Source organism: Ictidomys tridecemlineatus, chromosome 2 (genome assembly GCF_052094955.1).
Source record: "Ictidomys tridecemlineatus isolate mIctTri1 chromosome 2, mIctTri1.hap1, whole genome shotgun sequence".
Classification (NCBI taxonomy): Eukaryota; Metazoa; Chordata; class Mammalia; order Rodentia; family Sciuridae; genus Ictidomys; species Ictidomys tridecemlineatus.
In genome coordinates, this window is record NC_135478.1 from 178,681,766 (window position 1) to 178,735,875 (window position 54,110).

At 40.7% G+C, this 54,110-nt stretch overlaps 2 protein-coding genes and 1 long non-coding RNA gene across 4 annotated transcripts; 1 reads left to right on the forward strand and 2 right to left on the reverse strand.

Annotated features, from left to right (window-relative positions):
• Positions 1–3,537: 3,537 nt before the first annotated feature.
• Garin1a (golgi associated RAB2 interactor 1A) lies at positions 3,538–14,540 on the reverse strand. 2 transcript variants are annotated; one of them, XM_078040274.1, is made up of 5 exons: positions 13,843–14,540; positions 11,148–11,355; positions 10,190–10,439; positions 6,947–7,065; positions 3,538–3,878 (listed from the first exon to the last, which is right to left on the reverse strand). In XM_078040274.1, the coding sequence occupies exons 1-5, from the start codon at positions 13,994–13,996 to the stop codon at positions 3,683–3,685; spliced, it is 927 nt and encodes a 308-aa protein (XP_077896400.1). In that variant the 5' UTR covers positions 13,997–14,540; the 3' UTR covers positions 3,538–3,682. The 2 variants fall into 2 exon arrangements, with proteins under 2 accessions (XP_077896400.1, XP_040147568.1); XM_040291634.2 differs by lacking the exon at positions 13,843–14,540 and having other exon boundaries at positions 11,148–12,533.
• Positions 14,541–27,655: 13,115 nt separating this feature from the next.
• Hilpda (hypoxia inducible lipid droplet associated) lies at positions 27,656–29,573 on the reverse strand. The gene is made up of 2 exons (XM_005319427.5): positions 29,409–29,573; positions 27,656–28,598 (listed from the first exon to the last, which is right to left on the reverse strand). The coding sequence occupies exon 2, from the start codon at positions 28,528–28,530 to the stop codon at positions 28,336–28,338; it is 195 nt and encodes a 64-aa protein (XP_005319484.1). The 5' UTR covers positions 28,531–28,598; positions 29,409–29,573; the 3' UTR covers positions 27,656–28,335.
• A 15-nt stretch (positions 29,574–29,588) lies between these two features.
• LOC144375421 (uncharacterized) lies at positions 29,589–40,568 on the forward strand. The gene is made up of 2 exons (XR_013435252.1): positions 29,589–30,526; positions 38,176–40,568. It is a non-coding gene; the product is annotated as an uncharacterized LOC144375421 (long non-coding RNA).
• Positions 40,569–54,110: the final 13,542 nt, after the last annotated feature.

The window sequence follows — 54,110 nt, forward strand, 5'->3', positions numbered from 1 at the left end:
AGAGAGAGAGAGAGAGAGAGAGAGACAGAGAGAGAGAGACAGAGAGAGAGAGAAACAGAGGCATTATGTTAGTTGAAGATTATTTTAATAGTGAATAAAAAGATAGAATGAGAGTATATGTGAATTTGGGAGTCACTGTAAGGGAAGAAGATAGGTCTCACTGTCGATGGCAAAGAGTAATAATGCTGTAAAAAAGTGACTAAACAAGAAAGCAGTTTGACTTACCATAATTGTTTGGGCACCTAAGGTAGATGAGGGGATTCAATGGGTCAAAGTCAGATAATTTACTACTACTAGCTCAGCAAATAGCAGGAGCACAAGGCAGGCCCAGTTGCCCTGACCCAAGTAACATAGTGGGCCCAGGCCATGGCTACACCAGCAATGGGCTGCAGTGCAGCTGAGAGCCCAGGATTAAGCAAACATTAGTCGAACCAGATCCCTCCCTGGGAGAGTAAGAAGTCAGCAGGTAACCATGCTGTGGCTGCCTTGACCTCCTTAATTGCCTATGTGACTAGCTACAAAAATAGTTCAGGGTCAGAGGATAGTTAGGTCTTGAAATTCAGCATACTTAGTAAGGATGTGTAGAGATGTACACAAGGCCATGGCAGACCATTTCCATAAAAGAAACAAAGGTGACTGCAGTGGATACTTGTTATTATTAGCAACCAGACACCCATTCCTGTTTGTTCTCTTATAACACTCTTGAGGAAAACAATTGGCCTGCTGAAGCATTTGATGTGATGATCAATTAGCCGCCTCTCCCTGATTCCCAGACCCATTCTGGTGTCACTGCATTCTAAGACTGACTCTTCAGTTGTCCGTTTGGTTCTGTGAGTCAACCCATATCCTTCCATTGGGTTTAAGTTAGTTACAGTCAGTTTCTTTTACTTGCAACCAAAGCATTCTGATATCAAATGATATCTGTTCTCAAAGAATTTGCAGTTTCACCAAGGAGACAGGCATGTAAACAAATAACTACAATAAGGTGAGAAATGCTATAATACAAGGCACACACAGGGCACATAAGTAATACAGAAAAGCTCTGTCAACAAGGAAAAGTATCTTGAGGGCAATGGAGAGAAAATGCAAGGGAAAGTGTCTTTGGTAGATGCAACATCATTGCAGTATCTAAAAACATGTTGCACTTAAGCCGGGAATAGTGGTGCACACCTGTAATCCCAGTGGCTCCTAGTGGTTTAGGAGCCTGAAGCAGGAGGATTCACAAGTTCAAAGCCAGCCACAGCAATTTAGTGAGGTCCTAAGCAACTCAATGAGAACTTGTGTCTCTGATAAAATACAAAAGAGGGCTAGGGATGTGGCTCAGTGGTTGTGTGTCCATGAGTTCAATCCCCAGTACCCCAAAACATCAAACCAAACCAATCCAAAACAAAACCAAACAACAATAAACATGGTGTACTTAGGAAACCATAATAAATTTGGTGTTATGGGAGCATAAAGTTCAAATGAAATGGTGTCCAGTGGAAAGACTGAAATATTGGCAGGGTCCTGGTCATTTCATGTCAAAGAGTTCAGTTTTATTGAAGTGAAGTTCTAGTTATATGTGTGTTTCAGAAAGGTTGCTGTGTTAGAGGTGTGGAAAGGGGATGGACTGGGAAAAGCCTAGAGGAATATTAAGAGTGTGGGCTTTGAAGACTGGATTCAAGACCTGGCTTTGCTACTTACTACCTGTATGTAATCTCAAGAAAGTTGTTTAGTCTCTCTGTGCCCACATGTATCACCTATAAAATGTAATGAGTAGCTACCTCCCAGTGAGTTGTGGTGTATACTGAGTGATAACTGTACAGCCTTAGCATAGTGTTAGGCACATAGAAAGTTTCTAATAAGCTATTATTGTTATGGTGATGATGGAGCCTGGGAGACCAATTAGGATAATCTCAACAGTCTAGCTGAGAATTGATATAAGCTTAAACCCAAGCCACAGAAATGGGGCCAGAGACCCTTTAAATGTTTATACACATACCATGTTCATAGGGTATTCATACAATTTATCCATACAGGAACAATTAGGAGATAAATAGATATACAGTAATAGTAGGACAATAGACATAAATTGGGAATTACAGGAACCTTCCACATTAGTCCCTTCTCATTTCAGCTTCTAAATGTCTCTCACCAGCACCAACAATGCTCAGCTTATTTGATTATAATATGTCAAAGGAAATTTGTTATGTTTGTATTTTTAACAGAAGCAGGAAGAAACCCACAACCATTAGGCATCCCCTCAGCTATCTCTTCTGGCTCAGTCTAGCCTGGTTTTACCACTCAGCCCAACTAAGCAAGCACAAGAGGGAGGGAAATCGAGTTATTTCTCTCTGCATCACTCAGGATGTGAACTACAGGAAGGCAGACCCTCCAGCCTTTATTTGTACATTAAGTGGCTCAAACATCATGTCAGCTTTAATGGCCTTGCTCTGTCTCCAAAACAGAGCTCTATATTTCTCCTATACCCTCCCTAATGACGTAACTTGACCTTCTGTTGTGTCTTCTCTGATATAACACATTCAGCATCAGGTACAGTGTCTGACACAAACAGGAACTTGATAAATACTTATTGAATAGTGTGCTGGCATTTTCTTTGTTGTTGTTGTTTTGTTTTTAACACTTTCTTGGCTTTATTCACAAACACAGTTGCACAAAAGTATTAACCTCAAAGTTTTAAAGGAGAGATTGTTGAAGAACTTAACATAGTTTGTACATACTGCCATACAATGACCATTAAAATATGACCACACTTATTAAACCCTCTTACCACCCACAAAGCTAAATAAGTTCTTAAAAGTTATCTGGAGGTTCCTTAGGTGTTGTTCTTAAACCAAGTATTTCTAATTTTGATTGCACAATAAGATAATTGATAAGAAAGTCAATATATAGATTTCATTTAAAAAATAAGTATTTTATAATCTGGCATAGTATGTAATGAGTATTCTTAGAGACTAAAGCAAGGTATATCAATTGTTAAAATTAGGAGAAAAATGCCATTTTTGTGACTTTCTGATCCGCAGTGTGCTGGAATTTTCTGAATAAATATTTCTTACTTGTGCAGAGGGTGGCCAAAACTCCTGCCCCAACCCCAATATGCAAAGACACAATGTCACTCAGTCTACTTTCATTAGGTCCTGGATAGAAATATGATAGTCAATTCGATTGGGGCTTGCAGTGATACATAGGTAACATCTTCCTTCCCAGAAGCCATGTCTTCATTAGCAATCTAAGTCTTCATGGCCCAGGATGACCCTTTACACCTTTTACACTAATACAGGGAGTGGGGAAATGAAGACTCAATTTTTTACTCGAGATAAGTAGGGTCACACAGAGGTATCTCCCAGTTGGCCACCATCATCCTCTGGATTTCTTTAACTTTGAGCTTGTAGCCAAGCCCTTCCTGTGTACCTACTTATCCCTTTGAGAAAGGAAGTTGCTTTGGGGTTTCAACTCTCTTACCTCTCATTTCCCACAGAGCAAGCTCCTATTCCCCAGCCTAGAATCTCCCCATGGAACAACCAACAAACAGTGAGGGACTCACATGGAGGTTTATTGGTGGAAGTACAGCAGCACGTTGTTAGTAACTCCATCTTACCCCACCCATGTCTCTTGGCACCGTGGTGAACAGCCTTAGAGGCTACACAGACACCAAGGATGATCACCCCATTTTAGCTAGGTGTCAGGGGCCCAGAAAGTTCTCTCCTAGGGAACTGGCTACAGGAACCTGTAGGAAATGCTCGTCTGGATCTTCTTGTTCCCAGAGGCTGTGGTTCAAGGTGGCTCTCATGGGTATATTCAAGTTGAATGGAGATGTCACCAGTGAGGGTTTCTTATAGCTGTGGCAACTGCCTATTTCAATGGCAGTTTGGGTGTTTCTATGGGAAACCAGAAATGTCAGGGTCATTGAAAGCAATAGAGAAAAAAAAAAATGGTTAAAATTCTACTTTAATTATGCCAGGCCTATAATCCCTGTGACTTGGGAGGCTGAGTCAGAAGGATTGGAAGTTCAAGACCAGCCTAGGCAACTTAGCAAGACTCTGTCTCAAAAATAAAAAATAAAAAGAGTTGGGGGTGCCAGGCACTGTTACATACACTTGTAATCCCAGTGACCTGGGAGACTGAGACAGGAAGGATTGCAGGTTCAAAGTCAGCCTCAGCAACTTAAGCAAGATGCTGACTCTAAAAAAAAAGAGCTGTGAATGTGGCTCAGTGGTGATATAGATGATTAAGAGAAAAACATAGAAACTATAAAAGAACACTGAAAAGAAAGTAAAAACTGCTCACACTGTGACTATTCAGAGATAAATGCAATGAGTTCTTTTAAGTGAAGATAATTTTAGAATTTAGTTAAAAGCTAAAAACTGGCAATACGGCTAAAATATCTAAAGGCCTCTTTGCTACAAAATACCTGGATAAAAGATACGAAATGTAATTTTAAGTGCATTATTGAGTTTACAAATCAAATAATCCCAGGAACCCCAAATACCCAACCAGAGAAGGGAGTATGAAGTGGGCTGCCAGTGGGACTCTCCAGCTTTGGGAATCAAGGGCTGGCCCTGTGCCCAGGGCGTCGTTTGCAAAGAATGACTGGCTAAAGGGAGGGCCTTCCTGAGGCCACCCAAAAGCTGGAGCTGTGGTCCTAAGATCTGGAGACACTTTAGATGGGGCACATTTCAGACCAGGCACAGGGAGGGCAGGAGAGATGAGACAGGGGCTTCTTTCTTTGTGCAGTAACAAGATACTACTATCAAGGAAGCACGGTCCTCCTCCAAGTGGCTGGTCATTGTACAAGAGGACATTTCCTGAGGACCAGATGTGGGGAGTACCAGCCAGAGACACACAGACAGATGGTATACCAGCATGAAGCAGTTGCAAGTCCTACCCAAGAGGGCACGCTGACAACTAGTGCTTGGTGACAAGGACATCTGTAGAGCCAGACCCTGAGGGAAAGGAGTGGCCATATACAAGGGAGATATCACAATATTTCCAGAGTTGCAATTAAAGAGAGGGACTCTAAAGAACCCAAAAGCTGCAGGAAGTGGCTCACACATATAATTTCATACTTGGAAGGCTAATAGGAGAAAGGTAAGTTCAAGGCCAGCAACTTAAGCAAATTAGCTTAAGTTGGCAGTTTGGGTATATCTATGCGAAACCAGAAATGTCAGGGTCATTAAAAGCAATAGAAAAAAAAACAAACTGGCAACTTAGCCAGACCCTGTCTCAAAAATGAAAAATTTTCAAAAAGGATGTGGCTCAGTGGGAGAGCACTTGCCTAGCATGCTCAAGGTCCTGAGTTTGATCTCCCGTACTGGGGAAGAGGGGGACAAAGGAAGGGAGAAAACAAGCTCCTAAGAGTCACCTTAAAGCATTAGAAAGAGTGACGACTCAGTCTGCCAGTCTACCACTAGGAAAGGACAATTTGACAAAGGGCCAGGTTGAGGGTAGTAAAGAGAAAGAGGAGTAATAAAGTAATAAATTTAGTGTCTTGAAATATTCAGGCACTGGACATTCTAATTTCAGAACTGAGGCCACTTTTGCAATTTAAAGGGATCACACACATACACTCACACACACATGCACACACACACACACACACACACACACTAAAAGAGATCCATATGCTATCGGGACTGCCAAGAAAAGCAGTTTTTATCCTTTAGCAAAAGGAAAACTTCTCCCACTGAAAAAAAATCAATATAAAAATAACTTTGTGGGGCAGGCTGGGGTGGTAGAGCGCTTGCCTAGCATGCATGAGGCACTGGATTCAATTCTCGGCACAACATACAAATAAATAATGTTCCATCAATAACTAAAAATAATATTTTTTTTAAAATAAGTTTGTGCTGGGCACTGTGGCACATGCCTGTAATCCCAACAGCTCAGGAGACTGAGGAAGGAGGATCATAAGTTCAAAGCCAGCCTCAGCAAAAGTGAAGTGTTAAGAGAGACCCTGTCTTTAAATAAAATACAGAATAGGGCTGGGGATGTGGCACAGTGGCTGAGTACCCATGAATTCAATCCCTGGTACCCTCCCCCCCAAAAAAGTTTGCATCTTGATAATATCCTACAAATTCTATTTTTATTTGTTTTGTAGAGCTAGGGATTGAACCCAGGGGCACTAAGCCTCTGAATCACATACCTAGCCCTTTTTAATTTTAACTTTGAGACAGGGTCTTGTCAAGCTGCCCAGGCTGGCCTCAAACTTAACCTCCTCTTGCCTCAATTTCCCAAGAAGCTGGGATTCCAGGTGTGGGCCACTGTGCCCAACTATAAGCTGTACTCATTCAACATATTGTTCACTTGCTGTGGATTTCTATTGCATGTTACCGAAAGAATGTAATATAATTAGCAAATTAATAAAACATTGGAGCTAGAGATATCTCCCCTCTGGGTGACTATCTGTTCTGTCCATTTGACAGAAGACATGGGTGAGGCAAAGAGAAGTAGCATCTTCCCAAGTAACTCTTTTAAGCTGGGACAAGGAGAGTCAATAGCTAACTCTATGAACTGGAGTTATTAAGAATGTTTCTTAAGCTTAATTTACTCATCCTTCATCCCTTTTATTAATAAGCACCTGCCATATGAAAACACTGTGGTTTGCCTAGGGAATGAACAGTCAAATCAAAGAGACCTGAATACCACAGACCCCCTTTTTTTAAAGTATTTTTTTAGATGTAGGAGGACTTTATTTTTATTTATTTATTTATTTATTTTTATGTGGTGCTGAGGATGGAATCCAGTGCCTCACCTGCGTTAGGTGAGTGCTCTACCACTGAGCAACAGCCTCAGCCCCTACAGACTCTATTTTCAAGGATGGGCTTACAACAAAGTGGAGTCATGTGCATGACTGTTCAGAATAAAAGGAAAGTTGGTAGAGGTTGTCAGTGACCCTGTGACTCCATGCAGGAGGAAGGGACGATGGAGCTGACCAAACTGGACCCACCTGTTTGATGTGAGCTGGGTCCTTGTAGAGAGTCCCAAGCAACTGCCACTCTTCTGCTCAGCTGCCAGCAGCCTGAGGGTCTCACTGGTCTGGGAGGATGATGAGAGGCTGCATTCAGGCTGTGTGGAGAAATGCACGTCAGAAGGCCAGGCTGCTCCTGAGAATCCCTGGACTCCCCAGGCATAACCTTGAAGTAATTTGTGGGCTTATACATGAGTTTCACAGCCTAATCCTGGAAATCTGTTCCTTCAGCTTCAGCCCTAGAATCATCAGACCAAACACAGGATGCCTGTAAGGACTGTATCCTGTCTCTGATGAGTTTTAGAGGCTACTTGGTCCAAAACACAAGGTCTTGTCGGTGAAATGGCTGACTTTCAAAGTCCGTGATAAGTCACCTAAACTATACCACATAATGAGAGGAGGCAAGCATTCAGGTTCTGAAATACCAAGGTTTAGGGAAATACAATCTATCAAGCTTTCTTTCTTGTGCTTCTATACTAGGCAGGTCCTAGAAAGGCTGCAAAGGTGTCAAAAATCACCCCATGATCTGGGGAAGTAGCTCAATGGTAGAGCGCTTGCATGGTATGAGCAAGCTCTGGGTTTGATTCTCAGCACCACTAAAAAATTAAATAGGAACGCAACACTTAATGCAAAAAAAAAAAAAAAGGAATAAAACACAAATACACAAGTAACAATGTTCAGACTCCTTGAAATTAATGCCACATTCTTACCCATCATATGAGAAAATTTGTTAAGATTTATCATTACTCTATTGTGATAAGGATACAGAATCTCTAAGACATGGAAAAAATCCTATAATATAATCTAAAGTGGAAAAAAAACAGCATTCACCAATATACACACTTATGCCTCAGTATCCATGGGGATTGGTTCCAGGACCCCAATACCAGAATCCATGGATGCTCAAGTCCCTTACATAAAATAGCACAATACTGCATATCATCTGCACATGTCCTCCTACTTTAAATCATCTATAGATTACTTATGATACCTAATACAATGTAAATGCTATGTAAATAGACCATATTGTTTGGGGAAAAATGACCAAAAAATGTGTGATATGTTCACTACAGACACAATTTATTATTTCTTCTTTCTTTTTTCCCTCATTCTTTCTCTCTTCCTTTCTTCTTTTCCTTTCCTCTTTCTTTCCTCCCTCCCTTCCTTCCCCTCTTCCCTCCCTTTCCTTCCCTTTCTCTCTTTCTTTTCACAGTACTAGGGACTGAGCTACATCCCCAGCCTTCTTTATTTTGAGACAGGGTCTTGCTAAGTTGCTCAGGTTGGCCTGCACCACTACACCTGGCCAGATACAATTTCTTATTCCAAATTCTTTTGTTTGTTTTAAATTATTTTATTGGGTGAAAGACTTGAGCAACACTGGACTTCAGTAGGCACAATCTAAAAAAAATGATTAAGACTGCCCTATAATACGATAAATGGTTTTGCAAGTTTTGTCCTTGTAAATATTTTCATTTGGAAAATGATAATATTTTATTTCATGTTGTCTATACATAATGAAATTTAGCATTAACAACAATTGAAAATAATGAACTACACATACACACACCAAGGACAGGTGTTTAAACTTAACATAGAGATATATCTCAAATTACATAGAGCAGAAGAATAATATCATGGATCAGAAAGGTTACATCAAACTCATGATGATAGGTTACCCCTAGGGAGCAGAAAGATAACTAGGACTAGAGGTGCTCAAAAAGGATTTCCAATTAACCTGCAACATGTTATTCATTAAAAAAATAGACTTGAGGGGCTGGGGTTGTGGCTCAGTGGTAGACTGCTTGCCTATCATGGGTGAGGCACTGGGTTTGATTCTGAGCACTGCATATAAATGAATGAATAAAATAAAAGTCCATCAACATTTGAAAAAAAAGACTTGAAAAAATATTGTAAATTATTTTTTAAAATATTTATTTTTCAATTGTAGTTGGACACAATACCTTTGTTTTATTTATTTACTTATTTTTATGTGGTGTTGAGGACCCAGCCCAGGGCCTTTCACATACTAGGAGAGCATTCTACAGCTGAGCCACAAGCCCAGCCCAGTATTGTAAATTATTGCTCATTGTTATTTCTATGCTGTGGAAAAATAATCATTTGCTTTGTTATTCTTTTTACATATCTAAAACTTTAATTTTTTTCTGAGCAAAATAATTTCAAACTACTTAGAAAGTCGTGTATGTGTGTACTCTATTACAGCATTAACAAAAATAATAGCAAAAAAATCACTAGAGCCTAAAAAACTCTTAAGACATAATTAACCTCACAGTTTTGATCTGATATTTGTCTAAAAGTGTAGTAATGAATGTAATCATGGTGTTTTCCTAATTTGTAACTTTTCAAAAAATTACACTGAATTCCATTTTAGTTATTAGCTCAGTCCAAAAGCAGGAAAAAAAAAATACTGAGGACCAGTTGTTTACCTGGCACAATTGTAGGCACTGAAGATAAAACAATGAACACATTAGACAAAGGTTCATCAAATCTTAGTCCCTAGACCAAAATCTGGTCTACCACCTGTTTTTGTAAAATTCTATTGGAACACATACATTCATGCCCTTTTGCTTCCTTATATCCTTCAGTGCTCTATATCAGTGGAGATGAATAGTTGTGCAAAGACTCTATGACTCAGAAAGTCTAAAATATATACTATCTTACCCTTTTATAGGAAAAGTTTCCCAACCCGCAATTGACAAAAAGAAATCTCTGCCCTCACATTCTATTTCAGAGACAAACAGTAAAATAATAAATAAGTTTTATGTGGTCTAAGGTAACGTGCATCCAACTGGAAGGAAGCAAGGGAAGGGAATATGGAGTCTTGTCAGAGACGGCCTCACTGCAAAGATGACCCTTGAACGAAGATCTAACAGAGCTGAGAGAACAGACCTGTAGAAATCTGGGGAAAAACTCCAGGCAGGGGAAGTAGCAAGTGCAAAGTTCTGAGGGAAAAATTTCAAGGAGCTTTATGGGCCAGTGTGAATGGAATGGAATGAGAGGAGAGAGGAAGTCAGTCGACGGGCCAGACTGAATGCAGCCCAGCATCTATTTTTCAAATATTTCTGAGGTTGAACCCATGAATATGGAACCTGCAGATATGAAAGGCCACTGTGCCTCTGTACATATGTATATTATGTGTGTGCATACAGACACATCTACATTTATTTTTATTTCACTGCAGACCTTGGAGGGATGCCTACTTACTGTTGTTTCAGTGGAGGGGCTAGGCATCTTGGGTACCAGGCAGTGAGTGAATTGGATTCTTGGGTCTTTGGTGGTGATGGATAGACCTTTCTGTAGAATTCTCACCAAGCGGATCCAAAATTGAAACACAGCCTCTGGATGTTTATCATGGAGCCTCAGATAGTAGATTTTTTCTGTCACTGTTCTAAGTCGCAGAATACGTTGGGTCCGGTCATAGATTTGTAGCTCCACATACTTCAGGGGGAGAATCCTGGGCATAAACAGGAAATTCCCATGTTGGTGCCTCCCACCACTGCTTGGGAATACAGAGGCGAGAAAGCTTGTGTTCTGAGAGTGGGGATGACCAAGTGGGGATGACTCCTCTTTGACTACCAGGACTTTTGTTAACCAATCTGCCCACATCAATAACAATGGCTGCTATTGGTACATAATATCTCATTTAATTCCCACAGCAACATTTTGATGGAGGAAAAATAAGTGTTGTACTTCCACTTTACGGATTTTAAACTGAGATTTGGGAAGTCTTATCAGTTTGCTCAAGTGGGAACTGGAACAAGGTTTTTCTGACTCCATCTCCAGGCTTTCTCCCTACATTGTGATTATCTGTGTTGAGAGGGTAAGGACAAGGATGGATGTCTCCTATATAGTCAGTATTTTCCTTTCAATCTTAACACATTACAGTCAGATTTTACTTTCATATCTCTATCTTTTCTTGGGGAACCTCCATATTGCAAAAAAAATAAACTAAACAAAAGGAAGACAAAATCCTCAACAACTTGAGGCAGGATCTTCACCCCCAGCACCATACACAATGCTTACTATATTTAGATACTAAATGCTTATTAAATGAATGAATGAAGGTCACTCTGAAGAACACTGTTCTTTCCTTTGATCTGAAATCTAACTGCAGAACAGCTGTAACCTCCTACCACTTTTAGTCCCTCCCTCCAGCCTTTACCTGCTCAGTGTGATGACTGGGACACGAGGTGTGTTCCAGGTAGAAAACTGATTCTGGGGCCAGGTGACATTGGCCATCAGGAGGACGTTGGGGAGTGGCAAGGAGGGCACTGAGGACGTCACCCCAAGAATGATGGGGGTAGATCCTTCCCAGACATCCATCCAGTCTGTGGGTTTATTGACCTGGAAATCAGCCCCAGGAACATGGATCAGAAAGGAGCAGAAGGGTAGGAGGATACAGAAAACAGTACTTCAGCTTGTGACAGGTGTAGAGCAAAGTGGGTTGGGCCGTGATCTACTATTAGTCCTTTTTATTGGTCTCTGCAAATAATCTTTAAGCTCTCGGGCTACAGAAACCCTGTGTAGCATTTCCTAACTGTAAAAAGATGTAAGAAAAAAGTTAAATGGCACTGAAATTTTATCTTCTCTTCCTTGGTTAGCAGAAGCCAGCACTGGCTTCTAATGCCTTGAAAGGGAGGGGAGAAAGGGAAGAGATGTCAAAGGGAGAAGACCCAGACAACTCAAGTGGAGGGAGATTCAAGAGCTTTCCTCAGCACAAGGAGCAGCTTGTTGCTAGGTCTTGAGTGCCATATGACTTGTTCTGAAGCACCTGGGCGGGGGGGTGGGGGCGTGCCAGGACAGAAAGTCTGGATGGATGCCCGGCACTGGGACACAATGTCTCAGTTCACTGACAGAAAGGCATAAGAGCTGTGGCCACTAAGGAGACACAGGGACCAAGGTAAGGTACAAATGAGGAGAGACACCTATGTTCCCAAGACACTAAGCCTTCTCCCAACATTTTAGACTTTGTAAAGTCACCAAGACTGTTGCTCTGCTCTTGGGGACAAGGAGAAGGCCCCAGGAATAACAGGAACTTATTTCCCAACAGCCTGACCAAATGGTACTCCTAGAAAAATGAATTTGGGGCTGGGATTGCAGCTCAGTTGGTAGAGAGTTTGTCTAGTATGTGTGAGGCACTGGGTTCGATTCACACAAAAATAAACAAAATAAACGTATTGTGTCCATCTACAACTAAAAAAAGAAAAAAGAAACATGAATTTTGATGTTATGGGGAAAAGTGACATTTCTTGGAGCCCATGTTGTAGAATGAAATTTGTATTCCCTGCGAAACAGAGGACAGCACATATTGAAAGTAGCGTTCCATAAAAGCTGAACTTGCTCTGAGGTGAAAGTGGTGATGTAGACAGCAGGGACAGATGAGGCAGAACCCGACTAATCTCGGGCTCAATCACATCAAGTAAACTTTGACTTCTGCTATGGGTCCATCTTCCCTGGCACATTCTGAGTTTCCTACTGCCTATTAGGCCACCTGGTATCCACTCAGAGATTCCAAATGGTTTTAATATTAGACCAACTAGAAAATATTAAGAGGACAAATCTGCTGCCAAAACACTACATCCAAAGAGAAACGACTAGAAATCAGATCCCAAATCCATGTTAATGTTCCTTTTCCACGAGAGTGTTAGCAATGAGTTCTGCCTGGGCTTACCAGCTGACCCCATGAGGAGTCATGTCCCTCTGAGGAGCACCAGGACCCCTGAGCACAGCTCCTCCACTCTGGAACTGCAATAGGAAGTAGCTTATTGTTCTGTGAGTAATCCCCAAATTAAGTCGCTGACATACCTCCAGACGTTCCCCCCTTCTCTCCTACAATTCCTTGCCCCTTATTCACTTCATCTGGGTGGGTCCTGCAGACTCTGAATTCCAGCCTCCCTGCCTTGACCCAGGTACTTTGAAATTCCTATGCCAGATACATCCCACTCCTGTTCTTCCGCTCACCAAAGACTCAGCAATACCTCAAAGAGTGACTCACAACACTGTTTTCTGGAAAGCTTTTTCCAACTGTTTAAGTTCAAAGGAGGTGCTCTGGATGCTCCAGGTACCTGTTCTCTGTGCTCATGCCTTGGGGATCAGTTGTTCCAAACTATTCAACACAGAGCTTAGACAGCATTTTATAATGGGTAGACCAAACATATAAGCTTTCTCAGCCCAAGACACTACCTGATATTCTGGGCATCTTCTGCCCTGCATGCAATAGGCCTTGAGAATGTGCTTCCTAGCTAATTGGTTTTATCATACTACAAAGGAGCATAGACACACAGGGTCAGGCTAGTGTCTGTGGACGTCAGGCAGGACCTGGGTAATAACAGATGCCTATTCAAACAACCACCTCACACTACTCCCAGTGGCTCCATGCTTCCCCAGGCCATGAATGCACACTTCCACTGTCATTATCACCTCTCTGTGGGAACTTGGCAGAATCTAAACAAGACCAATCTGCCCAGGGGCCTTGTTTTCAAATAGATGTTTCTAAACTATCTTAGAAAGAGAGGCTGGATCTCAGAGCAGGGACTCCAAAAGTGGCCTCCATTCCCTGAAACCATCCACTTCAGACAAATGGCCCAGAAAGGGCACCTGTGGTCCTACCTGGAGACAGCTCTGGCTTCCTTGTAAGGTTTGAGTCTAGTTCCTTAAAGCACATGCCTGCAGGGAGCTCTCTCATGCTGTAGGCACAAACTGAAGTTGAACTTGGGACCCAGATCCTCTGCTTTGTTCTGGCTTTGTTGGTTTCTTTCTCCACCCCAGGGCTTTCAAAGTCCACAGCATCTTGTGAACAACCCCTAGGAACAGTTTCAGGAAGGGGAAGACAGGTGGCCCTGACAGGCATGGAGATACCTGGATAAAGTTGCTTTCAAACACTACTGAGTTGGAGAATAAGTTGAATTCTGGAGAATGAATCAGTCGACAAAGAAGGCCATTTTCCACCCCAAGTGCTACTCCAGGGCCTGGTTCCCTGACCTTAGGAGGGAGGCCCCTAATTTTACTCATTGGTTCTTGGGAAGAATGGGCTGGGGAACATCTCTGGGGCTCCTTGCAGACCCAGCCCAACTCCAAGGTGTTGCTGTTGTGACCACTGCTTCCCCCACCTCCTGCAGCTCTACCTCCCTCCCTCCTTATGGCTGTCCCCCAGGGCTGGGAGGGCCTGTCAGCTCACAATGGCAGGAATGACATCAGGGAGTGTGAGGGGCAACAACAGGAAAGGAAAAAAGAAGAGGACAGGAAGCATGATGGATATGCAGGACCCTCTTGTCCCTCTCTCTACTGGCTACAAACCACCAGTCACGAAGCCTCTTCCACTCTTCCAACATTCAGTCTTACTCTAAGAAGGAGGAAAATGACCTTCCCAAGATTATACCGTGAGAGAAGTGAGTTGGCCAGGACAGCGAGAAAGGGTCTGGGGACACCCACAAGCTTTAATTCTCTCTCCTCACAGTGAATCTGCTCACATAAACTCTGACTGAATTGCTCACCTCAGATCAGACTCTGACCTGCCCAGATAAGTCTAAGGGTGGGAGAAGGGAATTCATTTTTCCTACCCCATCTCATGGGATAAAATGAGAATTATTTTTTAATTACCAGGCTATTAACAAAGAGGCTCATTTATTTAGAAACAGTGGACAAAGGAAGAAGTATTTGGCACAGCATTAGGCTGGAGCCAACTCAAAATGGGTCATGAAGGAAGCTAGGTGCAGTGGCAAGTGTCTGTGGTCCCAACGACTTGGGAGGCTGAGGGACGAAGAGCCAAAGAGTTTGAGGCTAACCTTGGCAAACATAGTGAGACCCCATCACAAAAAAACTTTTGTTCTTTTTTAAACTTCAAAGTATTTGCAAATAAAATAACACGTTTCTAAATAACTCATCATCAAAGAAGAAATCAGAAATCACCAGGGGAATTATAAAATATATAAAAATATATATTATATATACTATATTATATATTATATATATATATATGGAGAGATAGGAAAAAAAAGGTACTGGGGATTGAATCCAGAGGTACTTTACCACTGAGCTATATCTCCAGTCCTTTTCATTTTTTATTTTAAGACAGGGTCTACAAAGTTGCTTAGAGCCTCACTATATTGCTGAGGCTGACCTTGAACTTGTCCTCCTGCCTCAGCCTCCCAAGTCCACCATGCCCAGCTAAAATATTGTGAATTTAGTAAAATGAAAACAAAACATGAATTGAAATAAAAGCAGTACTTAGGAAGGGAAATTATAGTTTAATTGTCTTATAGGAAAAGTTCAAAAATTAATTAAGCTTCCATATAAAATTTAGCTAGAAAGAAAACATTAAACAAATTAAATGGAAAGAGTAAAAAAATAAAGAATACAAATCAATGAAATAGAAATGGACAAAGAAAAATAAATAAAACCAGAAGTTGATTTATAAAAAAAAAACAATAAAATTGATAAAAATTGAAAAAAAATTATTGCTACAGTGATCTAGAAAAGAGAGAAAATACAAATTACCAATTTAAAAGACAGAGAAAATATCACTATGGATATTATAAATTTTAAAAGTATGAAAAGAAAATAGTACCAATAACTTTATGCCAAAAATTGACAACTTAGACTTTCTATTTCTATGCCATCACATACAATTGAGTAAAACTGTCTTAAGAAAAACATTTTAAGCTAAGTACAATGGTCAACATCTGTAATCCCAGCAATTTGGGATGCTGAGGAAAGAGGTTTGAAAGTTCAAAGCCAGCCTCAGCAACTTAGGCTTGGAGCAACTTAGTGAAATCCTGTCTCAAAAAATAAAAAGGGTGGGGATGTGGCTCAGGGGTAAAGTCCCTTTGGGTTCAATCCCCAGTATCAAATATATATATATATATATTTTTTTTTTTAACTGACTTTTAAAAAATATTAGTTTTTAGTTGTCAATGGACCTTTATTTATTTTTATATGTGGTGCTGATATTCCAACCCAGTGCCTCACACAAGCTAGGCAAGCGCTCTACCATTGAGCTACTACCCAGCCTTTGGCTGACTTTTAAAATTTGTTTAGGAATAAATCAAATAAATAAATATATTCACACAATACTTGTAATTAAATATCTCTCCACAAATGAAACTCCAGGTCCATATGGCATCACTAAGAGGAGTCCACCAAACATTTGAGGAATGAATAACATCAATTTAAACTCAGGAAATGAAATAGCACTCATTTTATGATCCAGCATTACCAAAACCAAATAAAGACAATGTAAGAAAAAAAAAAATCAACAGACCAAGACTAGTCAGAAATGGACACAAAATCACTGACCCACAACCAAAAGAGATACTCTGTTTCAGGGGTTGGAAGATTCAGCATTAAGATGTCAATTCTCCCCTAAGTAAATCTGTGTATTGAATAAAGTCCCAATAAAAATTCCAGAAACTAGAAATTGGCAAAGATTGATTATAGTTATTTTTAAGATAAAAATTTGAGCAGATAACACATTCACAAGGTACAAACATCCAACAGCATGAAAGGGGAGATAGAGAAGAGTCGTCTCCCTCCCACCCCTGTCCGTGACCCAATTCCCACTAACCTTCCCCCAAACAAAGCCACAGTTGTCATTCTTATTTTAATTTGTTCTCATTAGTTATACAGGACAGTGGAATGCACTTTGACACATTGTACACAAATAGAGCACAACTTCTCATTCCTCTGGCTGAACATGATGCAGTGGTATAATCATACATGTATATAGGTTAATACTGTCCATCTCATTCCACTGCCCTTCCCCTCTTCACCCCCTCTTCCCCTCCCCTCCCTCCCATCTGCACAATCCAGAGTTCCTTCCTTTTCCCCTACCCAACCCCCCACCTGCATTATGGATCAGCATCTGCTTAACAGAGAAAACATTTGGCCTTTGGTAAAGTTGTCATTTTCTTTTCATCCTTTGGAAGATGTTTATAACATTACACCAATTCACATTTCCACTAATAATGTTTGACAGCTCATATTTATAGATCCATTATCTCTGTGGATCATCAAACTTTTGAACTTTGAAAGGCAAAACAAATGACATCTCAATGTGATTTTAATTGAGCATCTTTCCACTTGCTTTTTTTTTCTTCCATTAATTTTTGTTCATAGCATTTGCCAATTTTTCTATTACATTACTGGTCTTCTTTTTCTCTGTTTTCAGGCCTTTTTTTAAATATTGGAAACATAATTTGTTGTGTGTGTAAACTGAATTGCATTATTTTCTAGTTCGTAATTTGTCTTTGAATTTGTTTACAGTGTTTTTTGCCAGGTGGAATTATTTTGGTAATTAAATTTATTAATCTTTTTATTTATGGTATTATATTTTGAAGAAGTTTTCTCATTCCAAGGTTATATAATAATTTCCCCAGGCTTTTCTGCATTACTTTTATGTTTGTTACCTTTCATATGCCTTTAATTTATCTAGATTCTTTTCCTGGTATGTCATGTGAAGTTTATAATCAATGTATTTTTTTTCTGTTTCTCTAGATGGCTACCAATTAATTGTCCAACACCCTTACTGTATAGTAAGTTACATATTTTTGTCACTGATTTGAGAGTCATTCATTCATTGAGTTTACTGAGTACCTACTACATGCTACTACATCCTGGGTGCTTGAACAAAAGAAAACAAAACAAAAAGTTTACATTTTTGGAAGGGGATTCAGACTATAAAAAAATAAACACAACAAATAATTATGTAGAAGTTAGGAAATTAAATATGGGTAAAAAGTGGGGGGTTGGGGAAGCAGAATAAGGGGTACCAGAAAGGTTGGTGGAGGATGGAATGAGCAGATTGTAGTTTAAATCTCACTGAGAGGGCTGGGGCTGTAGCTCAGTGGTAGAGTGCATGCCTTGCATGTGTGAGGTACTGGGTTCAATCCTTAGCATCACATAGAAAATAAATAAAGATTTTTTTTAAATCTCACTGAGATTTAAGAGAACAATGTCACCTTCATCATAATCAAAAGTCCTATTATTGGCCCAATTTCACAATTTATTATATATTCCATTGATCTGTCCATTCATAGTATAGTACCATACCATTTTAAATATTGAGGATTTATAGTATTTCCTAATCTGATCAGGTTAGTTTGAAGGAAATAATTCCTTCCTCCTTCCCTCCCTCCTTTCCTTTGCTGGGGTTTGAATTCAAGGTCTCTGGTATGCTAAGCAAGTGCTCTACCACTGCCTATTCCTGCCCCACCCCCTCAGCCCTGAATGGGATATTTCTAACACAGAGAATTTGAAAGATAAGTTTGAATAGTAAGGCACTTCATATTTGGCAAGTTTTTAAAAAATTTCAGTATGACAAGCAATTGTTTGCAATTGGTTCCTTGTCTCTGCCTGGATAAAATTCACAGTAGAGAAAAGACTTTCATAATAACAGCTCGGGGAAAGTTAGTCCTAGGGCTAGGGATATAATTAAGTTGGTAGACTGGTTTCTTTGCATGCACAAGGCCCTGGTTTCAATCCCCAGCATGAAAAAAAAAAGTTAATCATAAAATAAATTACTAACGCTACATCATAAAAGAAGCACTCTGAGCCAGGTCCAGTGGCGCATGCCTGTAATCTAAGAGACAGGAGGCTCAGACGGAGAATCACAAGTTTGAAGCTAGCCTCAGCAACTTAACAAGGCCCTCAGCAACACAGTAAGACCCTATTCTCAAAATAAAAAATAAAAAGGGCTGGGTATGTAGCTCAGTGGTTCAATCTCCAGTACCAAAAAAGAAGATCCTAACTATAATTGTCAAATGTGAAGATGATACAAAATTAGTAACATTGGGTGCAGCTGATCTGAATCGGACTCCTCATTTTCACATTGGGACTTTCCCAAATTTCTACAATTTCCAAATACACTACCAATTTCATCATTGTTTTTGAAATCAGAAAAATTTAACATGAATAAAATTATTTCTGGGGCTTTTGCTTGGTGATGGAGTGCTTGCTTAGCATGTGTTAGGTACTGGGTTGGATCTTCAGCACCACATAAAAATAAATAAAGGCATTGTGTCCATCTATAGCTAAAAATTTTTTTTAATTATTTAAGAATAGTTTTTATCTTGCCAGTGGTGCACACCTGTAATCCCAGTATTTTGGGAGGCTGATGCAGGATTATTGCAAGTTCAAGGCCAGCCTAGCACTTTAGCAAAATTAAAAGGGATGGGGTTGTAGCTTGGTGGGAGATGTGCCTGGATTAAATGCCCAGTACCAAATAAAACAAAGAAAAACAATATCTAGGGGCTGGGGATGTGGCTCAAGTTGTAGCGCACTCGCCTGGCATGTGTGTGGTCCGAGTTCCATCCTCAGCACCACATACTAACAAAGATGTTGTGTCCGCCGAAAACTAAAAAATAAATATTAAAAAAATCCTCTCTCTCTCTCTTTAAAAAAAAGGAAAGAAAAACAATATCTATATCTTGAAATGCTATAACAGTGATCTTTGTTATTAAAAACCTATATAAGGAAATATTTAAGGTTAAAAAGGAAGTGAGTAACATTTAAATTCACATCTAACCAATAGAATCTAAATCTAAATTCACAGTGTGTGGGCTGGGGATGTGGCTCAAGCGGTAGCGCGCTCGCCTGGCATGCGTGCGGCCCGGGTTCGATCCTCAGCACCACATACCAACAAAGATGTTGTGTCCGCCGAGAACTGAAAAATAAATATTAAAAATTCTCTCTCTCTCTCTCTCTCTCTCCTCTCTCACTCTCTCTTTTAAAAAAAAAATTCACAGAGTGCATTAGTACATCATATCACATGAATATCTTGTATAATAGGAAAATATAGCTATTGATTTATCATTTGCAGATTTATCCCACAATACCATACCTATTCAAAAAAGAACTTCAGTATTTCCATTTCTATAGTAGTAAAAGCCCAAATGGGAATACAGTTGGTAAAAAAAAAAAAAAAAATCAATCCTTTCTCCCTTTCCTTTTAGGATTATAATTGGTATACTGAAATGAACCTGCAAAAATTGGTAATTTTTAGATTAACTTATTTGTCAACTTTGTTTATCAAGTTCTTATAACTATTGAGACCCCAGAAACACCGTTTCAGGATGCTGTTAGAGCTATCAATCTCTCTAGACAATACTACTTTAGGAAGATTTTTGGGTCACTTCTTAGTTTTCCCTAATGCACATTTATGTGTGTGTACAGGCAGACTTTTGAGAGTCCTATCATGTGACAGTTTAGTTTTCCCCTCCCCCAATTCTACACTTTATAACTGTTTTGGCAATGATCTATTCATTGTTTCACTGCAGAGTTTTGTACAATAAAGGACTGTACAACATGTATCCTTTGATAATACCCACAGCTATCTCTGTGGTAACAAAATCTTTGTAAGTGATCTGAAAAGGAAAAGACAACTGTGGTGGTCAGTCTCCCAGAGGGCCCCAATGATGTCACCTCCTGTTACTCCTACTTTTGGTTATCACCAAGATCTCACTCACAGGGTTGGTCTGTGTGACTGAAAAACTAAGAAGTGGTAGGATGTTTTTTCTGAGATTAAGTAATAAAAAGCACTGAAGCTTCCATTTGGTGGTTTCTGCTCTCTTTCTCGCTCCTTTTTCATCATTCACCCTGGAGGAAACCATCTGGCATGTTTTGAGTAGCCCTACAGAGAAGCCCACATAGTGAAGAACTAAGGCCTATCAAGAGCCACATGAATGGCCTTGGAAAGGAATCTTTTAGGGGCCAATGAGATTTCAGATGACAGTCATCCTGACCAATAGCATCACTACAATGTCAAGAGAGATGCTGAGTTGGAACCACCCAGCTAAGCCACTCCCAGATTCCCAACCTTCTGCAACTGTATAAGAAAACAATTATTTGAAGATGCTAAGCTTAGGGATAATTTGTTACACAGTAACAGAAAACTGAAATATTAACTGAAACAAATGGAATCAACCAAAAAAGGAGGAGGAAAAGAAAAGCCCTAAAGAAAAGGGAAAACTTTACATAAGAAGGGAGAGGAACTCTGATTTCTTCTTGGCTATTGTATAATAATTTAGTTTTCCTCTGAAACACTTTTAGCATATTTCTGAAGGTAATGTCTTGTCTTCTTTGCATTCTTCCATCTGATTATTAATCTCTTTTACCTCTGGGCACCTAAAACCTAAAAATGTAACACTGTATTAATTTATTTAACATTATATTTTGCTAATAAGTTATAGGAATGTATGTCCTTCAGGGTAGGATTTTTCACACTACATAAAAATGAAAACTACCTTTAATCAATTATTTAGTTCTGCATTTATAGTGTTAAATAAAAGGAAAAAGTCCAAATTGCACTCATACTAGTACAGCAATATATGAATGTTCCACATGTATGGAAAAAGTATAGAAGGAAACAATAAAAAAATACTATCCAAGTGATGAGTTATGAGTTATAATTTGGCAAACTTTTTACTATATAAAGTACATCAAGTGTATATGCATTATTAATAGTTGATGGGCAAAGCAGCACACATTCTTAAGTTATATCTGTTTAGAATTTAATTTGTTTACAATAAAACTGATTGGTTGATTGACTGATTGTAATACAGGGGATTGAACCCAGGGGTGCTTTACCACTGAGCTATCTCCTTAGCCCTTTTAATTTTTTATTTTGAGACCAAATGTTCTCAGTGTTCACTAGGTGGCACTAGACAAAGTCTCAAAATAAAGTTGCCCAGGCTTGCAACTTGGGCAACTTGCAATCCTCCTGCCTCAGCTTCCAGAGTTGCTGGGATTACAGCTTATATGCCACCTCACCTGGTTTAGGGTTTATTTATTTTTTAGAATTCCACACATTTCCACATAAGAATTACCTCGAGAGTGAAAAGTTCATTATTATTAATATGCTTTGCTATAATGCATTTTAAAGAGTCCTAGAAAAAGAAGAAAATATGATGTAGAAAATAGAGCTTCATACTGAGACTCTACCACCAATTAACTCAGTAAAACTATTTGATTCACTTGGTGTCTTCTTTTTCTCAACAGTAAAATGGGAAGATTGGGTTAGTCCTACACTGTCTAATACAGTAGCCACATTTCTGTGACTATTGAGCACTTGAAATGAAGATAGTCCAAATGGAGATGTATTGGAGGAGTAAAATGCCCATCATCACAATACACACTTAGTACACTAAAAAATAATTTAAACTATCTCATTAATGACTTTTTAAATGTAGGATTTTTTTTTTTTACCTTCGTTTATTTTTTGTGGTGCTGGGGATCGAACTCAGTGCCTCACACATGCTAGGCAAGTGCTCTACCACTGAGCCACAACTCTGGCCCCCATTAATGACTTTTTACATTGACTATATGTTGAAATGATAATATGTTGAACATATTAGGTTAAGTGTTAAAAATATATTTTCCTGTTTCTTTTTGCTAATATGGCCACTACAAAATTTAAAATTATACATGTGGTTTTCATTGTATTTTTATTGAATGACACTGGGCTATATCATATCTTCCAGCCCTTAATATTCTCCTCTCTAAAACAAATCAAGAAAGCATCTGCAGCATGTATGTTTGAAGTAATCCCTTCTTCCTTAGTGTCCACTAGATGGCACTAGAATTCCGACCTCTACCTAATAATTTAGAAATTTAAAATTTGTACTTGCACCTTCCTAAACTGTGCTCTGCATAGTCTCATCTGCTTGGCTTTGCTCACATTATTCCCTCAACTGGAAAACTCTTTCCTCACCTTGGTCAGCAGGACCACAAGCTTACTCATTTTAAAAATTTCAGGGGAGGCTAAAGCAGGAGGATGGTGAGTTCAAAGCTAGCCTCAGCAACTAAACAAGGTGCTAAGCAACTCACTGAGACCCTGTCTCTAAATAAAATACAAAACAGAGCTGGGGATGTGGCTCAGTGGTCAATTTGCCTGAGTTCTATCCCCAGTATCAAAAAATAAATAAAAATTTAAAAAAAAAATTCAGCTCCTCTATGGGGCTGAGGTACAGTGGTACAGCAACTCACCTAGCACGTGTGAGGCGCTGGGTTCAATCCTCAGCACCATATAAAAATAAAAATAAGGGTATTGTGTCCAACTACAACTAAAAAAAACAATTAAGAAAAATTTCGGGCTGAGGATGTGGCTCAAGCGGTAGCGCGCTCGCCTGGCATGCGTGCCCGGGTTCGATCCTCAGCACCACATACAAACAAAGATGTTGTGTCTGCTGCAAACTAAATAATAAATATTAAAAAATTCTCTCTCTCTCTCTCTCTCTCTCTCTCTCTCTCTAAAAAAAGATCACCTCTTTAAAGACTTTTAAAAAAAAAAAAAAGTGAAAAAAAAAAAAGAAAAAGAAAAATTTCAGCTCCTCTAAGAAGCCCTTCCTTAACATCCTACTGTTGCCTGCAAATGACTTTATTGTACCCTTTTGTATATATGTGTGTGTGTGTGTGTGTGTATAAATTTATTTATTTATTTTACAGAACTATGTACATCTTTTTACCTGAATTTCGTTCTACTATCTTTTTTAGAGGGTTAACTGGGGATTGAACCAAGACCTTACACATGCTAGACAATAATCTACCATTGAGCTACATCCCTAGCTCTTTTTTGTATTTTATTTAGAGAAAGGGTCTCACTGAGTTGCTTAGCACCTCGCTTTTTGCTGAGGCTGACTTTGAACTCACAATCCTCCTGCCTCAGGCTCCCAAGCCACTGGGATTACAGGCATATACCACTGTGCCAAGCCCCTTTTTATTTTTTTTGAGACAGGGTTTAACTAAATTGCTGAGGTTGATCTTAGGACCCTCCTGCCTCAGGATCCCATGATGTTTAGATGACAGGCTTGTGCCACAGTGTCAGTACCCTCTACTCCCTTGCGTACATACATTATCTGAGGAAATAGTGGTGGGGGGTCTTAGTTAAAGCCTGACATCTGAAATGTTCTGTAAGCAATTTATCAGAGCAGAGAGGCAAAGTTATACCTCAGCAACAAATCCCCAAATCTCAGTAACCTAACACAGCAAAGTAATTATATTCATCAGGGATCCATTGAGGGTTTATTTTATTTTTTAATTTTTTTTCAGTTGTAGTTGAACACAATACCTTTATTTTATTTATTTTTATGTGGTGCTGAGGATTGAACCAAGGGCCTTGCACGTGCTAGGTGAGCACTCTACTGCTGAGCCACAACCCCAGCCACCCCCCCCCCCATTGAGGGTTCTTTTCTGTGGCATCTCCACTCCAGGACCTACCCTAATGGAGCAGTTCCAGATGGAACAATTCCAGTCACTGAGGCAAAGGAAGAGGGCCTTGCAGATTTGGGAATCAGCTCTTAAAATGTTTTAACCTAGAATTGATATAGTCACTTCCACTCACAACTCACTGTCAGGAATTAATTACATGGCCCCATCCAACCAGAAAGGGGTCAAAAAGTACCATCTATCTAGCGCTTAGAATGTATGGGAGACGTATTTGAATACCAAAGACTACCACTAAGGATTCTTGTTGATAATCATGCAGCTCACTCTCTCCTCCTGCAGGTGGCATATACTCATTACCCTTCCCCCAAAGAAAACAATCCAAAACGGGTTAAAGAGTTGGCTATAATAATATTAGATTCAAATATAACAATCTCTGGGTGATGCACAAAAGTTTCTCCACTAGTTTCAGATGAGGCTTGAGGTGGAGATCTGTAACTAAAAAGACAAGTTATGTGCCCCGCATATCTAATGCACAGTAATGGAATAATGACAGACTAAAGCAGTAAAGAAGGAAGAGGAAGAATGGGAGGCACCACAATGTAGTGATGATATCCCACTAGGCAGATGTGGCAGGACCTCTTGCCCTGGGGGAAGAGGATAACTTTGCTTAGGCTCCAATTTCACCTCTTAGGAGGGGATTCTTAGGTAGGCTCAGCAACTAAACAAGGTGCTAAGCAACTCAATGAGACCCTGTCTCTAAATAAAATACAAAATAGAGCTGTTTATTTTTCTGTTTTAAACCATTGAGACTTTAGTGTTCTTGCTACAGCATAACCTAACCTAATGTGTCCTTGACTGACTCAGAAACTAGAATCTAGAGAGGGGTATTGATATTTTAAAAATAAAACAGGCATGGTGGCACATGCCTGTATACCAGGTACTCAAGAAGTTGAAAAAGAACCACCCCAAGTTCGGGGCAGCCTCAGCAATTTGGTGAAACTCTATCTCAAAATTAAAAAGGAGCCAAGTGTAGTAGAGTGTTTTGTAATCCCAGTGGCTCCAGAGGCTGAGGCAGGAAGATCACAAGTTCAAAGCCAGCCTCAGTAAAAGCTAGGAGCTAAGCAACTCAATGAGATCCTGTCTCTAAATAAATACAAAATAGGGCTGGGGATGTGGCTCAGTGGTTGAGTGCCCCTGAGTTCAATCCTTGGTACCCTCAAAATTAAAAAGGAATAGGGGACAGAGCTCAGTGGTAGACAGCTTGCCTAGCATGCATGAGGCCCTGAGTTCAAATCCCAGAGTCATAAAAAACAAAATGAAACAAAAAAAAAAAGTAACATGTATGATATTAACTTACACAGAGGGCAGCAGAGATCTTGCTGGAGGCTGGAAGGATGGCAAACACTGTTATGTAGTAGCAAAATATGTGGTAGAATTGTAGCCTACAGTGACTTTATCTAACAAGCTTGTAGATCTAGGAGAGACAGAATTTTAGCAACATGAATATGGGTTACTATTTGTTGTCACTGACAACTATTAGAATAGCTATTTGTCAGCAGGTGTAAAGCATCAGACTACAGGCCAGGAGCAGAGGTGAATACCTGTAATCCCAGCAACTTGGGAGGCTGAGGCAGGAGGATCACAAGTTAAAGAGCACCCTAGGCGACTTGGTGAGACCTTGTCTCAATAAAAGGAGTTTGGGATACAGCTTAATGGTAGAGTTACAGTGTGTTCCAGTACCAAAAAAAAAAAAAAAAAAAAAAAAAAAAAAAAAAATCTAGAAAAGGGCAGGTATTAGCACATGAAACTGCCCTAAAATCAGAGATAAAAGGCCAACTACATTTTTTATAGTATTATACTAACAAAATACAAGTCACATAAATCTAACCAACCTCTTAGGGACTAGTCTACTAGTCCCATACAGACTACCATAGTGTAATAAATAAAACTGATGCCTAAACCACTAGTTTCTCAGGTAGTGGCATTTAAATTTAAGAAACTCAGGGGCTGGGGCTGTAGCTCACTGATAGAATGTTTGCCTAGCATGCATGAGGCGCTGGGTTTATCCTCAGCACTACATAAAAATAAACAAGTAAAATAAAGGCATTGTGTTCATCCACAACTAGAAAAAAAAAAATACTTGGGAAGATAAACTGATTTAACAGAGGACATCATGTTCCATTCTTTTCTTTGGTAAAATTAAATTAATGAAATAATGCATACACCCAGATGGGAGTGTAAATAGGTATATTACCAAAAGCAGAGTGAATAGACGTATACTTATACATGCGACAAGATGTGGAGGAGTGATGATGGATACAAGAGAACAAAAACAATTACCTGTGAGATGCAGATATTGTCAGATGACCTGATCAGAATAAAGCAGTCATTTTCGTAAAGAAAAGACATTGAAGAACATAGAAGGAAAAAAGTCTCCTGGACTGGTAATTTTCTTTCCCCCAGAGACTAAAGTTGAGGGCCTGGAAGAGGGATTTTTTTTTTTTTAGAAATAGAGGCTGAGCATGGTGGCACATTCCTATAATCCTAGCAACTCGGGAGACTAAGGCAGAAGGATCAAAAGTTTGAAGCCAGATTCAGTATCTTAGTGAGACACTGCCTCAAAATAAAAAATAAAATGGGCTGAGGATATAGCTCAATAGTATAGTTTTTGCCTAGCACGGGCAAAGCCCTGGGTTCAATCCCCAGTAGCACAAAAAAAGGAAAAAGGGAATGGACAGTCACGAAAGGACTGTGGTTGTCCCTCTGTATCTTTAGGGGTTGGTTCCAGGACTGCCCCTACCCCATTTAGAGCTTAAGTCTGTTTTATTTAATGGTATAGTATTTGCATATAACCTCTGCACATTCTCCCATGTAATTTAAATTATCTTTTGATGACTTACAATGCCATATACCATGTAGTTATCCTATATTGTTTAGGAATGACAAATCTGTTAAATGTTCAGTACAGACTTTTTTGGCTGTAGTAGGGACTGAATCCAGGGGTGTTCTCCCTCGGAGCTACATCTCCAGCCCTTTTTATTTATTTTTGACACAGGGTCCACATTGCCCAAGCTAACCTCAAACTTGCAATCCTCCTGCCTCAGCTTGCCAAGGAACTAAGATTACAGGAGCTTACCACTGTGCCTGGTTCAGAAGCAATTTTTTAATTAAAAATACTTTCAAGGGCTAAGATGCAGCTTAATGGTAGTTCAATTCCTAGTACTGAAAACAAAAAAAAAAAAATCTTAATCTACACTTGGCTGAATCCATGAATATAGAATTTTATTAGTCTGATATATTCAACTGTAATAGTCGAAGCACAGGCTCTAATAACTGGTTGTTATATGGGCAGTAAACTGTCCACACCCCCAAATTCAGAAGTTTATGATCAAACAAAAGTGCTTTAAGCATTTTCCTGTTCTGAAGTTTTAGGATGTTAATCCTTAGACTAGGAATTAAAACTCTTCCCTATCACTAATTTCAAGGTCAGAAGTCAAAATAACACAGTGGAAATACTTTTTCAACTTTATTGCATCAAAAAATTCATTTAAACCACATAGTGGCCAAAATGCCCACATCCTAAGCAGGCTTTATCATCCCACTGCCCTCTTCAGACCAACATACACAAACACATGCATGCTATGTTGGAGAAAGAACTTATAAAAATATAGGACAATGAGAATTAAACAGTGGGTATTCTATCATCTCCTTCCTTGTAGCCAATGTACACACCTTAATAGTTACCCAGAAACAGAGGCGCTCTCAGGAAGAAAAAACTGAACACCAAATAAACTGACCACAAGACATTCATGTCCAAAGAAACCTTTGGCAGATGTTTAGGATGCTGGGTTGAAAACACCACCATCTCCCAACAGCTGAAAGTGCAGCACAAGTCCACATCCCAGATGTGTCAAGATCCACACTGTGAAGGACAGCAAAGCATACAGCCCATCCTGGGGAGAAGGGCAAGTTCACTCCATCCCGTAGCCATAGGCAACCCATGCACACCTGTGTATTAAACAGGCTCCCCCACCCCCAGGGCAAGGAGCATATCCAGTCAAACAGGTCTGTCTGTGCCTAGTAACAGTTCTCTGGAAACACTGGTGGTGAGAGCTTGCCTGCTAGTAAATGGGAAACTTGGCTGGCGTTGCTGAGGTCGATGTTCCAAAGTATGGCTGATGCAGAGGACAGTTTTACTGCACTCCTCTGGATTGATGGTCTGGTAGGCCCTTGGGGGACTCTGTGTTGGTTAGTTGACCTCTGGTGTTCCACGTACTCCCTGGCAATGGGCTCTCCACTAAGGCCCCCAAAGTCTCCATCAGTCTAACAAAGACGGACAGTAGGGTCAACACCACACCTAGCAGGTAAAGGTTCAACATATTCTTCATGGCTGAAAGTACCCCACTCCTTTGCAGAGCAGTAGTGCTTCCTTCTACTTCTGGATGGTCTCTGGATCCTGAGGAAAGAAAGGAAGGGGTTAATCTTCAGCCTTTAGAGATCTACATACATCATGCCCCAACACTTCTGCCTCCCAGGAGTAAATGAAAGGCTTGGCCAGCCAGGGAGACAGTGGCCAACAGTTTTCCCACAACAAAATCTCCAAGTACATAAATTTGCACTGCAAACTCCACTACTGTAGAGCCTTACTTGCTTCTCTAATTCAAGAGTACTACTTAAAACTTCTACTTCTCTTTAAGACTGTTCTTGGCAGGTACAATGCACAGACCCTACACTACAGTGCTGCTACCTGTAGCAGAGGTAGAGCCTTCTTGCAGGGGAAAGGGGGAAATAAAAGACAACTTACCAAGAAGTCTCTCCCATTTTACTGTTAGATTCCAGTTAACCATAAATTTTTTGAAAGTTAAAATAACCTTAAGAGTCAGATCTATCAGTTCATTTACTCAACAAATAAACCCTGAATACTTAAAGAGTGTCAGGCACCCCAGAAGGTACAAGATAACCCCACAGACTCAAACCATGCCCTCACTGGACAGTTAGTTCCCGACACAACAAGCTACACGCTGGGATAGGAAAAAATATGCTGAGGGTGCTTTTGCGGGGCGTGACAGGGATGCTTAATCCAAACACCAGCAAGCAAGGGGTGGGCTACCGGAATCCCAGTCCATTTTAGAGGAAAACGGGTTGGGGCGGCTGACCGGTAGAGACAAGAAGCCAAAGCTCCTGGCGGCCCAGCCCCAGTCCACGAGGCGGCCAGCCCAGCACGCAGCTCGGAGGATGGGGGCGGGGAACCGGGAAAGCCACTCACCTCGAGGGGGAAGGCCAGGAGAGGCCCGCAAACGGTCACAGCAGGTCGCACAGGAATCCGAAGGCAAGTCCTTCGACTGGCAGCAGCTCGAGCGCCGCACGCATTAAGGTCTATGAAGGCAAAAGCCCAGCTCGCGGCGATGCCAACAGTCAGCCAACCCGGCCCCGCCTCTTATATCCGCGGCCCCGCCCCCCGAGCGGCTGACGCACTCGCGATGGCGTCCGCACGCTCAGGCCTGCACGCACCTCCGCCCGGGGCCCCGTCCCCGCCCCCGCGCGAAGCGGTCTGGTGTGTTGGAGGCTGCGTGGGTGGTTAAGGGCAGACGTGTTCTTAAAAGTGTGTGGCGAATGGTTCAGAATCGTTGCCGCCCGGGTGGGACTTGTGGAGTGCATTACCTCCGCCTGCCTTCGCCTGTCCTAAACTTCGGAAGGAGTCAGAAGACACGTTAATCTATGATGACCCCTGAAGGCTCCGCTGTGGCGGAGGGGTTCTTGGGTTTTTTTGGTTTGGTTGGTTGGTTGGTTGGGGTTTTTTTTTTAGTTGTAGATGGGCACAATACCTTTATTTTGTTTATTTCGTTATTTTTGTGTTTGGTGAAGGAGATTGAACCCACTGCCTCACCCTTGCTAGGCAATGTGAGGATGGCCTTAGGCCAGACCCTAAGCTACTCCATTTTAAAAACTTCAGTTTGAAACCTGCTGTCTCATGAGGCAACCTAATGGAGCCCTCCAGTATGGCTCCCCAGGCACAAACAAGTCACTTCCACTCACCCTGATAAACTCAAAAGTGAAGCCTTGACAGCTGATAAGGATTGAAAAAGGAGGGGGGGTTCAAAAGCCCCCAAATTTAGTATAAATAATAGAGCAAATGACAGATATCAGCCAGCCCAATACAGATGCACTCAAGCTGGAAAGCCTGATGATGAGGACCTGGACTGACATCCCATCACTTGTCATTGTTTGCCTGATTCTCTGTGTGGTCCTCACTGCTCTCAAACTTTATAGTCGCATCTTGACCCTGTTGAGAACTGCAACTTCTCCCTATGACCCTCTCCTCAGCCATCAGCTCCATCCCAGGAGAAGCCTGCCTTGGTTCCTGATCTGATCACTTCCATCTGAGTGAGTGTGCATCTGCTGGACTTAAAGCCTAAGCCTTAAGACTTTTGATCTGACAATTGAACTTAGCACACAGGAAATGTCTGTCGATAGTCTGTCAAGATTAAGTGTGTTTGCAGTGCTTAGAATTAATCTAGAATTGTTTGCTGTGATTTGATTATATCTGTTGCAGTGCCTAGCATTAAGGATTGTCTTTTCTTGACTAAGAACCTATAGAGATAAATTGTATTGAGTGATTTGAGTGAATAAAGTATTGAAAAGGGCAGAAGCTCGTGGACATTCTGTATTTCTCCCCATGGACTGCATAAGTCGAACCTTTTGCCCATCACAACAGCCAACCACTCTACCACTGAGCCACAACCCCAGCCAGTAGAGGGAGTTAACCAGAGACTTCCCAAAGAACAACTTGTCAGAGGGCGTGGAACCCCCCATTCCACCCCTCCATTTCAGGGACTGAAGAGCGGCTTTTGTTTGAATTCTTAGAAGAACCAATTGAGACTCCGTTCTCCACCCTCCATTCCAGATCCTGAGATTGAATTTACCACGGATCTCTCTGGAATGGTGGCAGCCCTTTTGTATCATGTTAACTCACTTTTCATAAAAGTTTGTCATGTTGCTTAAGAGACTGGAGGTACTCCTGGCCCTGGTGAGGTATGGGCAAAACACTTTGTCGTCAGTGGCCTCAGTCTCATCTATTGTGGGGGCACTGGCTGCTGAGTGATTTTTTTCCATCGGTATTTTTCCAAACTTTTTTTATGGATACAATAGCTTTATTTAATTAATTTATTTATTTTTATGTGGCACTGAGGCTCAAACCCAGTGCCTCACATGTGCTGGGCAAATGCTGTACCACTGAGCCACAACCACAGCCCTAGCCCTCACCGATATTTTTAATTTTTGATACAGGGTCTCACCAAATTGCCCAGGTTGCCATCAAATGTAAACCATCAGCAGATTAGCTGAAATTACAGGTGTGAGCCATGCTCTCACCCCCTATATAATTGCTAAGGATACTTTTAACTTGATCTGAAGAGCTAAGGAGGTTGCAATTCAGTTTTATGCCCAGATTTGGGGATGGGGCTGCCATCTGTCACCCCAACCAAAACAATACGATGTTCTGTTGTGAGAGAGCCAGAGAATATCTCAGAAAAAAAAAAAAGAGTCCTGGGGAGACCATGAGAATGAAGAGGCCACTTGGAATGAACATCCACTCCATGGAAGGGAAGGCTGTGGGTAGCTTCAGGGTCTTTATCCTGGGAAGGAGGAGACAGCAGATCAAAGCTCATGGAGCAGGGCTGACTCAAGTAGGGATGCAATGAATTTTTGTGCCCAAACCAAGTGCCCTGGCTGGGCTGAGAGAACCCGGGAACTCCCCCAACTTGGCTAGCTCTGCCCAAAAGCCACTGAACTGATGGGAAGGGAGAAGCCAAATCCCTGCCTCAACCTTTCCCCTACTTTTCATGTTTATGGTGTGTGAGGAAGATAGGGTGGGGAGGCTGGAAAAGGAGAAAGTTGGGGATGAAGACGTGTTGACAGACAGGCACTTGTAAACCAACTTCCCTCCTCAACCCACAGCAATTTTGTGGTCCTTCATTATACCAGAATGTCTGTACCCTTTAACCCGGATTTCCACACCAAGCAATTATCCTTATGGACAATATTCTATGTGTGGAGAATATAGTAGGGGATAGTCATTGCAGCAACTGTTAGTAATAGCAAAAAACTGGGGGGAAAAAAAACATCAATAAGGAACTGGTTAAATTTGGCAAGAAAAAAAAAAGAAGCAGTTCTGTACATACTGACATCATCTCCACAGTATGTTGATAAGATAAGCATATAGTGCAAGTATAGTGTGTGTCAGTTTGTATGAAAACAAACCCACCAATTAGAATGTACACAATGAGATCCTTCTTCAGGCTCACTAGGATGGCTATAATAAACACAAAATCAGAAAAAGAAGTGTTGGTGAAAATATGGAGAAAATGGATGTTTTGCTTGTATGTTGCTATTGGAAGTGTAAAATGGTGTATCTGCTTTTGAAAACAGCTTGACAGTCCCTCAAAAGGTTAAACAGAGTTTCCATATGTTCCAGCAATTCCACTCCTAAGTATATTCAAAATAATTGACATACATTCACACAAAAGCATGTACACAAATGTTCATAGAATCATTCACAATAGCCAAATGAGTGGAAACAACTCAAATGTTGATCAACTTGTGAAAGGATAGTTGAAATGTGAAACAATAAAGTATTATTCAACCATAAAAAAAATGGCGTATTGGGCTGAGGTTGTGGCTTGGTGGTAGAGCGCTTGCCGAGCTGGATTCGATCCTCAGCACCACATAAAAGGAAATTAATAAAAGATTCACTGACAATTTAAAAACATTTTTTTAAAAAATAGAGTACTGATGCATGCTTCAACATGAATGAACCTTGAAAACATGCTAACTGAAAGAAATCAGACACAAAAGGGCACATATTGTATGATTTCACTTGAGACATGTCAGAATAAGCAAATTTAGAGACAGAAAATAGGTTAATGGTTGTCAGGGGAATGGGGAATGTTTGCTAATAGATATGGGGTTTATTTTGGGAGTGAGGAAATGTTATGAAATTAGTGGTGATAATTGCACAAGTTGGTGAACATATTTAAAACGTGTGGATGCCTGTCCCAGTGGTGCACATCCAACTCGGGAGACTGAGGTGGGGGATTGAAGGTTTGAGGCCAACCTGGGCAATTTAGCAAGACCCTGTCTCAAAATAAAAAAGATAAAAAGGCCTGGGGATATAGCTCAATGACAAAGCACCCCTTGTTTTAATCCCTATGGAGGGAATTGTACACTGTAAATTATGTCTGGATAAAGTCATTTTTTTTTCTTTTTTGAGGTGCTGGATGTATGGGCTAGGCAAGCACTTTACCACTGAGCTACATCAGCCCAAGTCATTATTGTCTTAAATGAGGGCAAATTAAAAACCTCTAAAGATGACAGACAAAAACAGAGTAGCCACCATATAAGGAAATTTCTGAAGTATGTACTTAAGAAAAAAGTAGAAAGTAGAAAACTGAACCCCTCCCCTCAAAAATAATGACATGCAAGAAGAAATATTTGGAAAACATATGGAGCTGTCTATAATTATGAATACTCAAAACTACTTTTAACCCTAATGATTACTTTGGGAAAATAAAAATAAAATGAATAAAAAAATGGTATGCATTTAAGATGGAAGCAGAGATAAAGTTGAACAATTCCTTTTATTTAAGAGGAAAATAGATTCTGATTAATTTTAGACTTTTAAAGTCTTTATATCAAAATTTTAAGGGTAGGAATGGGGATGTGGTTCAATGGTAGAGTATTTGCCCAGCACACATGAGGCCCACCCTGGGTTTGATTCCTGGCACTGCACCAAAAAATAAAAAGTTAAGTGTAAGTTTTCCTCTTCTTTCCCTTCCAGAACATTTTAGTCTTCAAGACATTAGGTAAAACAAAGCAAGTTTTCTGCAGTGAAGAGGAGTATCTGTGTCCCATAATGGAATGTCTTCTAGTCACTGCTGTGTCCTTAGAGTCTAAAAACATGTTTGATAAATATTTAATGAATGAATGGCTTACTCACTTCCTTCTGGACTCTGATCAAATGTTATTTCTCGTAGCTTTTTTCATACAAAGCAATACTGGACATCCTCCCCCATCTTTCTTACTCCAAACTTCATTCTGAATTCATAGTACTCAACAACACCAATCCTGTATTAATTTATTTATTTTTAGTTGTCAATGGACCTTTATTTTATTTATTTAAATGCGGTGCTGAGAATAGAATCCAGTGCCTCATACATGCCAGGCAAGTGCTCTACCACTGAGCCACCACCCTAATCCTGTATTTTTGATTAGCTATCTTCCCCCACTAGAAGATAACTTCTTGAAAGGAGGATTGTACAATTTTTGAAATTACTATATCCATAAACCAAAAACAGTGCTTGACATATACTAGGTAATCAACAAATATTTATTTGATAAAGTAACCATTTTTGTATATCTAAGATATTTCACAAAAAAAATTTTTTGGAGTGGGGAGAACAGGACAGCTGCTTAGTGACTATTGGTTATTTGTTGTGCAACAGGAGTTAACAAATGATCATATCTGTGTTATATGATGATGAACTTCTTTTTTCTCCCAATAGCAACTGTTACTGTTAGAATCAGAGAAAAAAAAATTAAAATGTATTCACATTTGGTAAATTCACCCCTTGAGCAACATTGTGACAATATGTGTGCAATGAAGGACAAACAATCATGTGAATTGAATGGGGAAATTAGGTCAAGAGCTTGGGGCAGGAGTGGGGGTGTCACTCAGTCAATAGTTGAACACTTGCCTAGCATGTGCAAGGCCCTGGGTTCAATCCCTAGCATGGCAAAACAAACAAATGAGAGCAGCAAGGCAGCTGATGGGAGGTGGGAGTAAGTGGGAGAGCTATGACAGTGCAGGTAGGGGGTACCAGGAGAAGAGTCCCATAGCCAGTGGGACAGCCCTGAAAGATGGGCAGAGGGCACCCTGGGTTCAACTCCCAGCACACCAAAACGAGTAGATGGTTCATCAGTGGTCAGCAAAATTTCACATATGTCAATTGGACAATTGCAATTCAATGCAGTCTTTTTTTTTTTTTTTTTTTTGTACTGGGACTTGAACCCAGGGATGCTTTGTCACTGAGCTATATTCACAGTCCTATCTACTTACTTACTTACTTACTTTTTGAAACAGGGTCTTGCTTAGTTATTGAGGAGCCAAGGTCAGCCTTGAACTTGAGATCCTCCTTTCTCAGCCTCCCAAGTTACTAGAAATACAGGTGCGCCTCACTTTTCCAGCTTCAATAGAATATATATATATACTGAGGATTGAACCCAGAGATGCATTACCCCTAAGCCACATCCCCAGCTCTTTTTATTTTTTGACACAGGGCCTCACTAAATTGCTGAGGCTGGCTTCACTCTTGTGATCCTCCTGCCTAGCCTCCCAAGTTGCTGAGATTATAAATGTATGCCACCACACCCAGCTTAACAGTAACTTGAATGCTGTGTGTGCATCTTAATGTGATGGGAACAACCTATGGTAGTATGTATATGGCCTGTGGAAGTTTTTAAAGTGAGAGTGGGTGGATTATGGAAGTTTTATAGTTTCCAATTTTCAAATATGAGCATATTCAGTTGTCCCTTTTTATCTGTGGGAAATTGGTTCCAGGACCCCCAACACATACACACACACACTGTGGCATACACTTGTAATCTCAAAAATTCAAAGTCAGCCTGGGCAACTTAGGGAGACCCTGTCTCAAATTTAAAAAGGTGGGGGCCTGGGAATGTAGCTCAGAGGTTAAAGTGCCCCTGGGTTCAATCTCCAGTACCAAAAAATAAAATGAAATCTAGAGGGAACCTTCCTCCTGTCATCTTGTTTTGTTGGTCCCTGGGTTTTGAGTATGGGAAGGCCTGGGCAGCCGCAAAAACCAGCCCTGGAGCTTCCTACTACTTGACAAATGGTGGTGGAAGTACTATCAAGAAGGCAGGTGTCTTGCTGTCCCGACAGGGGGTGGAAGTGCAGGGGTCAAAGTGTTGGAAGCCAACAGGGGTTCTCCAGATTTCTGTGCTGTTTTCATTCATCATTACAAAAATGACTTCCCCCTCACACACATGCCCCATATTTACACACATGTGTGCACCAGGCACATTCTCCCTCTTCCTAGCTGACTAGCACCTCTATCCCAGACACAGATGCCTGGACATTTCTGTTGCCAGCTGGATAACTTCATCACTCTGCTCCAAGTTGGCTAGTGGAGGATGAGTGGCTGTCTTGCTGCCTCTTGTCCCAGTCAAGAAGGACAGATACTGCTCCTGGGAGAAGGATAAAGAGGGAAAAAGTACACAGGCATTGGAGGAGACCCAGCCCCTTTTCCCTTTTCTTGACTGACTCTTCCAAGCCCTGGGTATAAGTAGAGAGTCAAGCTGACCATTCTTAATGGACAGCCTCAATTAAATAGCCCAGTCCCTCCTAAGCACACACCCCCCGCCATACTGTCCTGAAAAGCAGTCTAAACTATCTAGTGTCTCAGACTCCCAACTCTCTCATTTGGTTCTGGAAATCTCACCCATCCCTATTTCTAGTTCTTTTTCATGTTGGGATGTGACTTGCTGATGTCATTCAAAGTGTATCCCTCCCAATTGATAAGCATGTTCTCAATTGATAATAATGGACCCCTTTACTGCTCTGAAAAATTCTCATAGGGTTCAGGGTGTATCTCAGTGGTAAAGCGCTTGGGCCCCATCCCCAAACCAAATAACAACAACAACTACAACAAACATATAGTCATTTATCTCCATTAGATTATTACTTAGAGAGGATTTTTTTTTTGGTTTTGTATTTTGAGTGTTTTGGTTTTGGGGGTTTTTGTCTGTTTGTTTGTACTGGGGATTGAGTGCAGGGATACTTTACCACTGAGCTGTACATCCTTGTCGTTTTTTAAAATTTTTGAGACATTGTCTTGTTAAGTTGCTGAGGCTGGCCTTGAATTTGCCATTATTCTACCTCAGCCTACCAAACTACTTGGATTACAGGTATGTACCTCCATGCCCAGCTTGTTTTACAGTAGTGGGGATTAAACCCAGGGATGCTCTACATCCCCTGCCAATTTAGAAATTCATTTTATTTGAGACAGGCTATGTCCTGCTCTTAGCTATTCCACGATGAATAGAACAGTAGTTTTCAGGCTGTGTCTCGCCACGAGTTACTCCATTTTAGAAAGCAGTGAGTTGCTCATTTTAAGTGCTAAGTTAGAATGACTCTACACCTTGTTTGTACAAGTAAACAACCACCATCTGCACAGTACAACTATAAGGCATAAATTGATGAATTAATTGTGCTAATAAAAAATATTCACCAGTGAACTTGTTGAATTAAATCTGAAGCACATGGATGCATGAATGAATCAACCCCATATCAGAAAAACCAGACCCATGGACTTAATAAACACACCAGACCACCAAATAAAATAATTTCCTCACCTTAAGTCCATAAAAACAGGAGCACCCTCAGACTGGTTGCGGCAGCACATAATGACCTGAGTCACTATCAGAACTTCTGATAATCTAGTCACAAGAGGAACAGATTACAAACCTCCAATTCTCTTTTCTCTGACTTCAGTTGAGGTTGATCTTCCTGCTTAACATGTCCCATTCAGGACATGGCACCATTCAGTGACCTTCAAAACTGCCTAATGTCTGTCTGGACCCTGGCCTAGAATAAATTCCCCATTTTGACAGTTCTGTACCCTGAACAAATTCTATTGCTGGCTTGTTGAAATCTTATCTGACCACCTACAGTGACTCTTAGATTCATATCTGCTGGCCTTTGTTCAATTCAGCCACCTAAACCCCCATGGCTGCCTTAACCTTTTTTAAAATCTATAACCTATATATATCATTGTGTAAAGTATGATGTGTGACTTGAGTATTATAGATAGTAATTAAGATTGGAATAAAAGAACCTGTGATTGCCAGGTGACCCACAAGAACTCCATGAATAGTAACCATGTAACTTATGAATTTATTGTTATTCAACAAATTCTGACATTATAGAAAGATAAAAATGTGTTTGATCTCTATTACAGGCATAGCTGGTCTCTGATGTGAATACACATTGCTCCAATCTGTAGATGATCTCTTGTTGGCCAGGGCAACCAGAGAAGACTGCATAAAGGGGACACAACTGCTTCTCACTCTCCTATGTGGAAATGCTTACAAAGTCTCAATGGAAGAAAGCCCACATCTATCAAGAAAAAGTCAAGTACCTTGGTTTCTATCTGACCCCGGGACAACAGCAACTTGCCCTGAGAGGAAACAGGTGATCTACTCAATTCAGGTTCCTTTAACCCACAGTCAGATCAGAGTTCTTGGGTGCTGCTGGATTCTGCTGTATAAGGATCCCTAACTTTTCAGTTATGGCCAAACACCTCTAAGAAGCCACAAAGGGGGAGAATGGGATCCTCTGATGCAGGGGCCAGCACAGCAAAAGGCCTTTGAGGACATTAAACGAGCACTCACTGGTACATCTGGACTAGGACTCCCTGGCCTCACAAAGCCTTTCTTTCTGCATGTCCATGAATGGTCTGAAATAGCTGTAGGAGTTCTGACTCAAATGCTGGGGACATGGCACCATTCAGTGACCTATCATTCTCAACAGCTGGACTCTGTAGCCCAAGGCTAGCCACCTTGTTTACAGGCCCTTGGCCCTTGTAGCTATAGCCCTTCTGGTGTCGAAAGCTGATAAACTGGATCTGGGGCAAGAATTGGTTGTCAGAGTTCCTCATTCAATTTTGACATTGTTAGAGAACAAAGGACAATATTGGCTGACTATTGAGAGGATGGTCAGATACCAAGGCACATTATGTGAAAGGGCACATCACGTGAAAGTCCACATGTTCACATTAAAGTCATCTAATGTCTAAACCCGACAACTCCGTTGCCCATTGGGACTGGGCAATCTGATCACAACTGCATTGACGTTATAAAGTGTTCACCAGTAAACTGGACCTGACAGACCAACCCCTCAAGGACTCTGATGTGGGGATCTAATCTCACTATTTGGAGGATGGTTTTCAACTATTGGTGAATTTAAAAAGCTTAATTGGCATAGTAAGTATTCTACTGTTAACTTGTTTATTGCTCCCATGTTTGACTCTCCTTTACATCAGAACTATTGGGTCTACTATGGATGCAGCTGTTGAAAAAAAGACAACTAAGATTATGACATTATATAAAGCTTTAAGCCAAGAGGAGGATGATGATCTTTGACTTAAATAATTAAATAACAATCATCAAGAAGCAATGAAACAGGCCAGAGACCTCTACCTAGAAGACCCTTACCATATTTGTGGCATGTAAATTCCCCTTCTTATCAAGAGCTTTTTGCACAGAACATCTACTCTCAACAAAAATCTGCAGAAGACATTGTGATCTATAGCTTCCTCTTTGTTTATAAATTCCAGGTTTGCAGGAGAAAACTTGTGAAACCCCTGTCTATCTAGAAGGTAGAATGAAATGTGCTTATCATATGAACCTCCTAGACTCCACACACACACTGATTATAAAATTTGAATAATTTCTACATTAATTCTTCAGAGGAAGAATTCTTGGGCAAGAGCCACCTCTAAACCCTACAGTCAATAAACCTGCTTCCTGAAAACTCTTCAGGTATCCAGCTGCCAAATGCCAATGTCTCGGCTTGGCACAAGATCACGAGCCACCACACAGCTTTGTAGGTTCAAACAGCAATTCTTTATTCCCGAACTCACACCACCTCCACACAGGTTCAGGGGCAATCTCAGTGGGAACTCAGGCAGCAGGTGCGCCCTACTCCCAGCAGGAATAATCTTCAACCTCCAACTTCCCTAAAACTCCTATTGTCACGCCCTAAACCCAAGGACGGGGATACTTCCTGCAGGATACACCCTAATCCTGGATCCACCCTGGTCATTGAGCAAGGTCACCTTTCTCAAACACACAAGTAAGGTCATAGCAAATTTCCAAGGCAAGTCCATTTAACATGGGGTACGCTGGCAAGGATTACGATGCGTCAATCCTACTTGGCAATGGCTCTCAGCATCCAGCCTCTTCTGTCCTACTTCAGTCTGAGCATCAGTGGCTGGCACAGTTGTTCTATAGGGTTTGAGAAGTGTGCCAAAGTCAGTGGGTAAACAAAATGGTGGTTACGACCAAAAGGGTGGCAGTCATGTCAAGCTGGATTCCTACAAGGCATTTTGGAGTCTGAATTATGTGCCTCCTACTCCTCAATTATTTAACCCACAGATGGAGAAACTTTATAGTTTGGTCATACCCTCAGATGATAAGACTCTGGACTTATCCATCATTTAAGTTTATGTATGACTCGTATATATTAAAATTTAAAAATAAATTAGATGGTATATAGTCATTATAAAAACTCAATATTAATAAAACTCACATAAAATTGACATATGGAGAAATAAAACTTTCAGATCCCGTGCTGATTGGTTAATGAGTGTTTTCTTTCCTCTATGCAAAAGTCCAGCTTGGCTGGGTATATGACTCAGTGGTAGAACATTTACCTAACACACATAAGGCTCTGGGTTTGATTCCCAACCTGTAAAAAAAAGAAAGTCCACTTGAGGACCCAAAAGATAACAGAATGTAATGTGAAGCAGCAGAATCAGAAGCTTGGGCAGCTGACTTGGGGATCATGAAAGCAAGTATCACCAAGCTCTACGAGCCTACTGTCTTCATGTATTCATTGTCCCTACAACAAAAGAGACACTAAGAGAACTGGATGTGTCACATTGGCGTTTCAGGGCATCCCAGTTAAGAAAAGTGATTCTAGGACAAATGAACATAGGTTAAAGCCCAGCTTCACACTTACTCACTGGGTGACTTTGGATAAATTACCTCTTTGAGTTGCATTAGGTATGTGGTCACAGCTTTTCATTGATGTGATAAAATATCTAAGAATAACAACTTAAAGGAGGAAAGATTTACTTTGGCTCATGTTTTCAGTGGTTTCAGTGCATGGTTGGCTGGTTACATTTCTTTGGGCTTGTGGTGAAGCAGAAGGTCATGGTGGAGAGAGGACAGTGGAGCAGAACTGCTCACCTCATGGTGGCCAAGAAGCAGAGAGTGTGGAAGGGGCCAGACACAAGGCATACCTTTCAGGGACATGCCTGCAGTGAAAGAAAGAATCCACCATCTCCCCAAAATGCCACAGAATTATGAATCAATGGATTAACCCACCATGAACCCCCATGATCCAATTACGTCCCCAAAGTCCCACCCCTGAAACTGCCACATTGGGGACCAAGCCCTCAACACATGAACCACTGGGGGACATTCAGATCCAAACTATATTCATCTTTTTTGAAGCTCAGCTTTCTCATCAGCTCTTTCTCAGGGTGGTTGATAATGGCCACCCCATAAGATGGTTTTGAAGATGAAATGAGGTTATCTGGCAAGGCATTTATCATATTGTTTAATACAAGGTGTTCAACAGTATCAATTATATTTTGTTATTATTATCATCACTGGTATTATCCTTGTGTTGTGTGCCAATAACTGTACTGGGTGTTGAGGATACAAAAATGAAAGAGACAGCCAGAGGCCCTGCGCATGCCCAGGGTTCTAATGAACTGATTAACCCCCTATAGCCACACTTGACAAATAAGACTGAATTTTCCAGCACTAAACTCAAGAGTTCAATCACACACATGGCCTTGTTATATCCCTTTTTTCACTGTCTTTGATAAAAGTCACTTTACATCAATGAAAATCTTAGATTACGAACTCTTTCAGGGCAAAATTTTAACTAATTCTTGCTCCACTGAAGAGAATAATGTGATACATGTTTAGAAAATTAATTAATCATAATAATCCCTTATATCTCTATATAGAGGATGACTGTTATCAAAGCACTTTGTAATAGTGGTCCACTTTATACTTTGAATGTAGCTCTTGCTGCTCTGCCATGGTGGTGGGGATACAGGAATTTAACTCAGGGGCATTTGACCATGAGCCACATCCCCAGCCCTTTATTGTATTTTATTTAGAGAGGGTCTCACTGAGTTGCTTAGTGCCTTGCCATTGCTGAGGCTGACTTTGAAGTCTCAATCCTCCTCAATCCTCAATCCTCAATCCTCAAGCCTCCTGAGCTGCTAGGATTACAGGCATGTGCCATAGCAGCCAGAAACTGCAATTTATTTTTTAAATGGACATATTTTCTTCTCCTCCTCTCTCCCTGCTCCTCCCTAAACTCTCCCCTACCCTAATCTCAGGGGAAACAGGACTATCTTTCTTCCCCATCCTAGGCAGTTATCTGTCCTTGAGCACAAACCCGCCATAGGAACTAATCCAGACTAGGTACCAAATTATCTCAGAAATGACTATCTCCCAAATTAACAAGTGAGTTACAACTCCAACAGAGAACGCATGGAATGTAGCCTTTCAATCACCTCTTTAAAAAGCTCCCGTTCCTGCTGATGGGCAGAATCACAGCCTTTAGGACAAGAATCCCCTGTGTTCCTCCTTTGCTAGCAAAGCAATAAAAACAAAAACAAAACAAAACAAAACAGAAACTTAATACAGAGCAAATCAGTTTATCAACAGCCTGCCCCAGTGGCACTGCAAGGTCTGACAAGATAGCTATTTCAGGACCCTTGCCTGATCTCATCCTATTAATATTCATCTTATAACATCAGGAAGATAGATAAATTCAGGGGGCAAGAACCAAAGGGCAAGAATATGTTTGCTCTGCAGAGCCTAATTGCTAGAACATCTTAAGCAAGACCCCGAACAAACAACACAGCCCAGAGGTTCCCCGACCTAGGAAAGCAGCCTGATTAAGATCAGAGCCCACCATAAATTCTGAAAAACCAGTTCCAATTAGGGCCCAGCAGTAGGGGCCAAAATGACCAAATTGCCTTTAGGACTAATGTAGTCTCTCAATCCAGAGTCAAAAGGTAATACTCGGTGGGACCATCTAACAACTCCTCTCATCCCCCAATAAAAGCTGAACACAAGGAATGTTACAACTCTCCTGAGAGGACCCACTCTATCTCTTGAGAGTGGTTTTTTTTCCTTTTCTTCTTTCCATTCTAATAAAAATTGCTGTTCTTTTATTAAGTCTTATGTCTTGCCTGAAATTTTCTCAGGCAATCTCTGGTATCATAGATTCAGATTAATGAGAGTACTAATATATGTTCATTTACTCATTCAGCATTCACCATATCCTGGGTTTGCACTGCTAGCTGGTGATAAAACCTGAAAAATGCCCTTTCTATTTTAAGCAACCTAAACTTAATTCAAATAACTCTAGTCAAAATTAAATCACTAAAGCCAGGTGCAGTGGTATACACCTGTATCCCTAGCTACTCAGTAGGCTGAGAGGCAGGAGGATCTTTTGAGGCTGGGAGTTGAAAGCCAACCTGAGTAACATAGTAATACCCATCTAAAAAACAAACAAACAAAAAAAAAAACCACATTATTTCACTTTTTGGTTAGTCTAGATCTCTATTGAGAGGGAACATACAGGTTATTAGGCTTTTTGGAATGCTAAAAGTAGCCCTGGGAATATTTTGAGTGTGCACAGGCTGATATCCTAATTCTGAAAGAGGAAGAGAGAACAGGAGCTCTTATTTTCCAACACTGTTAACCCCACACAAAGATCACATCACAATAGATGTAGGCAGAACTAAAGCAAGACTAAATATCACGTCCCGTAGACTTTCAGACCCGGCAGCAATTTTTAAAACAAGATAACAAGCATTGAGCAGGATGTTGAGAAATTGGAAACTTCATAAATTGCTGGTGGAAATGCAAATGATGCAATTACTTTAGAAAAAAGTTTTCCAGTTCCTCAAAGGTTAAATACAGAGCTACCATATGACCCAGCAATCATACATTTAAAAGGGTGAATTATATTGTCTGTGAATTGCAGCTTAATTATAACCATTTCTGTGTTCTAGGCAAGTATTTCCCAGAGGAAACTGCCTTTTTGGGGGGGGTGCTGGGGATGAACAGGGCATGCTAGGCAAGTGCTCTACCACTGAGCTGCACCTCCAACCTAGCCAAACACAACCAATTTTTTTTTTTTTTTTTTTGGTGCCAGGGATTGAATTCAGGGCCACTCGACCGCTGAGCCACATCCCCAACCCTATTTTGTATTTTATTTAGAGATAGGGTCTCATTGATTTGCTCAGGGCCTCTCCATTGCTGAGGCTCGCTTTGAACTCAAGATCCTCCTGTCTCAGCCTCTGAACTGCTGAGATTACAGTGTGTGCCACGGTGCCAAGCTGAAGACAACCACTTTTAACAGTTCTGGGGCATCCTGGGAGCGGGTGGAGTATACAAACATACATCTCAAACTCAGACACTGAGCCACATCTACACACACACACACACACAAACAAACACATTGTTTCCAGGGTTCACAGCCCTGCTAACATATTTTATGATTTCATGTACTTCAGAAGATGAGAGAATATTGGATATCCTATGCTGCTAGATATTTGATTATAACATCTTTGGATAATTTAGAACCTTGATCCAAGCAGAAATGTATCATCCCTTAAAAGGAATTTAAAGATGGGAAATAAGTGCTTAATTTTGCAAATAGTTAGAAAGAGAGATATTAACCTTCAATCAATTAATCACCCTCTGCCTAAATCTCCTAGATGAGGAAGTCCTTGGAACATGATGCCTGGCACATAGTAACATTTGCTGAGTGAATGTTGAATGCATAATGAGTCATTGTGTCACAAGACAACTCCTTGATTTTCTGTAGTAAACTTCCCTCTGTGTTAGTGTGAATGAACTCCAGCAATTCCCAGTACTAAGGGGGAAAGATATTTACCATATGACCCATCAATTCAACACTTAGAGATATACCCAAGACAATTGAAAAATCTGTACACAATATTCATATCAGTATTTTTCACAACAGAGTAGAAACAACTCAAATATCCATGCATTGAGGAATAAGTTCATAAAATCATCCATACAGAAAAGTTACAGCAGGTGAGTGCATTGGAGTGATGTGGAACAGAAAGCTATTTCAAATTAATCAAACAAAGCTCCCTTGCCATGCCTTTAATCACAGCCTTGGGAGGCTGAGACAGGAGGATCAAGTACGAGGCTAGCCTCAGCAATTTAGGGAAATCCTCAGCAACTTAGTGAGACCCTGTCTAAAAATAAAAAATAAAAAGGACTGGGGATTTTTCTGAGTGGTAAAGCTCCTCTGAGTTCATCCTCCAGCATAAAAGAGAAAGGAAGGGTGGACTTGGGGTCCAGTGGTGAAAGAAGGGAGCCCGGCTATTCCAAAGCTAACATATAAATTGGGAAGAGTACTATCTAACACCCCTGGAGCACTTAGTGTGTACCAATACTGTTCAAGTTTTCTCCATGTATTGATTAATTTAATCTTCCTAACAAGCCTAGGAGGTGGGCACTATTATAATCCTATTATGTAAGTGAGGAGCTGAGGAACAGAGAAGTAACTTGCTGGAATTCAAGCACAGATAGTGCAGCCATGAGTTCATGTGCTGAGCTATCATGTCACAGGGCACAGCTTGGACGTCCATCCTGTACGCAAAACACTGCTCCATGTGTCGGCCTTGTGTGTCCTGTTCTTAAGACTTGAAGTGAGGGGCTGGGGATGTGGCTCAAGCGGTAGCGTGCTCGCCTGGCATGCGTGCGGCCCGGGTTCGATCCTCAGCACCACATACCAACAAAGATGTTGTGCCTGCCGAGAACTAAAAAATAAATATTAAAAAATTCTCTCACTCTCTCAAAAAAAAAAAAAAAACTTGAAGTGATCCTTCTTTCTTTATCTTGGAAACTCTTATTCATCTTTTCAGCCTCTGCTGAGATTTTTGGTGCCTCCAGAAGTTGATTCTAGTTTGGAAAAGGACAAGCACAGAGGCAGAGAAGAATCTATGTTCTATGATTTTAAAGAAATCCGTAGGCCTTGATTATGTGGAGGGAACAGGGGACATCTGGGTTATCTCCTGGACTGTGGTGCGGTGCTGTGTGCACTCTAGCCGCGGGGCTGTCTGGCACCAGGAAGGACAGGAACCTGCTGGTTCCCTGACGCCAGGGCCCAGAGCTGGCTGGACCCGGGCTCTCCCCTGGGGCAGACTCAGTGGAAAACTGCCCTCTTCAGCCCATAGCCTGACAGGGGTCTGTGCTCTTTATCTTGAAAATGAGACATCAAGGCAGGGAAAGGCTAGGCCATTTTAGGAACCAGAATCTTGCTTATGTCTGGGGGCTTTGGGGACTATCTGGCTCCGTCCCTTAGATAGGGACAGTCTCCCAGTTACCTCAGAAGCCAGTTTCTTCTCACATTTTTGTTTTGTTTGGTTGTTTGTTTGTTTTGTGGTACTGAGGACATGTACCACAATAGAACATAGATTCTTCTCTGCCTCTCTCCTTGTCCTTTTCTAAACTAGTACCATGGACACCCTACCACTGAGTTACACCCCAGCCACTTTTTGTTTGCTTTTGAGACGGGGTCTCTACTAAGTTGCTGAGGCTGGCCTCAAACTTTCAATCCTATTGCCTCAGCCTCCCTAGTCACTGGGATTACAGGCCTGCTCTCTTCTCAGGTCTTATTTAGGTGAGAGAGCCGGTAGGGTCCTGTTTATGTGGTCCTAGGTATGGAAACTCCTCCAGAGAGGATGGTTCCCAAACTCAGGGAAGTAGTTGCTCTGCCTTCCTGAGGATGGCCACGTGGGGCAATCTGTGGTTGCTGTTGGGAGCCCCCACAGCTGACCAGAATTGTAAACTCACTCAGGTGGTAGAGCCCAGTCTGAGTCAGCCTTGTGGCCAGTCTCATCTGCCTGCTGACATATGTGCTTACCTGCTCTCTGTGGAAATGAGTGGCAGCAGCAGGAACAGGAGTGGGCAGGAAGGAGGTGAAAGGTCCCTCTCTAGCTCAGCCTCTCCCTGACCCATGAAGTCAGCAAACTGGGGCTAGGCAGGGAGGGGCAATGGTGACAGAGTCTTTCCCAAAAGCTGAGAAGGACAGAAGTCTTGCCTAGTCACAAGCAGATCAAGAACTGAGCAGCCAGTCTGAAGGATTCCCTGAAGGGGTGTCTCTGGTGGCAATTTCTATCTTGACCAATTTTGCTTTTAAAAAAGGTTTTTAAAGGTGGTAAAGTTGTTGTTTTGTTTTAGGCAATTCAGGTTCCAGGGTTGGGATGGGAAAGGGGATATGTGCACGGACGGGCCTGTGAGATTTTGCCCTGATGTTATGCTACCACATGTACATTAGATAAACAAGCTCGTTGAGACTGGCTTTCTAACACCACCTTCCCCAACCTCCTGTCTTGCCAGTCTGGAGTCTCTAAGTGTTTAACTAGAACAAACCCCATCATGTCCTTTGATGTGGTCAGAATTCTGGTGGCCCGCCCTCTGTTGAAGAGCAAATGTCAATTTCCACCTTTTCCTCTGCTTAAATTTCTGATGAGATCAGTGAAATAGATGTCTCCAGGCCTCTCGGACTCAGAATGACTATACCACCACCTTGCTATGTGGCCTCACCTCTGACCCACTGTCCTTGGTGACTGAGGGACTGATATAAGATCCACCTCAGGCTTGGACTTTCTCATCGGGGCTGCTGGAATCCAAAGAATGTCCATAGTAGGACATTTGACAACCAGGATTCAAACCAGTGCTTCCACTTACAAAGGACACTCAGCCTGGGATCACTAGTGTGTTACAAAGGCGTGTCCCAGATGTGTCAAGATCACAGAAGATTAGTGTGGGGCTCAGGCTGTCTTGCTGTGCAGGTGTCCTTACACACATCCATCATACAACAGCAAAGGATCTTCACATGTTGAGGGAGCTCAGTAAATAGTTGTTAAATAGAAACTTGGCTAAACATGGACTTGAAAAAGCAATGATAACCATGCCCCAAACCTTTGCAGATGAGGTACAAACACCACGTGATTTCTTCCCTGGACATTTCCTGTGCAATCCTCTTTTCTCTTCAAAGAATGCTTGCCACCTCCTCACAGGCCTAACTCCTCCTCCTCTAACTTTCAGTCTAGATGATCCTTCTTCCAGAAAGTCTTTCCTGACCCTCTGAGTCTGGGTTCAGTGTCCCTCCTGTGTGCTCCCAAAATGCCTAGCCTTCCTTCCTATATTGGCATATATGGGATTTGTAATTGACAGTTTACTAAACTGAGCCTTCATTAGTCCTTCACTAATGAAGGACTTGAGCCATGAGTGCAGGGATCTGCTCTTGTTCGTGCCCATGCCCCTGTGCCTAGTACATAATAGATGCTCACTAGATATTTATGGGGTGAATGTGTTAAGGACACTGCCTCTTCTTTCATTTCCTCCTTAGTAGCTAGTTGAACCACATTACTTTTTTTTTTTTTTCTTTTTTGGGTGGAGGGCTTCTGTGGATTGAATCCAGAGATACCTTCCCACCAAGTGACATCTCCAGTCCGTTTTATTTATTTATTTATTTATTTGAGATGGGATTTCACTAAGTTGCTGAGACTGTCTTTGAACTTGCAACCCTTCTGCCTCAGCCTCCAGGGTTGCCAGGATTACATCCCTGTACCACTGTGTCTGGCTCCCAGGATGACTTCTTGCAGTGAAAGGTCCACATTATAAAAGCCTTCAAGCCCAAAGAAATACTACTTAACTATGAAAACTCAAGCACTTTGGCTGGTGTGGGGGGTTTTACTCCTGCAAATGATACCTGGGGGAGATGGGAAACTTGTTACAAGGCTGATATTGTTCACATCAGTGAGTGGCAGGGATGTGTTTGCTGGGATGGAATGGAGGAACATTTTAGGTCCTGGGTGTACTTTTGGTCCAGTGGCATAGTGAATAGTGATATAAGAGATAATGAAAAGGAGGCAAATGTGACACTTATTAAGTCTGCATAACAGTGTACAGTGGAGCTTGCAGAGAATCTCTCAATTGCAATAGCTACTATGGAGGATTCATGGAGAAAGGGTCATTGTCAGTATTGTCAAAAATCATTCCCAGTATAGTCCAAAATAAATAAAAAATGATTCCTCAATTATATATAAGTATTGTGTATTTATAAATGTATTTGAAGTTTATTGGGCATAGAAGATGGTTATATATGTGCGTATGTGTTTTACAACTCTGTGGACACTTGTGTGTTTCTATGTCTTCAGGTGTCTGTTATGGAAGTGAGGAGGAAGAACCCAAAGGAATATTTTTATTTTTAAAATTATTATTATTTTTATTTGTTCTACTTAGATGTACATGACAACAGAATGCATTTCAATTCATCATACACAAATGGAGCACAACATTTCAATTCTCTGGTTGTACATGGTATAAAGACACACCATTCATGCAGGGATACAGGTGGTAATGATGTCTGTCTCATCCCTCCATCTTTCCTACCCCATAACCTCTCCTCACCCTCCCCTTTGCTCAATCCAAAGTTAAAAATACTTTGATTTTTATCTTGTTTGATCTCCACAACAGATTTTTTGGTGTAAATTTTTGCTACTCTCATTTTACAGACTCAGGAACTTGGTCATTATAATGGCCTAATTTTAGTGTTTAAGTCTTAAATTTCTATCTTATATCTGCTCTATCATTTCCATGTCCAGGCTGATCCTCTGCTTGTGGTTTGGAGACCTAGGTCAGAGGGGTGGTTAAGAGTTCAGGCTTCCTCAGGGTCTGACTGATCAAATTCAATTCCTGCCTCTACTCTTTCATTTTTTTATTTATTTTTTTGACAATACCGGGAAATCAAACCCAGGGTCTTAAACTTGCTAGGCAAGTGCCCTAGTGCTGAGCTGCATCCCTAGCCCTACCTCGGCCTTTTTATTGTGTAACCTTGGTATTTGAAAAGTGCCCTTAGTGTGGCAATGCCTTTTCTCAAAAATACCATAAACTTAATCTTATTAAGAAATTAGGTCCAAACAACTTAGTAAATATTTATATCCCTGCACCCTAGCTATTTGGAAAAAATGCACAAAAATTGAAAGGAGAAAATTTAATTTTATTCTTAAATCACCACAGTGCCTTATTTATTTATTTATTTATTTTGTACTGGGTTTTGAACCCAAGAGTGAGCTACCACTGAGTTACATCCCCAGCCCTTTTTATATTTTAAATTTTGAGATAGGGTCTCATTAAATTGCCGAAGGCCTCCCTAAATTGCTGAGGCTGGCCTTGAACTTGAGATCCTCCAGTGTCAGCCTCTGGAGTCGATGGGATTTCAGGTGTGAGCCACCTCTCCTGGCTCACAGCGATTTATTAAGGAGTTATTTGTGCCTTTTGGTTACTGTACTAATGTTGCCAAAAGCTCAATCCTTGACTCCCATGCCAATCCAATAAACGAGGACATGGTTTTGAGAAAAAGGAAAAAGAAGATCCTGTCCCAAAGGCTGTGATTCTACCCATCAGCAGGACAAAGTTTTTTTTAAAGAGGTGATTCAGAGAAAATGAGATTAGGGAGGAGAGATCAGGAAGGAGAAGTTTAGGGAAAAGAAGATCAGGGAGAAGGTCAGGGAGAAGAAGTTTGGGGGGAAAAAAAACATGTAAATTTCAAATCGACAAGGGACACAGTCAAAGCATTAACTGAACCCCTGTTTCACTATTTCTCCAATTTGGGGATCAAATGGAACACCACCATGCTCATTTCCTCTCTCACACTCCTTTTCATGCTGAAAAGTCCAGTTTTGCAAAGATATGATGTCATTGGAAGAAATGTAACGCCATCTACTGTACAAATGGTGAACTAAATTTGTAGATGACATGTCTGAAGGATGCTGAATATCACCCCATTTCCTTGAAATGTTTCAAATATCCTGGAAATTCCTTTTCATTCACTGCAGACACCTGGAGCACCTTAGTGAACAGTTTGGGAATGGTGGTATTAGGGACCATCCAAGGTCAGCTGGGCAATTTACTTATCCTTTCTGTGCCTTGATCTCTAAACTGTAACTTCATGGATCACAATACCTAGCTGCCAGGATTGTGATGAAGTTTATTTTAAAAAGGTGTTTGTAAAAACATCAGAATCGTGGGTGGAGGGGTGGGGGATGAAAACACAGCTCAAGTACCTTGGTTGGTATAGGAACCCCACCCACCTATTCTGACTTAATCGGCTGGGTCGGAACCCAAGCAGGGAAGTTAACATTTTTAAGTATCCTAGGAGATTTCAATATGCAGAGTTGAGAATCATTGACCGGAACATAGTAAATCGGATTTTTCCCGCTGCGTTTGGGATTAAACCCAGGCCCTCCCATATGCTTGGCAAGGTCTCTACCCCTGAGCTATATCCCCAGCCCCTGGATATTTTTTTTAAAGTAATTTTTATTATACTTATGACAAATCAAGTATCTGAAAGTGTAGGTTCTAAACTTCTTTCCCATTTATTGGCTGTGTGATTTGGAGCAAATTATTTTAATATTTGTAAACCTACATTCTTCCATGTAAAATGAGGATAGCAATTTGTGTTCCAGCTTAATTCATATTGTCACAGGGCGGGGGGTGGGGAGGGGTGAACACAAGTTCGCAAGAACTTGTGGAGTTCTCAGGCTCTTCTTTTAAAATAAAATTTGTGCCAGGTGTAGTGGCATATTCCTGGAATCCCAGCTACTTAGGAGGCTGGGGCAGGAAGATACCAAGTTGAAGGTCAGCCTTAGCAATTTAGCAAGATCCTAGATCAAATAAAAACTTGATGGGGATGTAGCTCAGTGGTAAAGAGCCCCTGGGTTCAATCCCCAGTGCTACAAAAAAAATTAAAAATAATAGTATAGGGGCTGGGATTGTGGCTCAGCGATAGATGGATCACCTAGCATGGGTGCCATCCGGGTTCGATTCTCAGCACCACATAAAAATAAAGTCATTGTGTTGTGTCCATCTACAAAAAAAGATTCTCTCTCTCTCTCTCTCTCTCTCTCTCTCTCTCTCTCTCTCTCTCTCTCTCTCTTATAAAATAATAATAATAGTATAAAAATAAATAAAGGAAACTTGGTGAGGGCAGGCATGGGAGGGTATGGGGTGGGTATTATCTGTCTGGTGATCACAAGATGGTTTATAGTAATTTGGCAATTCTCAGGATCTTTAGATTGATAATCTTTTCTTCATCTGATCAGTAGATAACATTGGGAAACACTCTATATCATAGGTTTCTGGAAAAGTACCCTAGGTAGTAGGTTTCTTATCTCCCTTTGCTTAATCTATTCTAAAAATATATGTAATAATGAGCTCATTAACAATTCACAGTGGGTGAATTTCCAGTAATTTTAAGATTGTGAGTTAAGATTTGTAAATTTCCCAGAAATCTGGGAGTGACAAGCCTGTGGGAAAGAAGTGGCTTGGGAAGGAAAGCTATACAGAACTTCAATAAGCACAAGGCTTTCAGATTCAAATTATTTTAATTAATTAGATCTTTGTTTTCCTTTTGTCTTCTTTCTACATATTTAAAAAATATGTTTAACTTGCCCTACTTCAATAGAATTATCATGATATATGAAATACTGAGTGTGAAACTTATTGGTTTTTGTGGTACTGGGGGTCAAACCCAGGGCCTTGCACATGTTAGGCAAGTGCTCTACCATTGAGCTATGTCCTTAGCCCTTTTATTTTGAGACAGGGTCTCATCAAGTTGCCAGGATGGCCTTGAACTTAAATCAGTCTTCTGAGTTGCTGGGATTATAAGCATGTGCCACTGTGCTAGGCAAAAATTCTTTAAACTGTATAATACTGTATCAATGTGAGGCATTGGTGGGAAATAGAAGATGGGGTCTCCGTCCTCAAAGAATAATATGGAAAGGCTTCCAAAAACTTAGTACATTTGAGGACCACTGTCCTCTGCTAATCTTCGTGCCCTGGAGATACTGGCTCATTCATAGCTGTAAAGAGGGATGAGGGATGGCCTGGCTTCACTCAGGGCTCCTTTCCAGGAGATAGATAAAGGCCAAGAGCCTGTCTGCATTAGAAGGTCCTGTAGTACTGAAAAATCCCAGAAGGAGGCAACCTTCTCTCAGCACCAGCCATGGGTTTAAGGTAACCATCAAAGCCAGTTTGGTTTTTCTTTTGAAAGTTAAAACATTTGATAATTTTATTTTTAAACTTATTTTTTTTATTCATGCTTTTTTATGGTGCTGTGAATTGAACCCTGCGCTTCATGCATGCTAGGCAAATGCTCTACTACTGATTACTCCATTGAAATTTGTAATTTATGTTATTTAAAAAAAATAATTTTAATCGACACATAGTTATACATATTCATGGGTAATAGTGTAATATTTTGATGCAGGTATACAATTTTCAAATCAGGTTAATTAGCATATTCACCACCTTGAACATTTATCATTTCTTTGTATTAGAAAAATTCAAAACCCTCTCTTTCAGATATTTTGAAATATAAAATCAATTATGTTTACCATTGTCACTCTATTATGCTAGAACTTTATCCTCCTATAACTGTATTTTTATATCTGTTAACCAACCAGCCCTTCTCTATCTCAATCCTTCTCAAATTCGTTTTTAAAGAGTTTAAGTGAATGTGTACAGATTTAATTTATTTTGATTAGTCTTTTAATCATAATGCATAAAGTAATTATAAACTCAGGAATTAAAACTAGAACTCAAATACAAAAACTGTAAAAAGTTAAAAGTCATTTTTAATTTACAAAAGGTTTTTCTTCCTTTTTTCTCTTTTGTTAGTACATCTTAGCCAATTTTTCTCTAGATTTCTTTTTAATTACCATTTTGACTTTGATTATTATATCTATATTCATAGTAGGCTTACATTTCATCCATGCAAATTAGCCGTGTGTGTGTGTGTGTGTGTGTGTGTGTGTGTGTAATGAAAACAATAACAATGAAGTCATTACTTCAATCGTTAAGAGACAACGCACTAGTTTTTTTTTTTTATTGTTGGTTGTTCAAAACATTACATAGTTCTTGATATATCATATTTCACAGTTTGATTCAAGTGGGTTATGAACTCCCATTTTTACCCCATATACAGATTGCAGAATCACATCAGTTACACTTCCATTGATTTACA

Excerpts from the sequence above, each read along its gene's own strand:
- Garin1a (XM_078040274.1), bottom strand. The coding sequence starts at position 13,996 with ATGAGTAAAATTAGGGGCCTCCCTCCTAAGGTCAGGGAACCAGGCCCT. Across the intron at positions 11,356-13,842 it reads TGAAAGCAACTTTATCCAGG|TCCATGTTCCTGGGGCTGAT; the intron begins TATCTCCATGCC and ends GCTCCTTTCTGA. Across the intron at positions 10,440-11,147 it reads CCAGTCATCACACTGAGCAG|GATTCTCCCCCTGAAGTATG; the intron begins GTAAAGGCTGGA and ends GTTTATGCCCAG.
- Hilpda (XM_005319427.5), bottom strand. The coding sequence starts at position 28,530 with ATGAAGAATATGTTGAACCTTTACCTGCTAGGTGTGGTGTTGACCCTA.